We start from the raw sequence: 61,193 nt of genomic DNA, 5'->3' as shown, positions 1-61,193 counted from the left end.
TATATATATATATATATATATATATATATATATATATATATATATATCCAAGCCAAGTATCTTTTCTGAGCTCTGAACAGAATTTCCACTGCTTGCTTGAAAACTCCATTTGGGTGGAATTAAGCATCTTTAATTCAAGGTGTCCAAAAACAACCCATGAACTCCATCACCCCCCCACCTCCAACCTTGTCTTCTTCCAGTGTTTTATATCTCAGTTAATGACAACATCATCCCACCTGTTATACAGACCAAAAATCTAAGAGTCACTTTTGATGCTTTCCTTCATCTTCCCATTTCAATCTAGACTTCTTGATTTTTTTATCTTCTAAATATCTCTTGAATTAATTGCCCAAATATTCCTTGAATTCTTTTACTTTTCTTAACCTCTACATCACTATCACCCTAAAATGCTACCTTTTCCCATATAATTACTGCAATGACCTCTTTTACACCTTAATTTTTCAGTGTTAGGCATTATCAATTATTTTATTTTTTTGTTTAGGTATAATTGACATATAACATTATATTAGTTTCAGGTGTACATTATTCAGTATTTGTATATATTGAGAAATGATCATAACAGTAAGTCTAGTTAACATCCATCACCATATAGTCACAAAATTTTTTTCTTATAATGAGAACCTTTAAGATCTACTCTTAGCAACTTTCAAATATGTGATACAGTATTATTAACTATAGTCACCATGCTGTATATTACCTCCCTGTGACTTTATTCTATAGCTGGAAGTTTATACTTCTTGACTCTCTTCACCCATTTCACCCACTCTCTACCCTCCACCTCTGAAAACCACCACTCTGTTCTCTGTATCTATGTTTGGGGCTTTTTTGTCATTTTTTAAAATAGATTCCACACGAGTGAGATCATATGGTATTTGTTTCTCCGTCAGACTTATTTCACTTAGCATAATGCCTCAAGGTCCATCCATGTTGTTGCAAATGGCAAAATTGTATTCTTTTTTATGACTGAATAATATTCCTATGTATATGTGTGTGTATAATCACATTTTCTTTATTCATCTATCAATGGACACTTAGGTTGTTTCTAATGTTTCCATATCTTGGTTACTAAAATTAATGTTACAGTAAGTGTGAGGGTGCATATATCTTTTTGAGCTAGTGTTTTCATCTTCTTCAGATAAATACCCAGAAGTAGAATTGCTGGATCATATAATAGTTCTCTTTTTAATTTTTAGAGGAACCTCCATAGAGGGTTCCATGATGGTTGTACCAACTTAAATTCTCACCAACAGCACACAGAGGTTTCTTTTTTTCCACATCCTCACTTTGATAATAACCAGTCTAACAGGTGTGAGGTAATATTTCACTGTGGTTTTTTTTTTTTTTTAAGATTTTATCCATTTATTTGACAGAGAGAGAGAGCACAAGCAGGGAGAGCGGCAGGCAGAGGGAGAGGGAGAAGCAGACTCCCCACTGAGCAGGGAGCCCGATGCGGGGCTCGATCCAAGGACCCCGAGATCATGACCCCAGCCAAAGGCAGATGCTTAACCAACTGAGCCACCCAGGTGCCCCTTCACTGTGGTTTTTTTTTTTTTTTTAAGATTTTATTTATTTATTTGAGAGAGAGAGTGAGAGACAGAGAGCACGAGAGGGAAGAGGGTCAGAGGGAGAAGCAGACCCCCCGCTGAGCAGGGAGCCCGATGCGGGACTCGATCCCAGGACTCCAGGATCGTGACCTGAGCCGAAGGCAGTCGCTCAACCAACTGAGCCACCCAGGCGCCCTTCACTGTGGTTTCTGGTTTGCATTTCCCTGCTGATGAGTGATGTTGAGTACCTTTTCATGTACCTGTTGACCATTTGTATATTTTCTTTGGAAAAATGTCTATCCAGACATTCTGCCCATTTTTTAATCAGATTGTTGCTTTGCTATTGAGTTGTAATAGTTTATATATTTTGGATATTAACCCTTTAACAGATACTTGATTTGTATGTATTTTCTCCTTTTTCAGTAGTTTGCCTTTTCATTTTGTTGATGGTTTCCTTTACTGTGCAGAAGCTTTTTAGTTTGCTGTAGCCCAACTTATTTTTGCTTCATTTGCCTCAGGCATCTATTTTTTTTTAAGGTTTTATTCATTTACTTGAGAGAGAGCATGTGCTTTCATGCACACATGCACGGATGGCGGAAGATTGGGGCAGAGGGAGAAGGAAAAGCTAATAACTCCCCGCTGAGCAGGGAGCCCGACATGGTCTCGATCCTAGGACCCTGAAATCATGACCTGAACTGAAGGCAGACGCTTAACTGACTGAGGAGCCACCCAGGTGCCCCTCAGGCATCTATGTTCTTAAGCACTATGTTATGTGGCCTCTAAAGGACATAAACTAAAAATGAAAAGACTATGCAGTCTATTAAACTGGAAGGGGAAAGTGGAGTGATGTTCAAGAGAGATCTCAAGTCAAGTGTATTGCATATTCTCTTCTTTCTTGGTTTACTTCCTTCTTTGGATAGAGTAAATACTTCATCAGCTTCCTGAAAGAAGATGCATAAGATGTAAATTTTTGAGACCTGCATATCTGCAAATATCTTTATTCTTCCCTCACAGTTACTTAATAGTTTACTTGGGTATGAAGTTCTAGTTTGGAAATATCCCCTCAGAATTTTGGAGGCACTGCTTCTTTTTCTTTTGGTTTCTAACATTGCTGTTGAAAAATCCACCATTTTGATTCTTCTGCGTTTAAGTTTGTTCTTTACCTTTTGGAAGTCTTGAGGATGTTCCTCTGTCCTCATTTTTCTTAATTTTACAGTGATGTGTCTTGAGGTATTTCATTGTCTTTTTTTTTTTTTTTTAAGATTTTATTTATTTATTTGAGAGACAGCAAGAGAGAAAGCACGTACATGACTGGGAGGGGGCAGGGGGCAGAGGGGGAGGATCTCAAGCAGACTCTGATGTGGGGCTCCATCTCACAACCCTGCGATCATGACCTGACCCAAAACCAAGAGTCAGACACAACTGAGCCACCCAGGCGCCCCAGGGGTATTTCATTGTCTTCTTTTGTGTTGAGCACATTGTCATTTAATACACATTTGTTGCAGTGGAAAAGATTAAATCAAAACTTGCTTCATTCCTTCATTCTCTAGTTTATTATCATCTAAACTCTAAGGGGATCTCAATGCTGTCTCCTCTCATTTGATCCCTGGGAAGGGGGCAGAGGACCAATGTGGGTTAAGCCTGGAGTAGGCTCTAGCCAGTCATAAGAGACAGAATTTTTTTGTGTCCACAAAATTTTTGTGTTACATGCACCAGTAACCAGTCTCAGGGGAGGACTCCAAACATTTCTACCCATTGCATCTTGGTTTTGGAGTCACTAAGGTAAATACAATGCTGTCAAACACTGGACGGACAACACTTTACTTACACAGAGAAGAGAAAGAGCAGGATCAGTTTCAGTAGTGGTGTCAGTCCCCGATGGTCAGTGGGTCTCTCCTGGCCACTGACACAAGGCAACTGGCCTATGTGCCACATCCCTCTCATGCTGCAGTGGAAGCAACCTGGCCCCTCTCCTCAGGGGACAAATATAACAGTGGGTTGACCAAGTGACATATAATGTACATACTTGAAGCACAGACAAGAGTAGTTAGTGAGCCCAAAACAAGGAAAGATATTCCCACATAAGGTGATAGGCCAGGTACAATCTGTGTGGGCTCTTTAACTCTTGGTAAGAAGTGTTCCAGACTCAAGGTTCATTCTTTTTTTTTTTTTTTTTAAGATTTATTTATTTATTTGAGAGAGCGAGAATGAGAGAGAGTACATGAGAGGGGGGAGGGTCAGAGGGAGAAGCAGGCTCCTTGCTGAGCAGGGAGCCCGATGCTGGACTTGATTCCGGGACTCCAGGATCATGACCTGAGCTGAAGGCAGTTGCTTAACCAACTGAGCCACCCAGGCGCCCCACAAGGCTCATTCTTATGCAGCTGAGTGGGGGCTGAAAGACTACATGCAGGAGACTTCCAACACAAAGTCTTCTAGATTATTTTATTTTATTTTACTTTTTGGCTTTCTCCTTACATTCTGTCTTTGGAATTATAAGCACTGTATCATTTAGTCCTCAGTATTGCTCTGAATGGTGCGTACTGTTATCTTCACCCTACAAATGGAAAAGTTTAAGGATAAGGAACTCGTTCAGTCATAAGTGGTAGAGCTGGGATTTAAACTTGGATCTGGCCTGATTCAAGAGCCCAGTCTTAATCTCCATGCTCTACATGTCCTCCTGTGTGTGATGGCATGTGCCCTGTCTCTCCCGCTATAAGCTTCTTGAGGAAAGGGGACTGTGAGTTCTTCACCCCAGTCTTTTAGGAGCCTTGGCAAGATGCTTGACACACAGTCTGGGCTCAATAAATGCCAGCTGAATTGAATGGAAGTCAAAGTGTGCAAGAGGAATAAAGGTCCTTGGAGTTGAGAAAATCAAGGAACTCTTAAGACCAAGTGACAGAAGGCTCTTCTTGTGCTTGTTGAAGAGCTTGGAAGGGCAGCTAAAAACTGTGATACCAAAATCATTCAGTGGGGAGTGATGTAGATGTGGTAAAAAGCTTGAAGAGGCTAAATGCCCAGGCAGAGCCATGGAATGTTCATGGCTCAGTGTGGTTAAATATTTTAGGATACAGTCTTCTGTTTTGTTATTCCAGAAACTTACTTTTCTTTCTGTTCTCTAAAATGATTAGGCTTCCATGTTGACATACTAAAGGTTCAAGAAACTATTCAATAACCAAATACCATGTAATTAAACTCAATTAATTGCCTCAACTGGAATTTTCTGGTTTTGATTGTAATGGTATTGCTATCTAAGAAAGGCAGAAAGCAGACTAGAAAAGACAGGCATTCACTATAGTGTCTTGTTTGTGGAGAAAAATCCGTGTGAGTAGAAGGGGATAGTCATCCCAAAACAGTGAAAGAGACTGGGAATACCTGTCTAAGCTTGTCCAAAAGAGGGAGTCTGATCTAAGCACACTTGTTCAGACTAGCCTTATAATAAGTGCTCAATAAATGATAGCTATTATTTTTGTTAACATAGGTGAGAATGCTTCCAGGTACCCTTTAACTGAGAACCACTTTTTGAGATTAGGTACCTCCATATTCCATTTCCATGTTTAGCAAACAACTCTCTGAGCATTTGACTTCATACAGAGAGTATATAGAGGCCAGGAAAAGTGCTGGTCAGCCAGAGTTGGTCTCAGGTCCACTTTACCAGTGTTTCTTCTTGTGAATTAATATTGACAATATTGACATTCTGGAGTGTTGGTTCTGTGTGGTTTAAAGGGAGTCTGCCTCAAAGGACAAAATCCTCCCCCTGTGGCCTCTGGGGGCAAATGACCAGGGTTCAATTCCTGGCTTTCCCTTGCACTATCTCTGTAGCTTTGTGCAAGCTATGCAATCCTCTATGCCCCAGTTTCCCTTATCTGTAAAATAGGAAAAATAATAGTACCTACTTCTGAAAGTAGTTGTAAGAATACAATGAGATAATGCACAGGGCTTGCCACATAGTAACCCTCCATAAATTTTAGCTTTTGAGGTCAGGTTCCCCTAGGACCAAACCCTGGACTGTGGGGATAATAAGGCAAATGCTATCCACTCAATGGGCCTAGCTTCCCAAAGTGCTATCCTTTGCTTGTATATGGATCACCTTGACATTTGAAACAAGCCACTAGTACTCACCTAGTCTTGGGTTTTATATATATTAACTCATTTAATATTGATGGCAACCTCATGGAGTAGATGCTACTATTATCCCCCATTTTACAGATGAGGAAACTGAGGCATGGAGAGGCTAAATTTTTTTTGCCCGAGTGAGTAACTGGTGGCTTTCATTCCAGGAACCACCTTTTATACACTTGTTAGACTATCTTCTTTCTCACAATCATATCAGAGATTGAAAACTCATTTTTTTCATCTCCAACAGTGTTTTAAAGATATAGTTTCTGTTTTCTTATGAGCTTTGACTCCACCCATAAATATATCATGTAGTTATAAAACCGGTGGTCTGCTTTATTTGAAAAAGATCAAATCAAATCAAACATAAGGTTATTCACCACCTATTACGTAGCCGGCATCACAGAACATCCCTGTAATTGTGCATTTCACTTACCATTTTTTCAAGATTGGTCTATCTGCTCTCATGTTTCAAAAAACTAGAAAGTAGAAACAACAAATTTGCTTCATAAAGTTATTAGTGTCTATAAATTTGAATAGGCATGCATTTATTAAGCCCCCTGGGTGTTGGCATCGTACCTGCCGAACATCCTAAGGTAGTAAAACATTTTTGTGCCCTTTTAGATTTTATAAAGAGCCTTTCAGAAGATGCTCACATCACACAATAACTGCAGAGGTGAAGAGGGAAAGAAATCGTCAACTTTCCTCTGCTTTTGCATCTCCTTCCTTAACTCCTGGAAATCACGAACGTTTGTCCAGCGTACCTCAGCCGTTATTTATCGAAGCTTCTCATTACCACAATGAGTTAGTTGGCCCCGAACTTTGTCTAGGAATCTCTCCTCTCTCTGGTGGAGGCTCCCGGATTGGCTGGAATCTGAACATGCGCAGAAGCTCAGCGAACCCAGGGCGGGACGGTGCACTCGCGGGCACTGCCTCCCTTCCCCTGACAACGGGAAGCGGGTGAGCGTCAAGACGCCTGCGCAAACGTGGCCGGGGCGCCGGGGTGGTGGGTTACGCCTGGAGAGCGCATGGGCAGACAAACTGTACGTCCGTTTGTCCGGAGCGGAGGGGAGAGTGGGCGCCATCTTCTTCTAGGCTCACTGAGGGCTCCACCTGTACTGGGCAGGCTGCTGCGACGAGGAGTGCCCCCCGCCCCCGGCCTTGTGTGTCCGACTCGGCAGCAGTGGTGTGTGTTTATTGCCAAGTGCGAAGCAGTTACCCTTGGGGCGTCGGGGTGGGGAGGGGCTGGCGATGGGGACGGAAGAAGAGGGAAAGGCGGGGCCGGCAGCCGCGCCAGGAGCTAGCGTAGCTTCTGCCGTTAGGGCACCCTCATTCCTTGCTAAACACCGACTTTCCCGTCAGCCTCCATGTGGTGTGGTGTGTGCGCTGCCCAGTTTTCTTAAGAGTGAAGATCTCGAAGGATTTCATAGGTATTTTTTTTCTTTGCTATGTCATCGTAGTCAGTGGTGGCGGAAAAGCGTTGAAGGCCCGGCTCGTTAGGCATGAGAGTGGCCAAAGTGTTTGAATTAGGTATGGGGCAGTTCACCCTGTGGCGAGTTAGGGTGGAATGTTTGCCCTTGGGACGGCGTGACGGAAAGGCATGGAGGTTGGGCGGTCCAGGTTAATTTGAAGGCTGATTTTGGCTGAAGGTCTGGCGACAGCATCGGATCCCACGTAGCAACTTTGGCCTGGCGCGAAAGAAGGAAGCTCTGACCCCTGGGAGTATGGACAAAGGCTTTGGGCTATAGAAGCAATGCCTTCGGATGATCCCCATTTGAGGATGATGGATGTTATGGGAAATCCTGTGCCGAGTGGATTCGTCTTCATTTACAGTTCCTTAAGGACTATGGCTCTGTGTCGTCATGCCTTTGGTTTTTATTTTAACCATCTACATTATAAAAGGATAAAAGGCAGATCTTCATAAAGAATAATTGTGGACTGGGCTAGATTATTTTCTGCAGGGGAAACTTCTGCATTTAGAATTTCGTCATAACTTTGGGTTTTAAGGAATAGTCATTTTCTTTCCCCCACCGTATCTGGAAAATGACTTGTTATTCGCTAGTTAAAATCAGATCTGAGATAATACCTATTTAAATTTTAGTTTCTGGTTTCCCTGTAAGGCTTGATTAGAAGATGCACATTTCGTATTGTTTAGTGATAATGGTGATCAAGTGTGATGAATCCTGGATAAAATCAAAGTTATTTAAAATGAACTTAATTAATTTCAGTGACTTGCCCTTAAAGGAGCTTTTTAGGACTCACTTCCATCTTTTCATAGGTTAGAAGTTCTAACAGATCAGGGTCTTTAAATCAACACAGTCACAAAAATACTTGTGTTGCATTCATAAGTAGAAAAAATTGTAAGTGCAGTGTACTTTAGGGTATTTTGTGTATTTTGATTTTTGTGTAATGTTCTAAGAGTAGAATTTCTGGGGAGTTGGCTTAAGGAAATAACGGAACCACAGAAAAAGTGCTCATTTTGAGAACTGGTCTCTTATAGGCGGTTTCCCAGGTATGTCATTGTTGAGAGATAAAATGGTACATTTCCCTACCATCTAAAGGGCAGAAAAGTTAAGTGTTAGTTATATGTGGCAAATTAGAAAAAAATACCATATATTGTCTGTTTGAATTGGAATTCAGATTTGTACTCATGGAACTATTTACAATGCTGTTTGTAAGCAAGGGAGAATAAGAAAATTTTTAAATTTGACATATTCTTGAAACATCCCTAAGTATCTTGTAGATACATTTATGTTCTCAGGGTAAATCCCTTTTAAATTTTTGAAAAAGTTTAGAAGAGACAAAATGGCATGTATCTTTCTAAAATATTTTAAAAGTAAAGGAGCTAAGTCAGTTTGCATAGGAAGGAATCTTGAAACTTCAGTGGGGACTATTCCAGAAGCCATTCATAGTTTTTTAAATGTTCGTGTGGATATTGGTTTGTTGAAGGAACCAGGCTTGTACTTATTTTTTATTTTTGGTACTGTGCGGATTTTAATAGACCATTTTTTTAGAGCAGTTTTTTAGGTTTACAGCAGTAAGGAGCAGAAGATACAGAGATTTCCCATATACCCCTGCCCCCACACATGTACCATGTAAATATTTTAATAATAAGTGTCATTAATATTTTCAGTATTAATTTGGCATTGATAATTCAGATGTAGAATATGCCAAGTAATTTCTTGATATCTTTGTTAGTTTAGCTTGTAGTTTAAAAAGTTTAATCAGTGGACCATTTTCAAAGGAAAATAAACCCTGCAGACCTCAGTATGTCTTTTTTTTTTTAAGATTTTATTTATTTGACAGAGAGAGATAGTGAGAGCAGGAACACAAGCAGGGGGAGTGGGGGAGGGAGAAGCAGGCTTCCTGGCAAGCAGGGAACCTGATGTGGGGCTCGATCCCAGGACCCTGGGGTCATGACTTGAGCCTAAGGCAGACGCTTAAGGACTGAGCCACCCAGGTGCCCCAAAGAATATGTCTTTAGACAACACTTTGTGGAAGAGTGGTACTTAAGTGTAAATACTGAATTAAAGCAACATTTATTGGCACATTAAAAACAAATTTGTAATTATTAATTTAACAACTCTTAAAAACTTATTCAGTAAGACTACATTAAATATTGTTACTTTGGGTATCTCTGAAAATATTAGATATAAATTTCCTTAAGGAAATATTAAGTTAAGATTTTTCAGCAGTTAACACTGATAATCCCTAAACATTCTAATTAAATGTGCTTTTATTCTATTTTCTACATGTCATTTGGGTTTTCTCAATGCAGCACAGTTTGAAATGGAATAAACTTGTTAGCATAATAAGATTTTCTATTTGGCTTAAGATGAATTTTATTTTTATTTATTTATTTATTTTTTTTAAGATTTTATTTATTTGCGAGAGAGACAATGAGAGACAGAGAGCATGAGAGGGAGGAGGGTCAGAGGGAGAAGCAGACTCCCTGCTCAGCAGGGAGCCTGATGTGGGACTCGATCCCGGGACTCCAGGATCATGACCTGAGCCGAAGGCAGTCGCTTAACCAACTGAGCCACCCAGACGACCCAAGATGAATTTTAATAGTAATTGTTTTAGCAGTTTAAGATAAGGAGGAGTAGTTGAGATTTTTTTTATTTTAGAGGTATTTTATTTTTTTAAAGATTTTTATTTATTTGATAGAGCAGTGGGGAGAGGCAGAGGGAGAGAGAATCCAAGCAGACTATGTGCTGAGCATAGTGCCCGACGAGGGGCTTGATCTCATGACCCTGAGATCATGACCTGAACCGAAACCAAGAGTCAGATACTTAACCGACTAAATCACCCAGGCTCCCCAGTTTTAGGGGTATTTTAGTATTTGCCTTAATTATATTAGAATCAGGAAACTTGGTTCCATGTTTGGAAGTGTGAGCTGTATGTGTAGAACTTAAAATTGTATCCAAAGGGTAGCCATTGGTTTGGATCAAAACATTAGTGTCTTGTTCATTTATTGTATCATTTTGAATCATTGCCTTATTAATTTGATTTGGTCTTATGTTTTAAAAGGGAGGAAAATTGCAAGAGAGTTGGACTTACTGAGCTAGGTGTTTGGTCTTTTCATGAGTGGAAGTGATAGGCTTTTGGGGAATTTTTGGTGTTTTTAAATTGTCATTTTACTTGTAGAACAGTTGTCTTTTTCTAAGTGGATGTAAAATTTATATACAGTGAAATGCAGAGACCTTAAGGATAGTATTCATTTAATCATAGTAAGTTTATACACCCATATAACCAACACTCTAATCAAAATGTGTAACATTTCTATCACCCTTTTCCTCATGCCACTTCCAATCAAGGAGCTGTTTAATTTTCAGAAGTTTTTTGTTTTAAAATAATTTGCAGATGTCTACTTGGAATTTGTACTTCGTTTTTGCTGAAGGATGTTTAATTTCCCCTTGGAACAAAGAAGACCATTTTGTAATGCCCATAGTTGTGGTTCCTATATTGCTTCACTTTTAATAGGTAATTCTGAAGTGAATATCCTTATCTGGCGTTGTTTAAGATCAATTACAGGGTCCGAGGATTAATTATATTTCATTTTCTTTCCACAGTTAAGTTGCTTTTACAGAATTAACAGGTCTCCAAGAAATTTTAAAAAGGTAAGATATCCAGAGCTTAAGGCTTGACAAAAAAAAATGTAAAATAGAATAGGACATGTAGGTACACATGGTTTCTGTACTTTACCTCTGGCCAGTGATGCACTAGTGGTAGACAGTTTATTATCATAAGCAAAAATTATATACTGACCATAGATGGCTTTTCAAATATGTAAAACTCATTGTGGTTGGTAAAATTCTTTAACCCACAAAGCTCTCTCTCATGTTTCAGTAGAAGATATGTTTCTAAGTGAGTCTGAAAATAGTTTGGTCTTGTTGTGAAGCAGTGCTTGGCAGACTTACAAAGAAGATTTGATATTTTTGATGCTCATATTGTATAGGATAGGTGATATGAAATATTTCTTCGAAATAGTTGGTTTATTTGTATGTTTAGATGGGAGAAGGTTTATTCTTTAAGAAATTAGATACAGTCAGTATTTTTTGTGAACTCAAACTTGTTTTCATTTATAAATGCTGAAGAAGGTAGGAACCAAGTAATTATTAAGTTTAGTTTGGGATAAGGTACTTCAAAAATAAGACTTGCTATTATGTGTACCTTTCTGTCTGCAGGTCATTATTGCTGTGGTTTGAGCTCAGCATGGCTGTAGTCATCCGTTTACTGGGGCTTCCTTTTATTGCGGGGCCTGTGGATATTCGTCACTTCTTCACGGGATTGACTATTCCTGATGGAGGAGTGCATATAATTGGAGGGGAAATTGGGGAGGCTTTTATTATATTTGCAACAGATGAAGATGCAAGACGTGCCATAAGTCGTTCAGGAGGGTTTATCAAGGATTCATCTGTAGAGCTCTTTCTTAGTAGTAAGGCAGAAATGCAGAAGACTATAGAAATGAGAAGAACTGATCGCATAGGAAGAGAGCGACCAGGATCTGGGGCGTCAGGGGCTGGCAGCTTGTCTAACTTTGTTGAGGCTATTAAAGAAGAAGCAAGTAATTCTGGATATGGCTCTCCAATTAATCAAGATGCTGGGTTTCATACTAATGGTACAGGACATGGTGATTTAAGGCCAAGAAAGACACGGCCATTGAAGGCAGAGAATCCTTACTTGTTTCTGCGAGGTTTGCCTTACTTAGTAAATGAAGATGATGTACGTGTCTTTTTCTCTGGTTTGTGTGTGGATGGCGTAATTTTCTTGAAACATCATGATGGCCGAAATAATGGTGATGCCATAGTAAAATTTGCTTCATGTATTGATGCTTCAGGAGGTCTTAAATGTCATAGAAGTTTTATGGGTTCAAGATTCATAGAAGTAATGCAAGGCTCAGAACAGCAGTGGATTGAGTTTGGTGGTAACGCAATTAAGGAGGTTGACATTCCTATGAGAACTGAAGAACATTCTCCACCAAGAGGAATTAATGATCGACATTTTCGAAAACGATCTCATTCAAAATCTCCCAGAAGAACACGTTCTCGTTCTCCTCTTGGATTTTATGTTCACTTAAAAAATCTATCCCTAAGTATTAATAAGAGAGATTTAAGAAATTTCTTTAGAGATACTGATCTGACTAATGAACAGATTAGATTTTTATATAAAGATGAAAGAAGAACAAGATACGCATTTGTGATGTTCAAAACTCTGAAAGACTATAACACCGCTCTGGGTTTACATAAGACAGTTTTACAATATCGTCCAGTTCATATTGATCCTGTTTCTAGAAAACAAATGCTGAAGTTCATTGAATGTTATGAAAAGAAAAGACCAGTGTCAATAGAGAAAGAGAGGCTTGGACATATTTCACAAAAATACTCTCAAGAAGGCTACCCTGGCCAGAAACTGTGTATATATATAAGAAATTTTCCTTTTGATGTTACAAAAGTTGAAGTGCAAAAGTTCTTTGCGGACTTCTCTCTTGCAGAGGATGACATTTACTTACTTTATGATGACAAAGGAGTTGGTCTGGGAGAAGCATTGGTGAAATTCAAAACAGAAGAACAGGCCATGAAAGCTGAACGTTTAAACCGACGGAGATTCTTGGGGACAGAGGTATTGTTAAGACTTATATCTGAGGCACAAATGCAGGAGTTTGGTGTAAATTTTTCCTTGATGCCCACTGAGAGAATGCAAGACCATTCACAGTCATGTGATAGAGATGACCATTCCCATTCATTTGACTCAAGTGATCCACCAATATACTCAGTTGGCCCATCTGAAAACTTTAGGCATCAGCAAGAGGACTTGAGGCAACTGGACAATTTCAAGCAAACCCAGGCGGATTTCCGACAGCTTGACAGGAGCCTTCCAGAAGACTTTAGGCATTCCCCAGAGGACTTCAGGCGCTCCCCAGAAGACTTCAGGCGCCCTCGGGAGGAGCACTTCAGGCGGCCTCTTGAGGAGGATTTCAGGCGCCCTTGGGAGGAGGATTTCAGGTACCCTCGGGAGGACTTCAGGTACCCTCGGGAGGAGGACTGGAGGCGGCCACCCGAGGAGGATTTCAGACGACCTCCCAAGGAGGACTTCAGGCGACCCCCCGAGGAGGACTGGAGGCGACCCCCCGAGGAGGACTGGAGGAGGCCCTTGGAGGGAGACTTTAGGCGGCCACCTGAGGAGGATTGGAGGCGGCCTCCTGAGGACGACTTCAGGCGGCTTCCCCAAGGGGAATGGAGACGACCACCTGAGGAGGACTTCAGGCGACCACCCGAGGAGGACTTCAGGCGACCACCCGAGGAGGACTTCAGGCGACCTCCCGAGGAGGACTTCAGGCGGCCCCCTGAGGAGGATTTCAGGCGACTTCCGGAGGAAGACTTCAGGCGACCTCCCGAGGAGGATTTCAGGCGTTCTCCTGAGGAGGATTTCAGGCGTACTCCTGAGGAGGATTTCAGGCGACCGCCCCCGGAACACTTCAGGCGGCCGCCCCCGGAGCACCTCAGGCGGCCGCCCCCGGAGCATTTCAGGCGGCCGCCCCAGGAGCACTTCAGGCGGCCGCCTCAGGAGCACTTCCGCCGGCCGCCCCAGGAGCACTTCCGCCGGCCGCCTCAGGAGCATTTCCGGCGGCCACCCCAGGAACATTTCAGGCGCCCCCGAGAGGAAGATTTCAGGCACCCACCGGATGAAGATTTCAGGGGCCCTCCTGATGAAGACTTCAGGCATCCTCCTGACGAGGACTTCAGGAGCCCCCAGGAGGAAGACTTTAGATGCCCTTCTGATGAGGACTTCAGGCGGCTCCCGGAGGAAGACCTCAGGGAACCTCCAGAAGAGGACCCTAGACTTCCTGACAGTTTTAGACCTCCTGCTGAGGAGTTTAGGAACCCACCTGATGACTTTAGAAGTCATCGCCCTTTTGTGAATTTTGGTCGCCCAGAAGGTGGCAAGTTTGATTTTGGAAAGCGCAGTATGGGAAGTTTACCTGAGGGGAGGTTTATTCCTGACCCAAAATTAAATTGTAGTTCAGGTAGAGTAACACCTATTAAGATAATGAATCTTCCATTTAAAGCTAATGTTAATGAAATTCTAGACTTTTTCCATGGCTATAGAATCATACCCGATTCAGTTTCAATACAGTATAATGAACAAGGATTACCTACAGGGGAAGCCATTGTTGCTATGATAAACTATAATGAAGCTATGGCTGCTATTAAAGATCTAAATGATAGGCCAGTTGGCCCTCGCAAAGTTAAGTTACTGTTGCTCTAGAGAGCATTTCTAAATTCAGTAACGTCCCCACAGTATTGATGCAGTAAAATGCATTTGTTTTTAAGTGTTTATTTTTAATGATCTAATGGAAAACATTTTAATTTGACTTGTGAATAGAACAAATGTAAATATTAGAATGTGAATCTGGTTTTCTTTTGCTTGCAAATTGCCATTCAGTTTTTCTAATTTAAAATTATATATGCCCCCCCCTTTTTTTTTGGACAGTGGGGGAGAAAATTCCGAGTGCATTAATTTTTGTTGATATCTTGGGTAAACCTCAAGACTTGTATAATAGAGCTGTATTTGGGGAAGATAAATTTTATATTCACTTTTGTTTCCAGTCTGTAGTCTACATCTTATACTGTGTAAGGAAATGGTCAGTGATTTATTGTTCAGGTTTAGCATTTTTATTGCTAACTGCCTGCAGAATTAATGCCCTCTTCTTTGTCTGAGATATTACTGTGTTAAGCCTCCCGTTAATTATAAATAGTTCAAAATAGACAGACTGTGAATTTGAAGTTTACTTATGTAAAAAGCTTAGGAGATTCTTGAAGTTTCCATGTTCGTAACTGCAAAGTTTTATAAAAATAAAAAAATTGCAACTGAATAGACCAACTAATTAACTTTACTTGTATTTGTATAAAAAGAAAAAAGAATTACAGCTTCTTCTGTGAAGTTTTCAACCGCTACCTTAGTATTTATGATAGGATGGACCAAACATCTATAATAGTAGCATAGAGAGGTATGTTTAGTTCTATGGTTTCCTCCACATTTCATCAACCAAACTGATAAAATTAACTCAAAATACTTAAAAGTTACTAAAAAGTAACTATAGCTACAAAGGACATTCAGACTTCTGCTGGGAAGAATGTGATATATGGATATAGTTTCTTTTTAGGAAGAATTTAGTGATGATTCATTTAACTTGTAGTTTTTATTAGGTTCTCATTTTTAAATTTCAAGACTTTGTATCCAAAGACTCAATAACTAAATATAATCAGACTTCTATGAGATTGAATTTTGACTTCTTTGATGTATTTAGTGTGAGCATTTTGTAAACACTGGATTTGATTTTTTTAATACCCATAATATTAATGGCTAACATTTATTGGGCACTTACTGTTTGCTAGGCAGTAAAAGTGATTTACATGCATAATCTCAATTTAAATATTCCTTAAGTATGGAATATTACTTACATCTCTTTCAACAAGTGAGATAATGAAGTTTAGAGGTTCAGTAACTTGCTTAAAGTCATAGCTTGTAAATCATGGAGACAGTTTCAACCCAGACAGACCACTGACTCCAGTTGATGCTCTTAACACTTGCCTACTAACTTTGTTAAGTGGTACTTCTCATTTTAGCAAGATCATGCTAAAAATACTTTGAAATACTTTCTTCACACATTGCTGCTTTAAAAAGAGCATTAAAAACAAAATTAGTATGCTCATTGTTCATAAAAGACAAATTAACTTTAAAAGTTTTTATATATCCAGGGCTTCTCTTGGATAATAATAACATTATAAATTGACTTCTAATTAAAAGTTGTTTATCAAATATGATTTGACTTTGGTTGGCCTTTAAGTTTACATAAAACCAGGTTAATTTCCTCAATTCTGTGATCCAGGTTTCCTATATTGAGCAAATAAGAATAAAATTTGAATTTATATATGGTTGTTCAGTCATTTAATAATAGGATATTGCAGAAGTAGAATACTTTGTCAGTACTTAGCCATTTACTACCATTTTGGATGAATCTTCAGTGATTTAAGAAGTCTAAGAGAAACCAATTCAAGTTTCTGTGTGTTTAATTATAGTGAATATAATTGCTAGTAGAATGAGTAAACTGGTAATTTGGTTTGAAAAAGCACATCAGTATGCTCTTTAAACTAGTAAGCTTATAAATAGCCAGGAGAATGATAAATTAATAACCAAACAAGATGAACAAAATAGGAAGAAATGATATTTGAATGCTCAAAGATTATTTAGATGGTTCATTCGATCAGTTGTCTTGAGGAATGTATGGAAGACTTTAAAACACTTCTCAGATGGGTAGCGGTAAGAGCTAAGATGAAGCCTAAAAGTGAAATACCACATAATGTGGAACTTTTTCTCAGAATGGGCTGGGGTATGATGGTAGTAGTAAATAAGAGGTCAACAATAGTAAACACAAGCTTTGTATTTTGATTGTAAAATTAATGAATTGATAGGAATAGATAACTTTACTCCATAATCATTTAGTTTATTTTTAAAATTTTAAAAATAAAAAGTTAATTATAGAAAACTGGTTTCTACTGAATACAACCATTTTTGCACATTTTTCCCAACTCTGCTTTCAGTGGTATGTTGATAAATTGGCCATGGTAGGAGTTCTTATGCCATGGAAGTTGACAAATGCAACACAACAGGGCATTTTCCATGTTGGAGAGCCAGTTAACCAAGCACAACACCAATTTCAAACACGTAAGTTCTTACACACCCATCAATATAGTTGATCTTGAACGACCTGGGTTTGAACTACCAGTGTCCACTTACGTGTAGAATTTTTTCCATAAATACAGTACACTATTTTCTCTTTGATTTTAACAATATTTTGTTTTTTCTAGCTGACTTTATTGTAAGAATACAATATATAATGCATATACAAAATACATGTTGATTAATTGTTATTGGCAAGGCTTTTGATCAAAATTTATGCGGATTTCAACTGCACAGAGGTCAGCATCCCTGACCCTGGCATAGTTCAAGGGTCAACTATATCAGCCAGTTTTGCCTCCTCTCTCCTACTCCCAAATATATCAGGTACACTAGGAGCATACTGGTTCTCTCGTTTAATACCCAGTGGCATTTTAATTATCTTAAAGCCACACATTTTTGTCAGAGGTATCTGAAAAATATAGTTCATGTCTAGAAAATAAAAATAATCCCACAAACCAAGAGGTAGTTAAGAATCATTATATTGGGAGTACACTTTAAAACTTAGAATAAGCAGTGGCTCGAGCAGTGGCTCTTGGTTCACCTATCACCTATTAAGCAGTGACCCCATTACCTCCATCTTTGTATTAAATGTTAGTTATTACTGAGCTGCATTAGATACTATATATTTATGATCTATAATTATGAATTAACGATATCATTTATTCTCAATAACCCTAATAAACTTAAACCTATTTTGGAGATAAGAAATGGAGGCCTATAGGCTAAGTGGTCAGGTTACCTTTTTTTTTTTTTTTACAAGGAAGCTGAAAGGTTTTTACATTTTTAAAGATGGTTACATTTTTATGTGTATGTGCGTGAGAAAAGCGATAGAAGTTTATTAAGTGAAGATACAGAAAAAGCTCTCAAGTGAGAGGGGTCCCAACAGGGTTGCTGATGAGGGTCTTTAGGGTTGGTCTTTTATAGAAAGCTAACCAGGGCACTTAAATCCTTTTAACATCTCTATTGATAACACCTTCAATGGCTTACTTCCTTTTTAGGTCTCAGTTATTCTTTGTTGGTCACAGGTGATTATCATAAAGACACCCACCCCACCCACCTAGTGCAGGGTGGTCCTCCACCCCACCCCACCCCACCCGCCTAGGGCATAAGTACCTATGTTACTAGCCTTGATTTCGTTTCTCAGCCCACAAATTATAAAAATATTTACTCTAGCCCTTTAAGTTTGCCAACCTAAGTCTGGTCTAAAAGAAACTTAATTTTACATTGCTTAAAGTATTATGTATAGTAATCCTTTTGTCTTTTTTTTTTTAAGATTTTATTTGAGAGACAGCACCAGCAGGGAGGAAGGGCAGAGAGAGAGGGGAGCAGACTCCCTGCCGTGCAAGGAGCCCGATGTGGGACTCGATCCCAGCACCCTGGGATCATGACCTGAGCCTAAGGCAGACAAGACGCTTAACCGACTGAGCCACCCAGGCGCCCTCCATGATGTTTTCTTAGGCAACATTCCACCAAATTACAGCTTTCCAAAAGTTGTAATTTTGTGGATAATTCCTTAGTATGATAATCATTTTCATTTTAAAACCAGAATCAGGCTGAGTGTAACTTTCTTTTTGAATCTAAAATTTACGCTAAATTTTAATCTAAAATTTAAGACACTGATACTTTAGTGTCCCATTACCTTTAATCAGAAGAAATAACAGTCTTGTTGAAAAGTAAATTATCAAAAGCAATGAAACTTAAGGTTGTAGTAAAAGTGAAAAAAAGGAAAGGAAAAAAAACCCTTGTCTTTTTTTTAAGGCTTTATGGAATAGAATTTGTATTTAATCAGAATGACTAAAGACCCTTTTTTGGCAATGAAAGCAAAAGAAGCAAGTCAAATTGTTAGATCTCTTGTTTTTTTGTCATCTACTTATACTGCAACCACAACTATGTATAGTGCATTAATAGGAAATACTTTTGAAATACATAATTTTTTTTTAAATGTAACCTATACAAAAATCACATACTGTTGGATAGGATGTTGAAATGACTGGTGTGTAATATTTTTTAAAACCTTCATTTTTGGTCAGCACAAATTTCCTTTAATTTTCATTTCCAGTAGGACTTCATTTTGAGGTTTAACGTGTATGAAGCCAGTATAAAGTTTTACAGTGTAGTAATTCTGGATTCCAAGTCATTTAAGATGAAACCTGAAAGGTGAAGTTTACTTAAGAAAATTAATTTTCTTCTTCTGTAACATCTAAGTCTTCATCCTCTTCATCATCATCATCTGCCTGTTGATCCTTTCTTAGTCGACAGGTAGATACCTGTTAAAAGTTAACACATTAAAAAATATATTAACTTAAAATATTTTTACATGCTTGGTATCTTTTTAATATGCTCTTACAGAGAAGGGCACACAGAACATGTATTTCAGGAAGATAATTTCTAGTAATGAAACTTCCCTACGAATTATTGTACTCTAAGGCTGAAAAGAGTCACAGTTTTTTCATTCATTTATCATGTTATTTTTGAGCAAAAATATGAAATTAACCATTAGATTCCAGTTGGATACCAGCATTTTAATAACATAAAATACTTCAGAGAAAAGGTACAGATTCAGGATATTATGGCAAATATATTTTAGGTTAAATAGTTCTTGGGTCACAAAAATAGGCATTTCAATGAGAATCCTCAAAGGGATAACAAAAACTCCCAAGAATATTTCAGCTAGGTAGCTGAAATATTAAAATTTAATACTATGATTTAATTGGAATGAGTTGAGAATCTGAATTCACTACTTGGCTTTAAGTCCTGACCATTGCCACTTGGGTCGTCTTGCTTCAAACCTTTCTTGAGGGCCATCTGGTAATATCTGGAGACACTGCTGTCACATCTTAGGGGGTGTGTTTGTGTGTGTTACTGGCATCTTGTGGGTAGAGGCTAGTGAGGTTGCTGAACATGTTTAGAATACACAGGATACTACTCCCCATTCCCTTGCCAAATTATCTGGCTCAAAGTCAATAGTGTGGAGGTCAAGAAACCCTGGAATGATGTACTTTTAAAGTAGTACACAGATGTTAGCTAATTTTGGTAACATTAGCTCGAAATAGAAACAAACTTTGTATGTACTATGATCCTAGATATATGGAACTTAATGTGTAAGGCACCTTATGCTGGAATGGTAAAAATGTAAGTTGGTTGGGGGAGAGAGGCATACATAGAAAGCAGTAAATAAATGAGTAAACAAATGCTTAGAGGAGAACCAAATGAAAATAGAAGGTATTGGGTCACATTTACCTAAAATTTAAATTTTGAAAATATTTTGCTCAATTTTGAATTCTGAATGCTGGGTATGAAAAAGGGTATAGATCTCTAGATCAGAAGTTGGCAAGCTATACCCCATTTTGCCTCCTGTTTATGTAAATAAAGTTTTACTGTAACAGCCAAATTGACTTGTTAATATACTGTTTATGGCTGCCCTTACTTGGGACATAGACCATATGGCCCATTTTTTTCTGTGGCCTTTTAGAGAACAAGGTTGTTCACCCCTCCCAGTTTTAGCCACCAGGTAACTCAGGTTTTCTGGGTGTGGAAGAAATGAGAAAATTGACTCTTACCTAAAGATAATGTGCTTCTGTATCTAAGATAATGTTCAGCAAAAGATCTTTTTTAGGTATAATTTTCAGTAAGTCATGATAGTGGAATTTTTAAACCCTAAGCAGTTTGACTTCAGAATCTGTGCTCTTCATATTATACTGCAGAATAAATCTAGATTCGCATTCTCTTGTCCTTTCCACTTCTGCTCTCACATGTTCTGCTTTAGAGAGTATTATGTGCTATAGTATACAAGATAAAGAGATAAGAGAGCTGCGCCTAGTGTAATCTTCCATTACTTTATGTAAGAAGGTAGGAGGGTAAGTTATATTAAGTCAGGACTTAAAGGAAACATTTTTAGTACTGAACACCACCAAAGGCAGCTGCTCAAATTCCTTTAAATTATGTATGGTTTCTAGCTTACCTGTCCCGTTCCAGATACACACTTAGCTGAGAGTGATCTTTGAAGAGGTGACTTTGAATTTGCTCTTACAATATCTAAACGGGATGCATAATCTGGTGGATACAGAGAATTTCGGAAAACCTGTTGGAATGATAAAGCAACATTATAAAGTAGATATCAAACCCTGGAAATCCAGAAAGCCATATTAAGTTCCTCTTGGTTAAGATTTTTTTTAGCAACTTAACACATTTCCTCCGCAAAAGCTCATCCACCCACCTCCACCTCCCAGAACAAAATTTCTATTACTCTTAATTAAAAAAAATTAAATACAAAATATATATTTTTAAACATTTATTTGAGAGAGCGCACATACAAGGGAGAGGCAGAGGGAGAGTGAGAATCCCAAGCAGGCTTCATGCCCAGCGAGGAGCCTACTTGGGGCCTGATCTCATGACCCTGAGATCATGACCTGAGCCAAAATCAGGAGTCAGACACTTAACTGAGGCACCCAGATGCCCCAATACAAACAGTATTTTAAGTTGTAAAGATGAAAGCTAAAAAGTTTATTTGAGCCAGGTAAGGTGACTATGGGTCCTCAAACCATCACGTGAGAGCTTTTGCTGAGGAAATGTGTAAGTTGCTACCCTCAAAGAGGATGTTTGCCAGTAGGGAGGCTGCAAGTCAGTCATACCTTTGATTCTTTGTCTTCTGCTTATCTCAACTTTTACCAATTTAACTTGATTGCAGTATTCTGCTAATATTCACATAAGAGTAAGTTGAAGCCAGTATAATTTATGCATTCCAACTTCACTAGAATCTGGAATACCTTTGTTGGGTTTTTTTCCCTAAAGCAACAGTTCCAAATACCACTCTCTTAAGCCTGTCTGTATCTTTTGTCTTCTCCCATTTCTTTAACATACAAATAGGTAAGGTTATCAGATGTGAATTTCTTCAGCTTCACTCCCTTTTTCCTCAACTCTTCACCCTGTCCCCCAACCCCCTTTTTAAGCAAATGTCATTCTGATTCTTTCCAAGGCGCATATTTCATATATGCAAAACTTGAAATCATAAAACAAAAGCTTGCTTTCTCCACAGGTTCCTTCTTCCCCCAGCAAACAAGTTCAAGATCAATCTTTTTTTATATTCAACTTCATCTCTATTTGTCAAAAACATACAAGTAGGCTTTCACCTTCCACTGAGATTGCTCCTCCCAGAAACCACCAAGGTCATCTTTCTGTCTTGATCTTTACTGACCTTGTTATGAAACTTCTTTTCCATGCATGCCATCTCTAAACTCTTCATGTGCTAGCTGCCCTACTTCTTCACATCTCCTTTTCTACTGCTTATACCTTGAATATTTTTAAAGGGTTTCCCTTAGGCCATGTTTTTTTTTTTTTTACACCTTTTTCTGAAAGATCTTATCTATACAGCGTTTAAAGCCTACCTTTCAAGGAATTCTCTATGGGCTTTCTCCTGATAGCCATACTTAGAGGCCCAACTACCTTCTGTTCTCTTAGACCAACACCGTCTAGTAGAACTTTCTGAGATAGAAATCCTTGCTATTTTGTGCTGTCCAAAAGGGCTACATGTGGTTACCAAGCCCTTGAAATGTGGTTCATATGAATGAGGAACTGAATTTTTAACTTTAGCCACATATGCCTAGTGGCTACTGTGTTGGACATTGTAGTTCTACATTTCACCTTTACAATGAATGATGTTACCATACATTTAGTAGACCAAACTAAAACCCTGGCGATTGCCCCTCAATTTCTCATCTGAGATACTTCTATTTTAATTTATTGACTCTACACATTTTTCTTTATAGTTTACTTAGAATTAGTTTACTGAAGACCAAAATATATTATTAAAAAACTTTCTGGCTCCTGACTACCCAGGATCCAAATTCCTTAGGTGACCTGCAAGGCTTAAGATGACTCAAACCTACCTATCTATCACTCTTCACTTCTAGCCTATGTACCTATATGTAGAACATATTCTATTCTGCCTTTGCAATACTGATTCCTTAGAATTCCCCAGAATTCCAGCAAACTCATCATTCAAGAGCCAAGTCAAATACCATCTTCCGCTTTCTCCTATTCTCTAGTCAATTTCTCCTAGTGTATTTTTGTTCATACCCTCAATACAGCTTTCATTTCATTGTTCTGTAATTACATATCTCTCCTACTAGCTTTAAGTTCCTCTAGAGCAAGGAGCCCTGTTTTATCTTTTCAACTCCTTCCAGCTTAAGACAGTAACATGATAAATGAATGATGTTAACATGACCTTAATCCCCATGTTTTTTGGGGAAAAAAAAAACCCTAAGGATGTCTCTACACATTTCTTTAAACTTTAGAGAGGTGCAAGACACCAAAGAAATTGATGAGACTTAGACCCACAGGTGAGACTTGTGTTTTAGGGCACTTCAGGCATGCTAATTAGATTATTTAACATGTTACTGAGGACTCGATATTATGTTTTGGTGCCAGATATGGAACACTGGCACCCTGGTATTATATAAAAACTAGATGACTCATTAATCAACTTTTACTTGGAAAGGATATATTTTTGTTAGAACAACATTCCTTTTTTAACTGTTCTAGCAAAGATGAAGTTAAAAGTGGGAAATGGAAGACAGTATACACCCATGAGATAAAAGTCTAAACCAGTTAAATACTAAAATTAATCTCAATGCAAAACAACAGATTTACAGGAATATTTATTGGCAATAATGCTTTTCCCAATATGGTCCAAGATCTCTTCTAGGAGTGAGTCTCAAGATGTTCTGAAGTGATTGCACAGAGATGATCTTTTGAAGGGGAAATGAGCCTGACAATGCTTTTTTATGTGAAGAACAAATAAGGTAAGATGGTCTGTAATATAACTAGATGCCTAACTGCAAAAAAATTAGCTGCTGCCCGATTAAGTCTCAGCAGTTCTTGTAAAGCATGGACCACCTAAGAAAAATAGCAAGTCCTTTCTCTGTTTCTCTCTACATATTTTCTCTACTTACTTCCAAGAAACCCTGTATTTAAAGGATCCTTTTTCTTCTTGGTACCTGTTTGGTATCATTTTACTTCCCCTGGTCTCACAGCTGTCCCTAGACTCCTCTCCTTTCCACGCCAATCTCTATAGGCATAATAGTAACAGTTTATGCCTATAGTTTGTTATGCTTCAGGATCTTTGTGTATCTATCTGTATCCTTTGCCTGAAAGGGTTGCCAGGGGTTCTCCTACACATCCCTCAAACTTCTCATTGAGAAATCATTCTTTGATTTCTCCAGACTATTTAGAATCCTCCATCACATATACTTACAGCACACTATATTTTTTATGAGACTGGTCATATTATAGAACTTAAATAGTTTGTGCTTCACAGATACCCTGTTTTTTACAAACTGAAGGTTTGTGGCAACCCTGCTTCAAGCAAGTCTATCGGTGCCATTTTCCCAACAGCATTTGCTCACTTCGTGTCTCTGTGTCACATTTTGGTAATTATTGCAATAGTTTAAACTTTTTCACTATTATTATTACTATATATATGTTATGGTGACCTGTGATCAGTGATTATGACTCACTGAAAGCTCAGATGATGGTTAGCATTTTTTAGCAATAAAATATTTAATTCAGGTATGTACGCTTTTTTAAAGATCTTATGCTATTGCATACTTAAGAGACTATAGTATACAACATTGTATATTAACTCTACGGGAATTAAAAACTTAAAAAAACAGACTATAGTATAGTGTAAACATAACTTTTATATGCACTGGGAAACTAAAAAATTCATTTGACTTGCTTTGTTGTGATATTCCTTTTGCAGAGTTCTGGACTGCTGCAATCTGAGGTATGCCTGTTAGTGTCTGAACTCCATGGTAGATTTTTAAGTTTTTGCTTTGACAACTCAGACCATTTCTAACTTATAATGCTAAATCCTCAGAACTTCAAATGCTGCCTGGCATATAACAGGTGCTCAACAAACAGTTGTTGAAGGAACATTTAATGAGGTAAATACTGTATCTCCATTTTAGGGATAAGGAAGCTGAAGTATGAAGAACTTGCTCAATACTGCCCCACTACAAAGTGGGGAAGTTGATACTTTGTCAAAAACTTATCTGCCACACAGCCCTGAGATCTTTAGTTTTTATGAATCTCTCCTCTCACAAGCTACCTAGCTAGCTGATTAAGAATAGTAGTAAGAGAAGTGGTGTGACACAAAACCTAACTAGGACCTCTGGAATGAGAAGGAAAATCTTAGGGTCCAAAAGAATTGAAGGAACTTTAGTGACCATTAACAAATGGCATCTCAAGGCATTTTAGAAAAAAGGAGAATGAAAATACTTGTAAAGAGGATTCCAGTCTTGTAGGAAAAGTGGGGGATCAATTCTGAACCTGCCACTCCATGCAGTGTTGTTTCTTGTAGGGAATGGTGCACATTACTCATCAAGAAGCACACTTTTCTTCGCAGGATAGAGAGGATGCAAACACAGTGTCAGTAGTCAGACTTCTGAGTTTGGCTCCCAGCTATATTACTTACTAGTTAGGGGACTCTCTGGGAAGTTTCTTAACCTCATTCTGCCTCAGTTTTCTCTTCCATAGAAATGAGGACAGTAAGTACTTCAACCAAAGTTGATGGGAGAATTAAAATATAATTAAAATGCATAGATCAGTAGATGTCCAAAGTAATCATTTTATGAACATTTGCTATTTTATTATTTTACAAATGACACATAAAAGCTTGATCTATTTTTTAAAAAAATAGGACATGAAAGGAGTGAAAATTAAGAGATCTTAGCTTTAGTATTTGGAAGGACTGGACCCTTAGGAAGCCATTTATTGATAAACAGTAAACAGAAATATCATGTATGCATAACTGACATAAAACTGGGAGATGAGATTTTGGCACTGGAAAACCTATACACACATATTAAAACATGTGCCTTTCTTCATTTTAGTCAAGCTGTAATCTGATTTTACTGACTTAAGTTTCCTGGAACCAATGGAGTAGTGAGAAGAGAAGGCCCAGGTGTGCTTTATGATGGACAGTTAATAAACAACTCGGGGAATCTTCAGAATTGTCAAATGGCAGACATTCCCAAATTCTATCACTTAGTAATACAGAATTCTGGCTATTTCTTGAAACTACCTGGCCTTTTTCACTTCTACTACAGAGATAAAATGTGGAAAAGTATATCTCCAATATTTTACCTGTTTTAGCAAAAATACTTTTCTGCCTTTTTTCTTCCCTTTTAGAAGATAGGAGGGTAGGATATTTACTCTTCAGATGTGCTTGCTGAAGCCAGGCTTAGATATTTAAATGCTCTAACATTAGTTGGCCAGTTGGATTTGCACTGAACTCTCAGTACAAAGCAAGCCTTATTATAAATCTACATTTATTTCATAGCATACTGATTAAGAATCCTGATTCTGCTATTTATAGCTAAGTGTCTATGGTCAAGTTAAGTTACTTAAAGCCTTTAAACCTGTTTTTGTAGCTGTAAAATGAGAATAACAGCAGCACCTACCTTATTATTGGATTGTGTGGAGTGAATGAGAAAATTCATGTGAAGCTTTGGGTATTCTGCATAGCATAAAGCACTCAAATGTTAGCACAAATCATTGTTACTGTTAGTATACTTAAGTGACTTAACATCACCAGTCAAAATGATACATTGTTTCACATAATGGCCTTATTAACTAGCTATTAATAAATTAGCTCTTGGAACTTTACCATGGTTAATTTGAAAAGTTAAAAACACATACTTAGAAAATCATAAAAGTTCAGCTATTTGGGACTTCACACAGTAAGATAAACCACTGTAGTGCTCAAAGTTATTTTACTTTAAGTTATTTACTTTAAGTTATTTTTACCCACACAACCTAATGCTTTCTTTTAAATATGTCCATCTTAATAGAAGAACTGAACTTGGATAGACATAGTCCTACCTCCAAATCTTCTTCTTCATCAATCTTTTGTATGTTTTGGTAGGCAGCAGTGTAGACCTCTAAAGCTTTGCCATGAAATAACATTTCAATAGTGATAAATTCTGAAAATATAGTCTAAAAAAAAAAAAAAAAAACCAAAGATTTGAATTTAAACAATCATATGAATTTGTGAATTTAGTAAATTTATTCCTTACTATAGTCTTGGCATTTTATGAAATACAAAGGTATCTCTTTTTCCACAGGGCAAATGAAGTACAAAAGATAACGGGAATAAAAATAGTTGGAAAGACCTTTTATAGCACAACCTTGGAAATTATACAAAATATTTCCTATCTGACCATTTACTTCCCTCTTATTTTTTAAGTTAGTTTTTGTTTACCTTGTAATTGACATTTGTGATAAAAAAAGATCTGACTAAAATGTATATACCATTATGTACTACTCTGTCACCATATGTTTAGAAGTATTAGATAAAGCAGGTCAGTTCTAAACCTGGTATTTTGTAATTCCAACTGATGTTTAAACAATAGAATGTTTTTTAGACAGGAATTATATCCCATCATATTTCTATGTGTTCTTGTATTCTCTAACCACAAAAGAATTACTTGGTAATTATATTGTTACCACTGATAATAGCATCATGGATTTGCATAGAGCCTTCCAGTTTACAAATATATAACTTGCCTAGTGTTGCTCACAGCTAGAATGTTGAAACTTGGGTCTGATTCTTCAAAGGTTACAGTTCTTGCTTACTGTACTGTGCTATTCTTGCTGGAATCAATCATTTCTTTCACAAATAAACTGCACGTAAACCCTATGAACTTGATAACTTATGACAAGGAAGACGATGCACTAAGAGAATGAATGAAGATGTACATGTTGATCTAAGCAGGGGTGAGATAGTCGGTAGGTAAGGAAAGGATACAAACCAGACAAGTTTTCAATAAAATAGGATCTTATCCTTTTGTTATCTTGTCCCTTATCAAAATAAAAAATCAGGACATTAAAGTAGAAAGAAGTGAGCAGAATAAGAATAAGGTAGAAAATACTCAAGCATTGTCCTTAAAGGGGCAAGAGAGAAGAGATGGGTTATAGAAGACAAGAGTCAAATATCCATTTCTCTTCATTCCTGCTCTCCTGTGTTTACTACCCAGATAGGAATGGTCCTGTACTTTGGAAGACAGTGTTAGTTATCCCTTAGTGTCCTTTAATTCCCCCCACCCCCATCTCCATTCTTTCTTAAAGATTAGAAGAATATTTAAGGGAGTACTAATAGGTTTCTGATCACTACTCAATGTAAACAGATCTGTAGCAGAAAAGTATCTCTTCTGGTCTGCAAAGATTGGGCTCTGGGGTAAGACACAACTATGACTCAACAGTGACCCTTACTGTCAATTCCTGTAGGCCACAGAGGATTCTGGCATACTGCAGTGGCAACTAATAAGTAGCATTATGCCCAAGAATCTCCAGATATCCAGGAAATACCTTCGAGGTGAATTGGCTTGTGATTAGGACTGGGACTTAGAGACTCACTTAGTTGTCAGTCTTCCTAAGGTAGCTGCCTAGCTAGAAAGGAGTCGAGTGCCCTTTAGGAGTGTGGAAACTCCTAGAGGGAAAACAGCAGAACTAGGAGCCAATGATAAGCCAAAATACTGAAGACTCCTACTTGGTTCTTGGTCTGCAGCTCATTTTAGGTAATGGGAACAATCAAGCACAGGCTTACATTTTTCCTTCTGAATCTTAAATTTAGAGATTTTCTACATTTAGTAAATAAAGAACTATACAAAAAACTATAGACATAGTTTGACTTTATTTTTATTCAAGGCTGGAACAAAATTTTTTCATTTACTTAGGCTTAGAATTATACAATAAACCCTTAAACTTGTTTCAGGTAAGTACAGAGGGAGGTTGGAGAAGCACATTTTACAGTGTTACATAGTCAACTATGTTTTAGTTTTTCTTGGATATTTACAGACCATCTGTTTACTTACGTGGATAGAGAAGAGAAGGTGTTTACCTTATGCTATAAAAGTACCTGAGAAATAAAATAGCCTCAAATAAGGGATTAAGCTTAATCGATTAACTCAAGTGAGTTAGGTGTTACTCCTATTTTTAAATATTTCCACAAATGACATTCTAAATCTTTAATAGATACACTATTTAGTAACTAGTGAAATCCAAACATTTACAACCTTATTACACCTAAATCAGTAGATTTAGGCTTAATTCAGTTCTATTCCACTGTGGTAATTTTGTGGAATATGTGAATATTTTAAAATATTTTTCAAATATGTGAATATAGTTATTAAATTTCTCATGGTCAAAATCTCTGTGTCATCTCTGAACTAAGAGTTATTTAATACTAGCATTTTATAGGATTTATATTCCCCTTAGCACATAAGCCCTGAAAAATACGTAGATATGTCTGTCAATACATTATTTTCTTTATTCATATCCTCTAATTAGAGAAACTACTGCATTCTCATTTTAAGACACTGATCAACTTTTAGTCTGTTACCATTTTCCAATTTCAAAATTTAGCTTTAATTAGTGATAAGTACTTTACAAATTATCTTTATAAATGGCTATTATTTACTACTTAGAAGGTGGGGGGAAATCACTCTCAAGTTTTGTGATACTTTGGTTTAATCTTCTATGGTTTGAACTTTTATTTCTTGACAAAACCTGTATTATAACACCTAAGTAAGAGGAGAATGGCTGTACTGATTTTTTATACTGTTTATTTTTCTGTCAGAAACAGTAGTGGGAAATCACTACTGGTACTGGTAACCTAGTATCCCAGACTTGGAATTTTTGACCCAAGAGTCGATGAAGCCTAAAGATTATCACAGAGGAGAGTTATATCTCTGAGTATAGTCAGAAAAGAATACTGCCAATCATACTCTTTCTAGTTAGGATTTCATAAAATATCCGAAAATAGGCAGAAGGAGAATAATAGCAAGGAACATTAAAAGTTAGATGACAACTAATGTAAGAAAGAATATAAAAAGCATGTTTTTGAAATAAAATATTTTCAGTGAATGACCAGAAGGGTGGTAGAACTTTCTAGGAACCAATCATAATTAGAAATAATTTTCCTCAAATAAATACAGCTAACTTTCAGTGATCTCATATAATCTTATCTGGAATGGGTCAGTATGATCAGGGACAGAAGCATTAATGATTTCTTTTTTTTCCCCTTTTCAATTTTATTTTGTGTGACCAGAAGGCAATTTGGGCACATACTTAATTTTTATTGGTGGGGGATGGGGGAGTTAATCTGAAATTCTTACCTGTTGGAAGTATTCTGTAAAGCAGGGGAGTATAGTAGTTAAGAATATAGGCTCTGGATTAAGATAAATCTGGGTTCCAATCATGACAAACATAAGAGCTATATAATATTAAGCAGTTTATATAATATGTTCTTTTCCCTAGTTTTTCTCATCCTTACAATGAGGATAACAACAGTACCAACCTCAGAGGTTTTGGGGTTAAGGACTAAATCAGATAATCCAAGAAAAAGTACAGTATGGTAACTGGTTTAGAGTAAGTGCTCAAAACAAGTTAGCTATTTTTATTACTCAAGAAGTACACTTGCTAAGTTAGAAAATGTTCCTTTTCCTAATATTAAAGCCTCCATAGGATTTAATTAGCAAGTAAGACTTCTAACCAAAAAGTCATAAAAGGTCTAACATTTTGGCAAGTAAAGGGGAAATAATGGTTCTCCAGAGTAGAGGCTATTCAATAAATGATGTCAAGAGAAATTTTATCTACTTGAAAAGAATGAAATTAGATATCTACCTCATACCATATGCAAAACACAACTACCAGATAAAATGCTTAAATATTTAAAACTTTTAGATATCACAAATACTAGAAGAAAATATAAGCAAGTATTTATACAAACTTAAGGATGAAAACAACCTTTGTAAGCATGACACCAAGTCAGAAACCAAAAAGGAGAAGACCAACAGATCTGGCAACAAAAATAAAACTTTAAGGCAAAAACACACCATAAACAAAATGGGAAAATACATTTACAACATATCTTCTCTATAATATAAGGGGTTAATTTTCTCAATATAAAGACTTTACAAATTCATATGAAAAATACCAATATTCAATAAAAATATAGGCTAAGGAAAAATGTGGGTAATTTACTAAAGAAGAAATGTGTCATTAAATATATGAAAATATTCCATCTTAGTAGTAACTGCAAATTAAGATGACACTGATTCCTTCACCTGTCAGATTAGTTATTATTAAAAATACTGCTAGTCTTCATTAGTACACTGGGTTACTCATGCAAGGTTTTGTAGAAATGCTAGTTAAAATTTTGTGGACATAAGTTTAAAGCTTTGTGGACAGACGGTATCAAAATTTAAAGGGTGCATGCTCTTTGAATCAGAAATGCCACTCTGGTAATTTATCTGAAAAGAATAACTGGATCAACAAAAAGGCCAATGTTTAATGATGCAATGAGATTTATAATCGCAAAAGTAACCTAGATATCCACCAATAAGGACTGGTTAGATAAAGTAATATATCCATAGGAAAATACTATGAGGATACCAAAAAGGATGATATGCATCTCTTTTTCTTAGCAAATATGCCCATGATATATATTAAATTTTAAAAAGTGATGCTACATACAGTGTGGTTCACTTAAATATAGCTCTATGTACAGGGGAAATGCTATCATGCTCCTCATAAGGATGTGAGGAGTAAATGAGTTTATCCACATAAAATGCATATAATATGTGACATAGTCAATACCTAAGAAAATTTGTTATCATATCTATTGTGTATATGTGCATAGAAAAAAAACTGGAATGATATAAACCAGAATGCTAACTGATTATTTCTGAGTAGTAGGATTATTACATTTTTCTCAATAATTTTGTGAAAAAAATTTATCGTGATTTTTATTTAGTTGTAAGAAAAATAAAGCATTTAAAAATTAAATTTAGAAGATGTTTCTTGCTCATGTTAGCTACTTTGCCACATTCTCCGTTCTAGGAGTCACCTCTGGTCAAGATCTTTTCTATAGATCTGAAATTCCCTTGACATTCACCCTATAACTGATGACTTTTCCGATTACATGGGAAGCAAATGGGACTGTGATTTTTTTTTAAGAGAGAGAGGAGGAGGAATGAGCAGGGGGAGGGGCAGAGAGGGAGAGAGAGAATTTTTAGCAGGCTCTATGCCCAGCATGGAGCCCAGTGTGGGGCTCCATCTCCTGATCCTGGGATCATGATGTAAGCCAAAATCAAGAGTCAGGATTTTTAACTGCTTAATGGACTAAGCCACTCAGGCACCCCAGGGACTGTGATTTTTCATTCACATTGTGTACAATAAGTTCCATAACAACTTTTCTCAGAAAGACAAATTTTTTGCAAGGTTCCTATGAAAAGTATCTAAAAATTGTGCTACCTTGCTGATTAATGCTGCTACCAAAATTCAGATGGACTTGTAAATTAAACCCGCCTCGAACACAGTAGTACAGTTACCAGCAGTGCTCACTCATTCTGCCCCCTGGGAGGTTAAGGAAGGAGCCAGAAGCTCTGTCCCCATCTGAAGCAGTAGCCTGATAACAGGTAAGAATGAGAATGTTCTGATGTTTCTCTCAAAATTATGAGTGGCATCAACGATTTTTACTTTTCTAAGAATTTTTCTCATAAACAGAAATGTGAGACATGCTTAACATCAACAAAGGGGGGCAATAATGTAACTCTTTTTGACTTGTCTTTGAGGCTTCTGGTATGGGATTTGTGCATCCCTCTTCATCATAAAAGATCTCAAATGAGGCCTGACTTGGAAAAGAAACAATTTGATACTGAGGAGGAAAGATGTATAAAAGGGGAATTCAGAACCATAACAGAGTTCAATATCAACCTCTGGAAACCATTTCTGGAAGTTTGCTAGATCATGGGGGTCTGCATTTAAAGTGTAGGTCGTCACAGATGACATAATCTTGTAAGTAGAAAATCCTAAGTGATCTACTAAAAAACTATCGGTGCTAATAAATGAGTTCTGCAAGGTTGCAGAATATAAGATCAGTGTGCAAACATAAATTATTTGTGTGCATTTGCAATGAACAATCCAAAAATGAAATTAAATAAACAGATCCATTTACAATAGCATCAAGAATTACAAAATACTTAGGAAAAAGTTTAAGAAAAGAAGCACAAAACTTACACTTTGAAAACTACAAACACAGTTAAAAATACACTAAGGAATATTTAAATAAATGGAAAAATATCCCATGTTCATGGATTGGAAAAATTAATTTTAAGACGGCAGTACTCCCCAAACTGATATACAGATTTGATGCAATCCCTACCAGAATCCCACTTGACTTCTTTATACAAACTGACAAGCTGATTCTAAAATTCATACAGAATTGTAACAGATCCAGAATAGCAAAACAATCTTAAAAAAGAACAAAGGAGACCTCATACACCCTGATTTTAAAATTCATATAAAGCAATGCTAATGAAGATAGTGTGGTACTGGCATAAGGAGAGACCTATAGATCAATGAAAGACAAAGTCCAGAAATAAAACCATTTCAACAAGAGTTCCAAGACTATTCAATGGGAAAGAATAGCTTTTTCAAAAATCGTGCTTGGGCAACTGGACAGTCACATGCAAAAAGATGAAGTTTAACCTTCAGTTCACACCATACATAAAACTTAACTCAAGTGGATCAAAGGCTTAATTGAACCATGAAAACTATACAACTATTAGAAGAAAGCAGATAAATCTTCAAGATCTCAGATTTGGCAATGGATTGATAGATAGGACAAAACAGAAGCCACAACAACAAAAAATACATTGGACTTCATCAAAATTACAAATTTTCTGCTTCAAGGAACACCAAGATATTGAAAAGAACCCTAAGAATGGGAGAAAATAATTTCAAATCATAGATCTGAAAAGGGACTTGTATCCAGAATAGATAAAGAACTTTTACCACTCAATAATAAAGACAACCCAATTAAAATATGGGCAAAGGATCTGAATAGACATTTCTTCAAGGAAGATATACAAATGGCCAATAAGCATTAGTAGGGAAATGCAACTGAAAACCACAATGAGATACCATTTCACACCTACTAGGATGGCTGTACTGAAAAAGTCTGATGAACAGCAAGTACTGGTGAGGATGCAGAAAAATCTGAACCCTCATATTACTGGTGGGAATGTACAATGGTGCAGAAGTTTCTCAAATGATTAAAGATAGGGTTACCATATGATCCAGCAATTTAATTAGATATATATGTAAGAAAAATTAAAATATATGTCCATACAAAAACTTGTACATGAATGTATCATTAATCAAAATAGCCCAAAGGTGGGCGCCTGGGTGGCTCAGTTGGTTAAGTGACTGCCTTAGGCTCAGGTCATGATCCTGGAGTCCCTGGATCGAGTCCCGCATCGGGCTCCCTGCTTGGCAGGGAGTCTGCTTCTCCCTCTGACCCTCCCCCCTCTCATGTGCTCTCTCTCAAATAAATAAATAAAATCTTAAAAAAAAAAAAAATAGCCCAAAGGTAGAAACAACCCAAATGTCCATCAACTGATGAATGGATAAACAAAATGTGGTTATATCCATATAATGGAATATTTGGCCATAAAAAGGAATGAATTACACTGATAGGATACATGTTATGATATGAAAACATGTATATAGCTAATATACATATAACATATATATATATAGCTAATAATGAAAGCATGCTAAGTGAAAGAAGCCAGTTATAAAAACCATGTTATGATTCCATTCACATGAAATGGCCAGAATAGCCAAATCCATAGAGACTTCAGATTAGTGGTGGTTACTTAGGGCTGGGGTGGGGATGGGAGGGTTGGGGTGTGGGAAGCAGCAAAGTACTAGGTCTTACTTTGAGGTGATAACAGTGTTCTAAAATTGAGTGGTAATGGCTGCACATATTGGAACACACTAAAAACCACTGAGTTGTACATTTTAAATGGGTGAATTGTATGGTGTATGAATTCTATCTCAATTTATTAAAAAGTAGGTTTCTTCTTGTCTTACATTTTTGGTGACCACCAAGAGACTTCCTTCCAGGGGCATAATACCGTAGGCAAAGAGAAAAGCTTGAAAGCCCCTTTCTTCTTTGTGCACCCTCCACTCTGCAGTCCCTCTATGTCCTAATGCTTCAGGAATTATAGGAATTGCAGTTGGGAATTCTGCACTCACTCACTCTCTGCCCATTTTGTAACTGGTGGTTGCTCAGGGAATTAAAAACATCTGTAGAGGTAGTCTGAACCTGAAGTGAGCCCAAAGATCAGAGACACAGACTGCCACGTGTAAAAGAAAATTTTGCGGGCATGAGGAGCAGTGGTGGATCCACGTGAGGAATCAGACTGCCACCACTAACGAAGCCCTTAGGTGGCAATGGAATCAAGCATACCTCACAAGTCTCCATTCTCATCGTTCAGATTAAAGCTAATTATTTTAATAACCTTCCTTTCCCCCTCAATTTAAGAGATGATGTCAGCAAGTGTAAAACATTATATTCCACCCACACTCTCTCACCTCAGTAAATGGAGTTTGTCTCAGGGCAGCTTTCTGAGATGCTCTTCATGCATTTACACGGCAGAGTGCAAAGTGAATTGAGAGGCTTTAAAAACAGGTTTTTGGTCTTCAGGACCAAACTAGAGACCTTTGAGCATGGCTATCAGAAAAATCAAAGTTCTGAAATTGTTTGAAACTATGATGGGGGGTGGTGGGGAAGGTGCAAATGAATGTTAATTCATGGACTTTAAAAAGGAATGATTATTAAGTGGCATATGGTGCTTATTTTATTGATAAGAACATAACTTTTGAAAGCAGGATGTTTTCTTTGTTAATAGTTATAAAATGACAAAAATATTTTTCTTTAAAGCTTGATCCTGGAAAATTTGCAGTGAGCCAAAACACATCCTAGATGACTTGTTTTAAAGGACTTACTATGGTCACAAGCAATCCTCCAAATCTGTCCTGGTGCCTATGAAAAAGTCACTGAAGACCTTCTGAAGTCCATGATCCCAAGGGTGTCAAATCTACTGGCTTTTTACAATAAAATAAGGCAATTCTTGTGATACCATATCATGGTGGATGCAACTTTATGTGGTTGGCTACTCTCACCTATTCATTTATTTGATAAGATGTAGTTACTAGAGAGTACTTAATGAGAGTGTATTATAATGGAAAGCACAGATTTTTAAAATACATAATTGTTTATAGTTCAGATTTTTGGCTATGATACTTTGGGTAAGTTACTTTATATCTCTGCTTAAATTTCATAAGATACGGATAACACCACCTCATTCTTATGAGGTTGCTATAATATAAGATTAAAAGATAATACATATTTGGTGCCTGTAATAGCACTGGATGCACAAGAACATAATAAATGTTAGTTTCCTTTGATTAAATAGTACTTGTGATAAGCTGAGTATCTGAGGAAATGGGAAAATAACATTTCGTATTTCTTATTTATAGTATCTTTTTCATATAGACTATGGGCTAAAAAAATTAGTAATTTAAATTTTTTACACATTTAAATGAAACAATAACATTAGAAAACATGTTTTGAACTTTAAGTTACTTTATTACCTTTATATCCTTTATTTTCTGCTTTTCAAAATTGTCAATAGTTTCCTCCAGATGACGAGTTGTTCGGGTAGCATCCATTGTAGCTCTCTGCAATTCAGTTTCTGCCTGCAAAAGAATTCCCCAACCAAAGATAAAAAAAAATTCAAGTTAGAATCCATTCAATTGAGTCTATTTGTAAACGTTACCATTACACTACTGGCTTTTTGGCATAACAACCGTAAATTGTTCAATAGTATATTTTACCATATAAAGTAAGATGATTTATATAATAAGCACGTGCAGAATAAAGAACTTTAAATCTGTTAAGTGACATGATTCCTGACCTCACACGAAAGAAACCAAAACTCCTTCCCTTTCTTCCTACAAAACCATTTTTTTCCCTATATTACCCTTGGATTATTTACTGTAAAACAATTTTATACATTTTCTACTGCTTTCACCTATTTCACTGTCTGTGTCATTTATCATTCTATTCTTTTTCTTCTCATTCTTTCCCCTTTAACGCTTTCTCTCCAAAAAAGGACCCATGACTTAAGTAATTTTCTAGTTCTCCAAATGCATTAAATGTTTCTAATCTTATAATATCCTAATCAGATATGGCAGAATATATACTATAAATATTTATTTCAGCACGGGGTATATTTGTATATTCTTCTTAGAAGCTAACAATATGACACTGTTACCATTTAGTTAGTGCTTAGTACAAAAGATATATATACCAGTAACAAATTAGATGACAACTCTAATGCTTTGCTTCATATATTGTAATGACAACACTCATACTACTGTATAATCAAGTGGTAGCCAGCAGCCACATGTGGCTATTTACATTAAGATTAAATGAAAATTTAAAAACTATGTCCTCATTTACTCTAATTGCATTTCAAGAGCTCAATAGCCATATATTGCTAGTGGCTACAGTAAAGGGCAGAACATTTCTACTACTACTCATGTATTTCTCTTAAAAAAGCATCTCTTACTTTAGAACAGTTGTTGCCCAAAAATATTTAAAATATTTTGTTAAACAGTAGAGGTTTTAAAAAACATAGCCTAATTTTCTGATTAAATTCTTTCTAATAGTTTTGTTTCCTATACTAATGTAGTATATTTACTCAAAAGTATCAAATATCATCCTTTAATAATTAATCCATGGGAAAAATGTGCATTTGTCATCAAAGTTTAGTGACACATATCATTCTGACATTTAGCCCTTGCTTTCAAGAAAAGATATAAATTGAAATAAGTAAAAGAGTTTACTATAAGGATCCATTTCTTGACACACCACTTTATTACCCACCTGTGACTGAAATTTTTCATAAAGGAAAAAATACATTTCAAAGAGAACAATTTTTTAAAGTAAATTAAAATCATATGCTCACAGATTTATATAATCTTGCAATTATACATTAATTATAACTTCATAGTGATTATGTACTCTTACATTTAGATTAACTCAAATGAACGATTTTAAGATACTAAGTGTAAAAGAATATTTTTATACGTATGTGTGTGTACATTTGCCATATAGGGTGTAAAGTTTTTTAAAACCATATAAACTTTCAACTTTTTTTTTTTAAAGATTTTATTTATTTATTTGACAGAGACAGAGACAGCAAGAGCAGGAACACAAGCAGGGGGAGTGGGAGAGGAAGAAGCAGGGTCCCCTCTGGGCAGGGAGCCCCATGTGGGACTTGACCTGAGCCGAAGGCAGCTGCCGAACAACTGAGCCACCCAGGCGCCGCTAAACTTTTAACTTTTAATCATACCCAGTAATCAAAAATAATTTTCTATATTGCTGGGCTTGAGATTTTTAAAAATATACCTTCATCACAGGAAATTCAAAAGTAAAATAGAGCTCCTTTATAGATTCGTATGAAAAATTTCTAACAGTTATTTGATGCACGTTAACCTACTAATGAGAATAAGCAAGCAGACTGACTTCTTAATACTATTACATGTGACTCATATAGTTCTTCACTTGTGACTACTTCCTTTTGACTTATGTCTTTGCCCTCCCCATTTTATTGATAAAAGAAACAGTTTTAAAATTTAGATGGGTAGGCAGAATTGGCTAAACCAAGGGAGAGTGGGGAAGCAGAAACTACAGCTGGTACATCTTACTCTTCCACCACCCTCCAGCAACTACTATTTGTTTCTGAAAGTCTCAAATCCTTTTACTTAGGCATAGCAACTCACCCAAAATTATACAGCTATTTTTAGCAAAGAGGATATGGGTTTCTATTTCTTCTTTTTTTCTGAATATTCTTCAAAATCCTATAATGGGTCAAGTTGAGTAGCAAATGCTTTTGATTAAGATACTATGATATAACTCTGAGTAGAGGTATCAGTATATTTAATGAAAAAATGGCTTCTGAAACGGTGAGCCAGAGCCCTGAGATTCTTCTTTACCCCATCCTCTTCTATCAGTGCTACTCCATGTTATTTTACGTACTGAACTTTAACATACCTCTTTTGAATTGTCAGATGAATTTTAAGGGTCCATCCTGGTAAATATTCTGTAATGCTATGAGTGGATATTTTTATATTTATATTGAATACGTTTATATTTAGATTGTCCTTTATTTTCTATAATAGTCTTAGGTTGTCAAAATCCACTCACTTTCCCAGTGAGCACAGCAGTTCACCTACAGCAATAATCTATTCCTTTGTTGTATTTATTTCCCCCCATGGGAACCCAATTCTAGTTTCATCTACAGTGTAAGACTACCTCCTCCACGGCAGTGTTCACAACAGACCATCTAAGTCAGAAACATCCTTGTCTTAGGAATATTCATTTCTGTGTTGAGTCTCCATACCATTACCCGATTCAATCCTACCAACTACTCAGGATTCCAGATGTGACATTTTTCCTGCCTTTATGTATTTTTCTCCAAACAAAACAATAAAATTTTGACCTCTTTCTTAAAAACTGGTGACAACCTGGTCTCTCCCTTAGTCCCTAGTTGTCAGTCATAAATTTTTCATCATTCTCTGGTTTGCCTGACTTGCTTAAAACCCAGACTCCATAATCTAGTTGTAGATCTTAAGCCTCAATGAGATGTTCCTGTCCCAGCCTCCATTGGGCACTTCCAAGCCCTATGGCTGCCCACTTTTGTTTATTTCAAGGTTGGGCATATGTACCTTTGGTCCAAAGGAAGGAGGACCAGGCAATTGGTATAGCCCCAAATCACTGCTCAAGGGATTCCCCTCAGGAATGGAGGTGCTCTGCAACTTCAAATGCCCCCATAGAGCCACTCCTCCTGTGGTTTCTGGCTGAGCTGGGCAGTAAAAACCTTTAGGAAGTAGGAAGGAGACATAAGAAGGAATGGGAAAAAGAGGCAGCGGGATAAATTAGTACTTTCTATACAATTGCACTTATCCCAATTGCTGGCAATTAGCCAGGCACTATTTTCTATTTTTTAGTCATGAACAAGGCACATCATTCTTAACAGAAGAGCCTTGTTACAGTAGACAGCCCTATCTAGATCCTTTTGTGTCCAGCTATGAACCTCAATTTTACTCTAGAATCTCCTGAAGGTCTTTGGCTGCTAGTCCTAATTGTGGTTTCACATTGTTATTGTTTTTAAAGGTGAAAGGAATTATACTGGGGAAAAATGACTCTTCCTTCCTTTTCTCAAAAGTGGGGCAGACAGGGCATTGATATATTGGATTCATGATAGATCTTTAAGTTCATTTTAAAATTAATATTCAGTCATCATGTGAAAAAAAACCTCAGAATTCTGAACTTACTTTTTATAAAAACATCAACGTTTTAAGTGTCTTTTTTTTTTTTAGTATCTATTCTGGAAAACAATATGAGGGGATTGAATTAGGTGGTGTATTCTCTTTATAACTAGTTGATTTCTATAATGAGAATTTGTAAATGCATGTGTTTCTTTTCAACCTTTATATTAAAATTTTCTGCAAATTTAAAAGCAGAAATGCGTAATTTCCATATATATTTACTTTTGTACAGCATACCTTACAAAACATTTTTTTAAAGATCAAAAGTCAAAGGATACAATAACATGTCGATCCGATGGATTTCGCTGACGTGTTCTTTCTAACTGAGTTAACTGTTTAGCTTCTCGATTCCTTGCTGTTAATGTTGCTTTGAGGTCATCCTGAAAATAAGCATTTTTGATTAATGAAAATCTCTGATTTAAGAAATAAAATATACACACTCTGTTTTAAGAATGGGAAAACACTCCTTGTTTGGTCCAGGCATTACCAGCACAGGAATTATTACTGCAAAATTAGTGTGTGGTCTTCGTGTGAGAGTGTGCACATGTGTGTTTCTTTAACACCCTCTCAAATAATGACACAGACAATTTCAATGCAAACCTTTGACCACATATATAATTTTATATACATACATATAAAATTTTGATTGTGGTGGTAGTTATATGTGTATATACATTTGTCAAAACTCAATGAACACTTAAAACAGAAGAATTTTATTGTCTGTAAATTATACCTCAAAGTTGGTTGAAAAAACAGAACTTGGGGTTGTAACATACAGTATGGTGACTATAGTTACTAACACTGTATTGCATATTTGAAAGTTGTTAAGAGTACATCTTAAAAGTCCTCATCAAAAGAAAAAAAATTTCTAACTATGTATGGTGATGTATGTTAACTAGACTTGTGGTGGGTATTTCGCAATATATCCAGCTACTGAATCATTATGTTGTACACTTGAAACTAGTATGTCAGTTATACCTCAATAAAAAAATACAACTTTGTCATACTCACTTCTAGTCTACATGTTATTGCCTGCTTTAAAATGAAAAATATAATCTTATGTTCATTTAGTAAAATAAGTTCTTCATGACTATAAATATTAATATTTTAAAGTTTCTGTAATAAAGTATTGCTTCATGTTGCTATGGTTTACTTCGTAAGCTCATTAAAAATATTTCATTATTCACAAAGTTCTAAGAAATGATGCTTCACAGAGTGTGTAAAAAACTGTATAAACTACGTTGTAGTTTTTATTAAGAGGACAGTTATTGGAAACCTCATACTCTTTGCCATAATAGTTAATAATAGTAGGAAAATGAATTTACTTACTCGTTTCATTTTTACAATGGTTCCATAAGCTTTCAAAGGTTCAACTACTTTGGCTTCAAGTCTTTCAACCTATTGAAAATTATTATAAAATATAACTGAAAAGAAACATAGACATATCAAAATTTAAATTCTGAAATAAAACCTGGGCTATTTAACCTGAACATAATTATTACACAAAGTAATGTTTTAAAATGTTTAAAATGTCACAGTTTATAAGTAAAAGAATAATCACCAGCAATTGATAAAATTCAGAATCTAAACTCAAACACAATAAAAGCTGTTAAGATGTAGAGTAACACTGAAAGCAGAAAAGCACCTAGTATGCAATATGGCAAGAAAACATTTCAGGTTTCTAAGAAATTTATCTCTGCCATACGATCATCTCTGTATTATTTTTCTTCATTATAGTAGCTTTTGGGTAAGTTTCAAGACATCTCACATATTAGTACAGCTACCAATTTCAGTGTGTTTAGCATAGTATTGGATATTTTACATATATTATCTCCGAAATGTAATAGTCCAACTTTCCAGATAAGAAAACTGAAGCTGAAAGATACAGCATATTGAAAAAATTTAAAGCGACACAATCCTCAAAGCAAAAAGAACTGTATTAGCTGCAATCCTTTTCTCGGAAGCCATTTGTAAATTACCAAAGCTTGGAGAAAAAGATAAATGGTCTCAGTGTTGCTGAGCTGTCAAACTGCATGGTTGATCTTTTATTTAGAATTAAACTGTTTTTCTTTTTTTTTTTTTTTTTAAGATTTTATTTATTTATTTGAAGAGAGAGACACAGCGAGAGAGGGAACACAAGTAGGGGGAGTGGCAGAGGGAGAAGCAGGCTTGGCCGAGCAGGGAGCCCGATGCGGGGCTCGATCCCAGGACCCTGGGATCAGGACCTGAGCCGAAGGCAAACGCTTAACGACTGAGCCACCCAGGCGCCCCTAAACTGTTTTTCTTAAACATTACGATTTTTATCACGTTTTGAGTAATTACTTTCTTTAATAGCACTAGTGGAAGGCACAGAAGATATGGGCTTTTTAAAGGCAAATATAGCATAAGAAAAATAACTCCTGGACATTAAAATTTTCTTTATCAGGACAGGTAACACAAGATGACATTAATTGTTTAAAATGAACATGTATTATTTTTGCAGCAGGAAGAAGGCTTTTTTTGATGATACATGTTTATATAGTACATTTCATTTCATATTGATTTTTCTATAAACAAAATGTATATGAATTTTTCACTTTAAAAGATTTTAGGAAAATGAAAAAAATCAGGTTCTCATTGAGCATTTAAGTATTAGGAATCCTAAAATCAAAACCATGAATACTCAGGATAGTTTCGTCTATCTACCATTTCGAATAATCCATACGCTGATTACTCAGTGCAAGGATTATTCAAGTCTTTTTTTTCTGTTCTCCTTTTTGTCGCCTACCTTTTTTGTTCATTGTTCATTAGCACCTCCACCATTTGGTAAGCAAGGGAAATAAAAAGGAGAACAAATGTAAATCAATTCACTTTGCTATTTGATAAATAGCATAAAGCTTTTCTAGAAAGGGGCATTGAAATTATTGTCTTAACATAGGATTTTAGGGTTATCAGTGAGTATATATTATTTTTGAAGTCCCCAGTTAATGTGTAACTGAGAGTTGCTTGTTTATTATAGAATATCATATGACAAGAACTCAACTTTTCCCAAAAAGTACCCCCAAATGTAATTACTACTCAAATTTTGGTACGAATAACAAGTATAGGTTCAAAGATCATTATCTTCACTTTGTTTTTGTGATTTTTTTTGATGACGGAAATTTCTGTATTAGGCTTTTAAAAAGTACCAAAAACACTGATGAGAGGAGTACAAGAGAAGCAATACAGCTTCTAACTGGGCAACTTCTAACATTTAACCTGTATCTTGAAAACTAATATAAATATAAGTGAAGGTGCTTATGAGGTATTAAAAGTAAAAACGAGCTTTTAGAAAGAAAACAATTACAACACCACCTTCTTCCCTCCCTTCCAAAGCAAAAAAACCAAAACCAAAAAAACCAAAACGACCCCACAGTCTCACTAGTACCTATGATATCAATCAGTTAATCAGTGCTGCTTTTTTTTCTTTTTGTCAATGAAATATTGGTCAACTTTCCAGAGCATTGAAGCAACAAAGATCTCTTGTCCGTTCATTACTTATTCACTCACATTACGACTCTCAACATCTTCCATCTCCAGACATACTTTAAAATATACTTACGTGCACACCAGACACAAGTCATGCTCCTTTTCTTCCCCATGGGTACTATGTTTACTACCCCTGTAAATAGCCACCCCTTGGCCAAAAGCTGGCAAATGAAGTGGGGAAATTCAGGACTTCAGGGCACCCTAAAGTTTAGTTTGAAAACGGTAAAATCACAAATCACAGGAAGCTTCCCTCTAATAGACTCACAAAATGTTACATGAAAATGTACGTTTATCATCAAGTGTGCGTTCGCCACTGCAGTTAGGTGGATTACAAGTGAAAGTCTTCACGGGTTCTTCATCCACTACTTCAGGGCTCACTCATAACAATGACGCTGTGACCTCCATACCTCTGCTTGTCGATAATCCTGAAGTTTGGCAAACTCATCAGCAAAGTTTTTCAGGCCCTGCTTTAAATTTGGGGTCTCTGTAGAGGCATACACGTTGATTTCATTCACCAGTAGATCTGCTTTGTCTCGCAGTCTGGCAGTTTTCCGCACATAAGCAGCAAAGATTTGGCACAGCTCTCCGAAATGCTTCTCCACATTTGTGACAGCATCTTGCAGTTGTCTGGTTTGAGCGTCCCTAAAGAAAAAAATAACACAAAACGCAAACCATTCTCATTAGAGATGAGAGGGCTTCTTCTCCACGTTAATTTGATATGCAAACATTCCCGGGGCATTTTGCAGCTTCGAAGGCACAAACCATCAACGATCCCACCATCTCCGAGGGGCGGATTCTAGTCCTCTAGGTCCCCTTTTGGGGCCTGGCCTCAATACCCCCGACAGCGTAGGCGCACGAAGAGGCCGGGCTCTGGCCAGCCGCGCCGCTGTGGGGCGGCGGATGCTAGGGCTGCTCGGCGAGGCCTGGGCGCCCCGCTGCCTCCCAGCCGTCTGCACAGCCCGCGGCCATGCGGGGCCCGGCGCCCGGGAAGCGTGATCCCCGAGATCGCCCATCCCACCCCTGGCCTCCGGGGCTTGCTGCAACCAGGGGGAGGTAGGCCCCAGAGCGCAGCGCGCTCGGCCCAGACCCCGGCCCAGGCTCGCAATTCGGCACGGAGGCCCCACGGAGAGAGGCTCCACTTCCCCTACCCGAGTCCTCGCATGGGGGGTGGGGGTGGCCCCGGTCAGCGGAGGCCCCGGGGCTGTTACCGGTTTTCCATGCTGCGCCTCAACATGTTGCCTTGCGCACGGCCGGGGACCCTGATCGGGGCCCAACGACCTGGGCTCGGAGGCGCCCGACCGTGCGCCGGGGCGCGAGCCGCCGCCTCCTGGAGCCCGAGAGCCCGCCCCGCGCGCCGCCGCGCCGGTTCCGGCGTTTCTACGGCAACGCGGCGCGTCCCCGGGCTCAGGGCCCGAGTCGGCGGGAGCGCGGCGAGGGGAAGCCGGGGGGCGGGCCGCGGCGCCCAGCCCGAGCCCCTCCGGCGCGTTCGCCTGGCGCTTTCCTTCCCGCCGAGCGTGGCCGGCGCTCGCTGGCGGGCCTTCCGTCCGCGTGGAGAGCCGCGCTTACCAAACACGCCTCCAGTCAGTCCTTCCAGCCTGGACTGCGAGCCAAGGAGGGAAAAAGCCAATCAACCAGCAACTAGGAGGGAAACGTACAAGTAAAGGCCGGTGGGGTCCAGTTACTGCTTCTGCGCCACTTAGCCTTGGGACATCTGCTCAGCGTGTCCGCTTGCCTGGGGTGAATCTGAAACTGTGGGCTCTTGGGAAGCTGCCTTTGGTAAGAGCGATGCTTACCGTCTCCTCTTGAACTTTTCATTTTTTCAGCAAATATTTGTTGAGTTCCTATTTTCTGGAAAAGATCGTGTTAGACACTGGACTAATACAAAGATGAGAAGAGAGGACCCTCATCTTGAAGGACCTTAGAGTTCGATGCGGTGCCGACCACTTAAACTGTTGAACAGTACGCTCGGAGACAAAAAAACAAGCAGGAGACTTTTCTTTGCCTTTGAGCACCCATGTTCTTTGGGCTCTTTTGGCCTTCCCTTGTGCTGCTCTTCCAAGTAAACACTGTTGGTACTAAATCCAAGTTTTCTGTCTCTCAAGAACTCTCTCTTGACAACTCTCACATTTCTGTCTTCCTGACAGCGTTCTTCACTTAGTCTAGACTGGGCTCTTGGAGGTAGAGGAAATGTAATTTTGGTCTTATATTCCCCAGTGCCTTATGCTGATAAAAGTATGTTTTGGACAAATGGATGTCCCCAGTCCTTTGTTACCTCTCTTAGGAAACTGCCCTTATTCTCTTATGTTACAATGTATTCCTCTCTTCGCCCCCTTGCATTCATTCAGCAAGTTACCTATTGAATGCCTCTTGTATTCCAGATACTATGCTGGGCTCTGAGCATGGAGTGGTAAACTAAAATCAGAACAGTCTTTGCTCCTGTAGAGCTCATAGTCTCCTCAGAGGGATAGACACTAATCAAATAAATGCATGTAAAATTACAGAGGTATGTGCTACCGTATCTACTTTTGCTCTGTAACAAACCATGGCAAAACCTAGTGGCTTATGACAGCCCTTTGGCTAACTCAGCGTTCTGTGAGTGGGCTGGGGTTCTTGTATTTTGGTCTGCTCAAATGGGCTCTTTTATATCTTTTTGGTCATCTGTGGGTCAGCTGGTGGCTGGATGAGCTAGGACGGCCTCGCGCACAAATCTAGGGGTGGGAAGTCTGTCAGCAAGGGCAACCTGTTAGTGACCACTTTTGCAGTATAATGTAGCTACTAAGGAAAAGTACATGGTGCCAAGATAGCATATACTTAATATAGAAGTTTGGTTTGAACTAGTTGGGGAAAGTACTTCATTGAGAAAGTGACATTTGAACTGAGATCCAAAGATTGGGGAGGGCTCCTGGGTGAATAAAGAGGGAAAACCTGGGGCGCCTGGGTGGCTCAGTTGGTTAAGCGACTGCCTTCGGCTCAGGTCATGATCCTGGAGTCCCGGGATCGAGTCCCGCATCGGGCTCCCTGCTTGGCAGGGAGTCTGCTTTGCCCTCTGACCCTATCCCCTCTCATGTGTTCTCTCTCATTCTCTCTCTCTCAAATAAATAAATAAAATCTTAAAAAAAAAAAAAAAAAAAAAAGAGGGAAAACCAGTCCAGAGAGAGGGACAGCATAGGCAGACTTCCTTCCTCCCACCCCCAACCCCATTCCCATCTACCCTAACTTTCATGTCTCAGAAAATGGAACTACCCCCCAACTGATTATTCAAGCCAAAAACCCTGGAACCATCCTTTCTTTTCCCCAGGCACACTGACAATTTCCATCTGTCCCACCTCCAAAACATACCCTGAATCATTCCTTTTTCCTTTCTTCTGCATTACCATAATGCCAGCTACTATCATCATTCACCTTTACTGCAAATCCTCCTTGCTGGTCTCTCCACATTCACAGTTACACACTGCAGTGCAAAATAAAACATGCAGAAAAAGGTTGTCAACCAGGAAGAGGCTCTCAGGCTGGACACCGGACCAGCCTGAGTTTCTGATTCAGGAAGTCTGGAGTGAGAGCCAAGAATATACATTTATAACAAATTCTCAGCTCACAAATTCTGAAGGCTCTCACTGGACACAGCCTTCAGAACTGTGAGAAGTAAATTTCTGTTTTTTATAAGCACCCAGTTTATGGTAGTTTTGTTTTGTTTTCTTGTGGGGGGTTTTGGGGTTTTTGTTTTTTGCTATAGCAGCTTAAATGGATTAGAACAGACTCCCACTATGCTTAAAATCAAATTGTAAATCTTTACCCTGGCTATGAAGGCTGTGTCTCAGTCTTGCCTAACCAGCTACTTTCACTGCCCCACTATGTTATAGCTACAGTATCTTTCTGGTCCTAGCGTGTATCAAGCTCATTTTATTTAAAAATTTTTTTATTTTTTTAAAGATTGTATTTATTTATTTGCCAGAGAGAGAGAGAGCACAAGCAGGGGGAGTGGCAGGTCAGAGGGAGAGGCAGACTCCCTGCTGAGCAGGGAGCCCGATGTGGGACTTGATCCCAGGACCCCGGGATCATGACCTGAGCCCAAGGCAGACGCTTGACCGACTTAGCCGCTCAGGCATCTCTCAAGCTCATTTTAGAATCGATTTTGTGTTTGTTATTTTCTCTGCCTAGAACACTCTTCTCTCAGATCTTCACATGACTGGCCCCTTCTTATCACAGAATTCTGTAGGCACAGAATGAGGTTTTCTCTGATCACCTCATTATTACCATATCACTGTTTTGTTTCCTTTGAAGCATATGTCACTCCCTGAAGTTAACCTATTTGTTTATAGGCTATTTCTGTCTCCCATGACTAGAATATATTCTGCATGAAACTAGGCACTTTGCTATCTTGTTCATATTCTCTGCAGCACCAAAGTCCTTGATTCATTGTAGGAACTTAGTTATTAGTTGAATTTATCAATGAAAAAATGAGTGAGTGAAAACCCCATGACAGTGAGAGCATGGTGTGTTTGAGGAAATGGAAGAAAATCAATGAAGCTGGAGTAGGGGTGGTGGGCATCATGATATGTGATGTAGTTGGAGTGGTAGGGAGAGGTCAGTTCATGTAAGGCATTTTAGCCATGCTAAGGATTTGGTCCTTGCATTAGAGTTCTTCAGAGAAACAGAACTAATAGTATATATGTATATATTACTAAATATAGTGTGTGTGTATATATATGTTTTTATTATTTATCTATCTATCCATCCATACGGTTTATTATAAAAGAATTGGCTCATGTGATAATGGAGGCTAAGTCCCAAGATAAGCAGTCAGCAAAGCTGGAGTCCCAGGAGAGCTGATGGTATGAATTCCAGTCCAAAAGCTGGCAGACACAAGACGCAAGAAGAGGGGATATTTCTGGCTGAGTCTAAAGGCTGGAAAAAAAGCAATATACCTGTTTAAGCAGTCAGGCAGGAGTATTCCTTCTCCCTCAGAATTTTTTGTTCTAGTCAGGCCTTAAATTGATTGGATAAGGCTTATCTACATTAGGCAGGACAATCTGTTTTACTCAGTCTATCAATTCAAATGTTAATCTCATTCTGAAACATCCTCACAAACACACCCAGCATAATGTTTGGCCAAAAGTCTGGACATCCTGTGGCCCAGTCAAGTTGACGCAAATTAAGGATCACAGTCCGTATCTTAGTATTGATGTGAAGGTATTTATATGTTAGAGCAACAGCTATTTATTTATCATGTAACTTTTAAATCTTTTAGCAAATGCCTCATGTAAAATTTTTGAAGAAATATATATTGAATTGTACTGTTTCAGCCTCCACCTAACATATGGAATGAATATGTTTTAGGAACCCTTCTCCTGAGCGCTGGGTCCTTCTTTGGTCTTACTTTTCTTGTTAACAGACATTTCAAAACATGTATCAACATAATTGTTCTTAAATCTTTTCACTACTCGGAGGCACTTTTTTTTTTTTTAAAGATTTTATTTATTTATTTGAGAGAGAGAATGAGAGAGAGAGCATGAGAGGGGGGAGGGTCAGAGGGAGAAGCAGACTCCCTGCTGAGCAGAGAGCCTGATGTGGGACTCGATCCCGGGACTCCAGGATCATGACCTGAGCTGAAGGCAGTCGCTTAACCAACTGAGCCACCCAGGCGCCCTGGAGGCACTTTTATATAGGCTATACTTTCTCCTAGTAAACGTCATTCCATAGGAGAGGAGCTGGGGGCCCGAGAAGGCCAAGTGCTTTGGCCATGGTCACATGGTGAAATAGAAGAGCTGGAATTCAGTCCTTTATTTTCTCTTTCCAGCGTTCTTTCCACTGTGCCAGGATCTATCTCTCTAGAGATAGATCTCTCTCTCACATACACACCACACACATGATTTTTTGCAAAGTTCTTAAACAAATGGAAACATTAAATAAATTAAGTAGTCAGTGAATGACATTCCATATATGGACTAAGGAGAGTGTGTGTCAGTGATCAATTATAGGTGTAACCTTCCAAAATCTCTAGGAATTATTGTTCCAGGCTACAAGCAGTATAACCTGACTTTTCATGGACTTTTCTTAAACTACTACATATTTTATCTTTATAGTGAAAATGGCACAATCTTAGTTTGCATAACATTGAATAAATTCCAGTTATTTAGGTTGGTTTAAGAAAGGTCCAATCGTTGCAAAGAGTTACATTAACTTCATTCACTCATTTATTCAGCACTGTTTACTGAGAACTTGTTATGTACCAGGTGCTGGATTTACCATTCTTTAACCCAAGAGACCTTCATAAGGTGGAAGGAGACAGCTATATACATAACTGGATCAGTTATTGAGGTGATGATATAGTTCAAATTAGATTATTTTATTTAAGTTATGTTATTTTTAAAAATATGAGCATCCATGTGTTTTTTTTATAATATTTAATTAATTTATTTATGTGTCAGAGAGAGAGAGAGCACAAGCAGGGGGAGCGGGAGGTAGAAGGAGAAGCAGGCTCCCCGCTGAGCAGGGAGCCTGATGGGATGGGGGACTCCAACCCAGGACCCTGGGATCATGACCTGAGCTGAAGGCAGATGCTTAACCGACTGAGCTACCCAGGCATCCCATGTTATCCTTTTCTTAATCTTAGCTTTCTCCTCCCCTCCCGCCTTGTCCCATTTTAGAAATGAAGAAAGATGTTAAGTGAACAACCATGATATAGTGTATTTATTTGCCATTGTTTATGCCTAAACAATGTAACTTCAGATGTAGCTGTTCCATGTTAGTTTTAGCAATTGTTTTAATGCTGATAAACGGATTAAAAAAAAACCCCAAAAACCTCTGTCTAGCAAATGGTTTTGTTTATTATTTGATTTGATTTTTTACTCTGAAGATTCAGTATGTGAGGGGATATAAGGACTCCCTCTAGTGGTAAATTTAGTACTTAAAATTATTTGGTCAAGCGCTACAAGCCAAGGGGTTAGGAGGAAAACTGCCCCAGACTCCTATCTCTTTTATGATCAGTTTTTGAGAACTCACCTATAACTGGCTTTCTTGGTATATTAAGGAGGGAGTATCTTAAGTGATGAAGCAGATGGGCTTTAGTGGGCTCTGAGGTCTACACCTAAATTTAAAGCCCAGTTTAATCACTCTTTTGAGGGTTGGTGTGCATCCGAGTCAGCTAGAGGGCTTGTGAAGACATAGCTTTCTGGGCCCCAGCCTGAGTTTCTGATTCAGGAAGTCTGGAGTGAGAGCCAAGAATATACGTTTATAACAAATTCTCAGGAACTACTGATGCTGCTGATCCAGGGACTGTAGCCAGGGCCCAAGGATGCAGGAACAGCCAGCTCCAGGGGTCCCAAGCAGACCGGGTTCAGCCACTCAGGACTATCAAAATCCAGAGGCAGAGAGACGAGGTGGTGAAGCAAGAAAGGGATTTATCACTGAGGCGGACACCAGAAGACAGCAGACTAATATCCCAAAGACTGTCTCCAAAGTGCTGAAAATACTGCTAGGTTTATGTAAGGAAAATGTGGGACAAAGGTTGATGGGTACGTACAGGTGGGCAATAGAGGTCAGGTCAGTCATTGTCTTGGAGTTGATCATGGGTGGGTCTTGCTGGTATCTGGGCAATCCTTATTGCTTGAGGGGGGAAATTTCGATTCCCATCAAGGGATGTTTTGCCGCTGGGTATCTTGCCTGAATTAAAAGATAAGTCGGCAAAACCATACTTTGAGAGGCACGATCCTTGACTCCTAGAGTGATGAAACTAAGCCTTATGTTCCTCAAGGGTTAGCTACAGGGTTGTTGTGAGGATTAATGGAGCAGTAGATGTTAAGTGCTTAGCAGGATACCTGGCGTAGTGAGTGTTCCAAAAGCTTAGCTCCAGTTAATATCATAGATCAGTCAATGATTTCTAATTTGGAAAATTCAAAAAATAATATTTTAATACTATTGTTGAGCTAATATTCTCACTATTATATCAGTAATTTTGCTTATTATTAAGGTCTTTGTGCTCAAAACTGTACTAAGCACTACTTTTTTTTTTAAGATTTTATTTATTTATCTGAGATAGTAAGAGAGCAAGTGCACAAGCAGGGGGAGTGGCAGGCAGAGGGAGAGGGAGAACCAGGTTCCCCGCAGAGTAGGGAGCCCAATGCGGGGCTTGATCCCAGGACCCTGAGATCATGACCTGAGCTGAAGGCAGATGCCGACTGAGCCACTCAGGCACGCCAGTACTAAGCACTATTAATAGATCTATCAACATCTCTCTCATTATTAATATATTAATCTTTTTGCATATTGCTTTGAAAAATTGATAACAAAACAAAACAAAAACCACACACTGAAGGGAGGTATGTCAGATGAACACAGGGACCAACTGAAAAAACTTCCAATGGCCAAAGCTGGAAAAATTTGAGCAATAAAATACAGTAGTAATGGATTATAACCTGAGGTGAAAAACAAATGGCCCTGAGTCCATGCTGAGATCAACGACTGAATGAATAAAGGACTGAATAAATAAGTACATGGGAAAGAAGAGACAGATCTCCCATGCAGAGAATACCTAATAATTTATGCAGGTTCTCCGCCCTCAAAGAGGTGAAGCATAACTACCCACTCCTTAAATGTAGGCAGCACATAGTGACTTCTTTCTAAAGAAAGGGAAAATAGAGTATCTTTACAGTGGAGAAACATGACAAACACCACCTCAACCAGGTGATTAAGGTCAGTATCAACAGTGAGAAGTTATGTTACAAGTATGTACCTTTTATGGGATGTAATGATAATGGTAACTTACACTGTTGGTCTTCCTCCTCAAAATCCATAACTTCAGGGTGATCGTGAGAAACACATCAGATGAATCCAGGTACAGGGACATTTTACAAAATACCTGACCAGTACTCCTCAAAACTGTCAAGATCATCAAAAATAGGAAAGTCTGAGAAACTGTCACAGTCAAAAGGAGCTTAAGGAGACCTGACAACTAAATGTAATGTGGTATCTCGGATGGGATCCTGGAAGAGGAAATGGACATTAGGTAAAGAGTAAAAACTAAGGAAATCTGAATAAAATATGGAAAAAAATAAAGCCAAGTTCTTTGACTTTTAGAAAAAAAAGAATACATATTCATTATTAGAAGTTCAATCAAAACTTGAGAAGTATAATAAAGAAAAAAATGCCAGTGTTATATGATATAATGTTATGTTAATATTAGGTGAACATTTTTCTAGATCTATCTATTTTTCTAGATTGATTTATCTATCTAGCTATCTGATAGGTAGAGGTAGAGCACATATATACATATATACATTTACATATATATAGTAGACATGAAGGCAAATAATCTTATAAAAATAGAATTTTTGTGTGTGTCTTAAATTTTTATTTTAGGCATTATTTATTTATTTTTTTACATTAGGAAATATATCAAACACACAGAAATAATTAACTGAGCCCTAGATATTCATTGGGCAGATTTTACCATATTTGCTTCAGATTTTTTTTTAATAAACAAAAGTTCCAGGTAGGTTAAAACCCCACCCCTTCATCTTGTTCCTTCTTTCCCTTTTTCTTATGATAATCACTATCTTCAAAGTGGTACATATTCTTTCCATGTCTGTTTATATACTTCTACTTTATATGTATGTATTCATTAATGATATGGTATTTTTTATGTTTTTAAACTTTTTATAATTGGTATAATATTTACATACTTTTCAAAATTTACTTTTTAACACAACTTTATGTTTTAGAGGTTTATCCATATTGCTACATTTAGTGCTGTGTAGATTTCTGTTGTGTGAATAAACTAGTGTTTGTATTCTTCTGATGAATATTGGTTGTTTCCAGGTTTTCATATTATAAAAAATGCTGCAATATATATGTACTTTATTTTCTCTAGAGTATCGATATAGAGATGGCTTATCTTTTCATGTTTGTAATAACTTTTGCAGAACAAAAGTTTTTAATATTAGACCTTTAGTCTAGTTGGAATCTATTTTTGTATGTACTAGAAGGGAAGGATCTAATTTTATTTTCTTCCATATGGATAACTACTTATACCAGATTAATTTATTGAATTATCCCCTCCCCCCATCCCAACTGATTTTTATCACTACTTGTGTCACATGTCAAGTTCCCATACGTAGTTTGGCCTTTAATAGGCATTCTGTTCATTGGCCTATTTTGTTATAGCTGGGCCAATTCTAAACCATTTTAATTAGGGATATTTTGAATGGATCAAATTACTTGAAACCAAGAGAAACTTGCCTATAGATCTGTAAAACAAATCAAGTTGGCCTTAATGTGAAAAAAAACTTTTTTTGTTAAAGATTTTATTTACTTATTTGAGAGAGAGAATGAGAGAGGGAGAGAGAGAGCATGAGAGGGGGGAGGGTCAGAAGGAGAAGCAGACTCCCCCCTTGAGCCGGGAGCCCGATGCGGGACTCCATCCCAGGACTCCAGGATCATGACCTGAGCCAAAGGCAGTCGCTTAACCAACTGAGCCACCCACACACCCGTGAAAAAAAAATTTAATGGATAGGACTACAATTTATTTTCCTAATCCTCCTTTTTAAGATAGCTTTATTGAGATATAATCTACATACCACATAATTCACCTATTTAAAGTGTGCAATTCAATCATTTTTAGTATATGCACAGATTTGTGCAATCATTACCACAATCAATTCTAGAACGTTTTTATAACCACAAAAAGAAACTCCATACACATTAGCAGTCACTCTCAAATTTCTTCTCAATCCCCCCAGCCCTAGGCAATCAGTGATCTACTTTCTGTCTCTATAGACTTGCCTCTTCTTGACATGTCATATAAATGGAATCACACAGTGTTTGGTCTTTTGTGATTGACCTTTCACTTAGCATAATGTTTTCAAGTTTCATTCATGTTTTAACCTGTATTAGTATTTTATCCTTTTTATTGCTGAGTAATAGTCCATTGTATGGATCTACCAATTTGATTTACCCATTCATCAATTGATAGACATTTGGGTTATTTCCACTTTTTGGCTATTATGAATAATGCTGCTGTAAACATTTCTGTACAAGTTTTTGTGTAGACATATGTTTGTATTTCTCTTGAGTATATACCTAGGAGTTGAATTGCTGGATCATATGGTAACAGTACGTTTAACCTTTTGATGAACTTCCAGACTATTTGGCAAAGTGGCAGCGCTATTTTACATTCCCACTAAGAGTGTATTAGGGCTCCAATATCTCCACATCCTTTGAAACATTTGTTATTTTCTTTTTAAGATTTTATTTATTTATTTGAGAGAGGTGGGGGGCTGGGCAGGGGGAGAAGCAGGCTCCAATTAGTCCCAGGACGCTGGGATCATGATCTGAGCCAAAGGCAGATGCTTAACTGGCTGAGCCACCCAGGCACCCCACAACATTTGTTATTTTCTGAGTTTATTGATTTTAGCCATCCTAGTAGGAAGAAACGATAGCTCATAGTGGTTTTGATTTCCATAGTGGTTTTGATGGCTAATAGTAAGCATTTTTTCATGTTCTTATTGGCCATTTGTCTTTTTTTTTTCTTAAATTGAAGTATAATTAACATGTAGCGTTATATTAGTTTCAGGTGTACAGTACAATGATTCAACAATTCTATACATTACTCAGTGCTCATCACAAGAACTATACTCTTAATCCCCTTTATCTATTTCACTCATCTCTCCACACACTTCCTCCTGGCAACCACCAGTTTGTTCTTGTATTTGAGTCTTTTTTGTTTGTTTGTTCGCTTGTTTCTTTTTTTCTTTGTTCATTTGGTTTGTCTCTTAAATTCCACATATGAGTGAAATCATATGGTATTTGTCTTTGTCTGTCTGACTTATTCACTTAGCATTATACCCTCTAGGTCCATCCATGTTGTTAGAAATGGCAAGATCCCAATTCTTTTTTATGGCTGAATAATATTACATGATATATATATATATATATATATATATATATATATATATATATATCACATCTTTATCCATTTATTTATGGATGGACACTTGGGTTGCTTCCATATCTTGGCTACAATAAACATAAGGGTGTGTATATCTTTTTGAATTAGTCTTTTCATTTTTGGGGGGATAGATACCTAGTAGTGGAATTACTGGATCATATGGTAATTCTATTTTTAATATTTGGGAGACTCTCCATACTGTTTTCCACAGTGGTTGCACCAATTTGCATTCCCACCAATAGTGCACAAGGGTGCCTTTTTCTCTACATCCTCACCAACACTTGTTATTTCTTTCTTTTTGATACTAGCCATTCTGACAGGTGTAAGGTGATATCTCATTGTGGTTTTGATTTGCATATCCCTGATGATTAGTGCTGTTGAGCATTTTACATGTGTCTGTTGGTCATTTGTATGTCTTCTTTGGAAAAATGTCTATTCAGGTCCTCTGCCCATTTTTAATTGGATTATTTGTGGGTTTTTTTGTTGTTGTTTTGTTTTGCTTTTTGGCATTGAGTTGTATAAGGTCTTCATATATTTTGGATATTAACCCCTTATTGGATATCTTATTGGCCATTTGTAAATCTTCTTTGAAGAAATATCTATGTAGATCCTTTGTCTATTTTTAAAATTGGTTATTAGTCTTTTTATTACTGGGTTATGAAAGTTCTTTATATATTCTAGATACAAGTCCCTTATCAGATATATGATTTGCAAATATTTTCTTCCATTATATGGATTGTGTTTTCACTTTCTTGATGGTGTCTTTTGAAGTACAAAAGTCCTTAATTTTGATGAAATCCACTTTATCTAATTTTTCTTTTGTTGCCTATGTTTTTTAGACATAGACGGCTTTGTTTAACCTAAGGTCATAAAGAATCACTCCTATGTTTTCTTGTAAGAGTTTTATAGTTTTGGTACCACATTTCTTTCTATGGTCAGTTTTGAGTTATTTTTTATGTATGGTGTAGGGAAGGGGTTGAATTTTATTCTTTTGCATGTGAAAATCCAGTTGTCTGAGAACATCATTGAAGAGACTATTTTTTTCCGCACTGAACTATTTTGGCACCCTGTTGAAGATCAACTGGCCATTAGTATAAGGGTTTATTTCTGGATCTTAGCTCTTTTCTATATATTTTTATGTTGATTTATATGATTTATACCTTGATCCCTATGCCAGTACTAGGCTGTCTTGATTACTATAATTTTGTAGTAAGTTTTGTGATGGTAGGTTTAGAAATTGGGGGAAAATAAGATATTTTTAAGACACGGTTTTTAATTAAAATAACTTTAATTTTATTGAATCTAATGAGAGAGGAAAAAAATAGAGAAAAGGATGTCTTGAAATTTAGGAAATAAGTTTCCCATCCCACAAGATGTTAGCTTTTAAAAGATCTAAGATTTAAAAAAGGGAATATTACAGAAGTCATTAAGAATTGAAGTTTTTATATTTTGTGAGCATGTAGTTCAATTTCAGATCCTATGATTAACTCTGCTATGAAAAATAAAGAAATTAGGGGTGCCTGGCTGGCTCAGTCGTTAAGCATCTGCCTTTGGCTCAGGTCATGATCCCAGGACCCTGGGATCGAGCCCCGCATCGGGCTCCTTGCTTCGCGGGAAACCTGCTTCTCCAGAAGCCTGCTTCTCCGGAAGCCTGCTTCTCCCTCTCCCACTCCCCCTGCTTGTGTTCCCTCTCTCACTGTGTCTCTGTCAAATAAATAAATAATAATAAAATCTTAAAAAAAAAAAAGAAAAATAAATTAGCATCTTTATGCTTTCTATCACTTCCCTTTCCTCACATTTTGTTTTTATTAATAATACTATTTTTTTATATTATCAATGTTACTAAAAATATGTTTGAAACTATAACCCATACAGTGGTTTAGTCTTGGCTGTACGTTTACATTGACTCAATGCTCCCTATCCAACCATTTCATCTAAGTTATTGACTTTATAAGCTCAAAGTTGTATGTCATATTCCATTATCAGTATTTTAATATCTGTGGGATCAGTAACGATGGTCCTTCTTTCATTTATGAGATTTCTAATTTCTGTCTTCTCTTCTTTTTTCTTGATTAGTCTGGCAAGAGGTTTATCAATTCTAATGATCTTTTCAAAGAACTAGCTTTTGGTCCCATTTGGTTTCTTTTCTCTCTCTACCTTTCCCTCTCCATTTCTTTTTTTTATTTTCTACCTCCTGCTTGTTATAGGGTTAATTTACTCTTTTTTTCCCCTAGTTTCTTAAGACAGAAGCTTAGATCATGGTATTTAGACCTTTGTTCTTTCCTAATATATGAATTTAATGATATATAAATGCTATGCACTTTTCTCAAGCACTGCTTGTTCTGCATCCATAAATTTGAATATGTTGTGTTTTTCTTTTCATTCAATTAAAAAATATTTGCTAATTTCCCTTGTGGATCCCTCTTTGACTCCTGAGTTATTTAGAGTTATGTTGCTTAATTTTCAAATTTTACAGATCTATGTTATTGATTTTTAGTTTAATTCTGTTATGATCAGACAATATACATCTTATGATTTTGGTTCTTTCATATTTGTGGAAGGATTTTTTTTTTAAGTAATCTCTATCTCTGTGCCCAATGTGGGGTTTGAACTCATGACCCTGAGATTAAGAATCACATGCTTTACTGACTGGGCCAGCCAAACACACATGAAGGATTTTTTTTTTTTAAAGATTTTATTTATTTATTTGAGTGAGAGAGAATGAGAGATAGTATGAGAGAGAAGAGGGTCAGAGGGAGAAGCAGACTCCCTGCTGAGCAGGGAGCCCGATGTGGGACTCGATCCCAGGACTCTAGGATCATGACCTGAGCCGAAGGCAGTCACTTAACCGACTGAGCCACCCAGGCACCCACTTGAAGGATTTTTTAATGGCTCAGAATATTATCTATTTTACCACCTCACACCAGTCAGGATGGCTAAAATTAACAAGTCAGGAAACAACAGATGTTGGTGAGGATGCGGGAAAAGGGAAACCCTCCTACACCATTGGTGGGAATGCAAGCTGGTGCAGCCACTCTGGAAAATAGTATGGAGGTTCCTCGAAAAGTTGAAAATAGAGCTACACTATGACCCAGCAGTTGCACTACTGGGTATTTACCCCAAAGATACAAATGTAATGATCTGAAGGGGTACGTGCACCCCAATGTTTATAGCAGCAATGTCCACAATAGCCAAACTATGGAAAAAGCCCAGTTGTCCATCGACAGATGAATGGATAAAGAAGATGTGACACACACACACACACACTGGAATATTACACAGCCATCAAAAAATGAAATCTTGCCATTTGCAACAACATGGGTGGAACTAGAGGGTATTATGCTAAGAAAATAAGTCAGTCAGAGAAAGACAATTATCATATGATCTCACTGATATGTGGAATTTAAGAAGCAAGGCATAGGATCGTAGGGGAAGAGAGAAGAAAATGAAACAAGATGAAACCAGAGAGGGAGACAAACCATAAGAGACTCTTAATCTTAGGAAACAAACTGAGGGTTGCTGGAGGGGAGGGGGGGTAAGGGGATGGGGTTACTGGGTGACAGACATTGGGGAGAGTATGTGTTGTAATGAGCACTGGGTATTATATAAGACTGATGAATCACAGACCTGTACCCCTGAAACAAATAATACATTATATGTTAATTAATTGAATTTAAATTTAAAAAAATTAAAAAAAGAATATTACCTATTTTGGTGAATGTTTCATCTGCTTTTTTTTTTTTTTTAAAGATTTTATTTATTTGTCAGAGATTGAAAGGAGAGAGAGAACAACACAGGGAGCGGCAGAGGGAGAAGCAGTTTCCCCGCTGAGCAAGGAGCCTGATGTGGGACTTGATCCCAGGACCCTGGGATCATGACCTGAGCCGAAGGCAGCTGCTTAATGACTGAGCCACCCAGGAATCCCTGTTTCATATGCTTTTGAAAAGAATTTGTACTCTGCTGTTGAGTTGAATGTTATATAAATGTTAATTAGGTCAAGTGATTGGTATAGATTTTCTATAACCTTACTGAATTCATTTCTACTTGCTCTGCCCTTTATTGAAATAAGAATGTTGAAGTCTCCAACTGTAATTATAGATTTGTCTTTTTCTCCTTTCAGTTCCATCAGGTTTTGTTCATTTTGAATCTGTGTTGTTAGTTTCATATATATTTAGGTTATGTAACATATTGATATATCTTCTTGATAAAATGATCCTTTAATGATTGTGTAATATTGTTCTTTATCTCTGGTACTATTCCTTAATCTGAAGACTATTTTGTCTGATATTAATATACTTTTCATTAGCGTTAGCATAGGTATAACCTTTCCCTTCCTTTTACTTTTAACTTATCTATGTCTTTATATTTAAAATGGGTTTCTTGGGGCACCTGGGTGACTCAGTCATTAAGCGTCTGCCTTCAGCTCAGGTCATGGTCCCATGGTCCTGGGATCGAGCCCCACATCGGGCTCCCTGCTCAGCAGGGATCCTGCTTCTCCCTCTCCCACTCCCCCTGCTTGTGTTCCCTCTCTCGCTGTCTCCCTCTCTGTCAAATAAATAAATAAAATCTTAAAAAAAAATAAAATGGGTTTCTTATATAGTTAGGTTTATGATTTATCCACCTGATGGTCTCTGTCTTTAATTGATTTGTTTAGACCATTTACATTTAATGTAATAATTGATGTAGTAATATTAAAATCTACCATTTGCTAGTTGTTTTTTATATATTCTATATTTCCTCTGTTGGAAGACCTAGGTCCTATTATATTTTGATGTCTTTGTTAATATCCTGTGTCAGGGCCTTCTCCATGTAATTGCAGTAGATCCTATGCCTATGGTGGGGGTTATCTGCTAGCTCCAATTCAGCATGTGGCCATGGGATGCAGTTACTTCAAGAGATTCCTCTAGTGTAATGGTGCTCAACTTTGGATGCATGTTAGAAATACACCAATGCCTGTGTCCTACCAATAAAAATCATAATTTATCTGGAATGCAGCCTAGAATCGATAATCGTAAAAAGCTTCCCAGGTAATTCTAATGTGACTTAGGTTGCAGGCCCTGGGAAGATCTTGAATGAAAAGTAGCAAATTCTACTCTCATTGATTTTCCTTGATGCTTCTCTGAGCTGCCTACTTACTCTCTTTTCTCACTTCTCTGAAAATTTGGGGGTGAAAGGGAGAATTCCCATGATTTAGATGAAGTCAATATTTTCCCTTATAGGGCGCCTGGGTGGCTCAGTTGGTTAAGCGACTGCCTTCGGCTCAGGTCATGATCCTGGAGTCCCTGGATCGAGTCCCGCATCAGGCTCCCTGCTCGGCAGGGAGCCTGCTTCTGCCTCTGACCCTCCCCCCTCTCATGTGCTCTCTCTCTCTCATTCTCTCTGTCTCAAATAAATAAATAAAATCTTTAAAAAAAAAATATTTTCCCTTATAACTATTCCTTGGAAGAAGATATGGGATTGTGATCCAGTCATGGCTGAAACTTTTCAAGGTTTATGACATGATTTAGTATCCTTTACTGTGTTTTACTTTTGCTTGTAACTTTTTGGCTGGTTGTTGCGATTTTTATTTA

The 61,193-nt window shown here is 37.5% G+C and overlaps 2 protein-coding genes across 18 annotated transcripts; one reads left to right on the top strand and one right to left on the bottom strand.

The window, feature by feature from the left end:
* The first annotated feature begins 6,708 nt into the window (after nt 1-6,708).
* On the top strand, nt 6,709-36,434 carry RBM12B (RNA binding motif protein 12B). Of its 15 annotated transcripts, none has more exons than XR_004680491.1 (4): nt 6,778-6,864; nt 10,751-10,798; nt 23,615-23,722; nt 24,682-25,948. XR_004680491.1 is itself a non-coding variant. In XM_035011523.1 (3 exons), the coding sequence occupies exon 3, from the start codon at nt 11,394-11,396 to the stop codon at nt 14,445-14,447; it is 3,054 nt and encodes a 1,017-aa protein (XP_034867414.1). In that variant the 5' UTR covers nt 6,778-6,864; nt 10,751-10,798; nt 11,366-11,393; the 3' UTR covers nt 14,448-15,070. The 15 variants fall into 15 exon arrangements, 6 of the variants coding, with proteins under 6 accessions (XP_034867410.1, XP_034867414.1, XP_034867411.1 ...); XR_004680488.1 differs by lacking the exon at nt 6,778-6,864 and adding an exon at nt 35,716-36,434 and having other exon boundaries at nt 9,903-10,798; nt 24,682-24,705; XR_004680494.1 differs by lacking the exons at nt 23,615-23,722; nt 24,682-25,948 and adding an exon at nt 35,716-36,434.
* CIBAR1 (CBY1 interacting BAR domain containing 1) lies at nt 18,429-45,237 on the bottom strand. 3 transcript variants are annotated; one of them, XM_035011525.1, is made up of 9 exons: nt 44,888-45,237; nt 44,087-44,321; nt 41,502-41,570; nt 40,451-40,552; nt 37,686-37,731; nt 36,429-36,553; nt 26,805-26,918; nt 20,884-21,003; nt 18,429-19,189 (listed from the first exon to the last, which is right to left on the bottom strand). In XM_035011525.1, exons 1-9 carry the CDS (start codon nt 44,911-44,913, stop codon nt 19,100-19,102), a joined length of 927 nt encoding a protein of 308 aa, XP_034867416.1. In that variant the 5' UTR covers nt 44,914-45,237; the 3' UTR covers nt 18,429-19,099. The 3 variants fall into 3 exon arrangements, with proteins under 3 accessions (XP_034867416.1, XP_034867417.1, XP_034867418.1); XM_035011526.1 differs by having other exon boundaries at nt 36,429-36,533; nt 37,726-37,731; nt 44,888-45,234; XM_035011527.1 differs by lacking the exon at nt 37,686-37,731 and having other exon boundaries at nt 36,429-36,533; nt 44,888-45,236.
* Between the last annotated feature and the right edge of the window lie 15,956 nt (nt 45,238-61,193).

The sequence above is a fragment of the Mirounga leonina genome, unplaced genomic scaffold (assembly GCF_011800145.1).
Source record: "Mirounga leonina isolate KUSES-001 unplaced genomic scaffold, KU_Mleo_1.0 Mir_165, whole genome shotgun sequence".
Lineage (NCBI taxonomy): Eukaryota > Metazoa > Chordata > Mammalia > Carnivora > Phocidae > Mirounga > Mirounga leonina.
This window is presented reverse-complemented; position numbering and strand designations above follow the sequence as displayed.

Excerpts from the sequence above, each read along its gene's own strand:
- RBM12B (XM_035011519.1), top strand. The coding sequence starts at position 11,394 with ATGGCTGTAGTCATCCGTTTACTGGGGCTTCCTTTTATTGCGGGGCCT.
- CIBAR1 (XM_035011525.1), bottom strand. The coding sequence starts at position 44,913 with ATGTTGAGGCGCAGCATGGAAAACCG. Across the intron at positions 44,322-44,887 it reads AGGCGCAGCATGGAAAACCG|GGACGCTCAAACCAGACAAC; the intron begins GTAACAGCCCCG and ends TTTTTTCTTTAG. Across the intron at positions 41,571-44,086 it reads AGGATTATCGACAAGCAGAG|GTTGAAAGACTTGAAGCCAA; the intron begins GTATGGAGGTCA and ends AATTTTCAATAG.